The 72089-nt window shown below is 39.8% G+C and overlaps 1 protein-coding gene, 2 long non-coding RNA genes and 1 other non-coding gene across 4 annotated transcripts; 3 read left to right on the forward strand and 1 right to left on the reverse strand.

Annotated features, from left to right (window-relative positions):
- The first annotated feature begins 9388 nt into the window (after positions 1-9388).
- On the forward strand, positions 9389-10532 carry LOC141631666 (uncharacterized). Its single transcript, XM_074444306.1, has 2 exons — positions 9389-10153; positions 10485-10532. Exons 1-2 carry the CDS (start codon positions 9389-9391, stop codon positions 10530-10532), a joined length of 813 nt encoding a protein of 270 aa, XP_074300407.1.
- A 15044-nt stretch (positions 10533-25576) lies between these two features.
- LOC141636668 (small nucleolar RNA R71) lies at positions 25577-25683 on the forward strand. The gene has a single exon (XR_012541267.1). It is a non-coding gene; the product is annotated as a small nucleolar RNA R71 (small nucleolar RNA).
- Positions 25684-38803: 13120 nt separating this feature from the next.
- On the reverse strand, positions 38804-44237 carry LOC141626928 (uncharacterized). The gene is made up of 2 exons (XR_012536498.1): positions 43881-44237; positions 38804-43204 (listed from the first exon to the last, which is right to left on the reverse strand). It is a non-coding gene; the product is annotated as an uncharacterized LOC141626928 (long non-coding RNA).
- On the forward strand, positions 38806-42868 carry LOC141626929 (uncharacterized). Its single transcript, XR_012536499.1, has 2 exons — positions 38806-39435; positions 42374-42868. It is a non-coding gene; the product is annotated as an uncharacterized LOC141626929 (long non-coding RNA).
- Positions 44238-72089: the final 27852 nt, after the last annotated feature.

Raw genomic sequence — 72089 nt, forward strand, 5'->3', positions numbered from 1 at the left:
AAGTGTTTAAGGGTCACAATAAAATAAAGCCAATCTAGGTCCCAAGGTTACATTGCTCGCTAGCTCGTCCATGTACCCCATATATGCATCACCTACCTGTCAATCGCATTTTATACAAATACGAAAGCCACAGTCAGTGGGGAGTAACTCTGAGTTCTCCCAGCCACGAAATGTCATAATTAATATAACATGTAAACATAAGAATATGAATATGAATAACACATAGCATTAGCATATAGATGCTAGACAATCGTACTCATCATGTGAACAACAATATAACAACACATAGTCCTAGCATATGAATACTAGACAGACTCAAACTACACTATCATGTGAATCACATAACATCCAGGAATCCAAACTCTATCAACCATAGCCGGCTTGCATCTCACCTTCTATGATTCATAGAATCATCAACAAGAAAGGACAATATATCTAGAGACAGACATAAGTTCCTAGTACAGTCAATAGTCACTCTGTAACTCGAGTCTATACCACGAGGTAAGGTAAACACCCTAGTCCTAAACCTGCGCAGACCTAGCGACATGCGGAAAGTACCGCATCCAAGACCCATGATCACACACATGAGTACCCCTAAGGAATCCACCAAAGGGTTGGCTAGTACTTAAGCTGACCCCATACTTCTACGAGTACGTCAGGGGGTCATGCCCTAACTTGGATATAAGCCCACCAAGCTAAGACACAAAGGCTATTAAGCTGTGAACATACACTCGTCAAAGACTATAAGGGCCTATCTATGACGAAGGCTGAAATACTCACCTAGGACCTAGTCCCAGCTTGAATACTTTAGCCCACACCACACAAGACAAGTAGGACACCCAATTAACCATAAAAGGGGCAAAGAGTCCAAACTTGCACACACACAAATGATCATACACACCCTAGCATATGAAAGACTACGCAAGAGCATATTCAGCTGACAATCCAACAATATCTCCAATATCAATAATAATCCAAATTCTAGCTAACCAACAGTATCATAATCCATGAGAACAAGCTAAAATGGCAGAGAGGCAACAAGACTCAAGCATAAGGCATCCAAAGCATCCAACAACCAACATGTGAAATGATAATTATAAATATCAAGGCATAACATAAAACATCCAATAACAACCAATCTCACCTCAAAGACAAACCCTCGACCCGAGTCCCGCGACGGGTCATCGGTCAAATCAAGACTGACCGGTTTAAACCTAGTTTGACCAAACTCGTTCGGTCAAACTGCCCACTCGTAGTCTTGGCCTACTTTGGCCCAAATCACAAAATTCATCACAATATCATTCTCATGCTATTTCCAATTTCTATCATGTGAACACTATTAACATAAAGAAAAACATTCCAACTTACAAAATACCTAATTCCACAAAATTCTCGCATAATAAAATAGCATAAATAACCGTCTCACACAAGGGTAAACTTTTCTATAAATTTTAATCGATAAAACGACGCCATTTACTCATACGGACTCCGAATTGAGTGATTCAAGTGGCTAAACCACCTAATTTTTCGATGCCGTTCAATCTGTCATATTTTTGGAAACATTGGAAACCGTCTCGGTCCGGTACTGATGCGTTCCAGCCAACACGCGAACTTGTCACAACACATAATTACTCATCCAAATTTGTTCCAAACAATAATATACAAATGAGTAACATAAATTAAACATAAGCATACTCATCTTACTCCATTCATTCATTTATCAACAAGTTCATCTCAAACAACAACAACAACAACAAACAACAACAAACAACAAATACAACTACTAATGTGACAATAATTCGTCGAGTAACTCGGAATAGTTACCTTAAGCTAGCAAAGAGACAAGTAATAACTTGAGAAGGCTTCTAAAACCCAAAATTATGCATCATCTTCTACAATATATGAGTCTCCTAACTCATCTTCAAATTCTTCACCTATAAGAACAACAAAAACACAATTATTAAGCTTAAATTCGAAAACCCTAAAAGATGAGCCTTAAACAAAAATTGGGGAAAATTAAAATAAAGCTTACTAGTAGGTGAGGATTGAAGAGAGGATTCCGAATATATAATTTTTATGCGATTTGGTGGAGAAATTAAGAAGTTATGGTGGATTTAGGGATTGTAAGGAGGATTTTCGAGATGAATTTGGTGTTTGGAAGAAGGAAGTGATAGAATGAGAATTGAGGAAACGAAAGATGAAGAGGAGACCCATGGAGGATGGAGGGTGCATGGTTTGGGGTAGGGTGTTTGGGTGAGTTTCAATTGCTTACGTTTTGGTTCGTTTACTTTGAAATTAGAAATATTCGTCGAACGCGATTTCCGAGAAAATTAAAGTTCTTAAACACGATTTTACTAAAAGATTAAGTACTCATATGCCCAATATCCAAACTCGTTTACCCAACGACAGTAAGAAATGGGAAAATCCCAATTTTACGACTTTTATCCGAAATCTATTTTATCAAGGGAAAAGGTTTAAATATAGTTTAAATCACTTTTAAACATTTCTAAACTATCAAAAATAATTACATTTCTTCAAAATAAAATAAGATTATATTTTATCAAATAAATTTTATTTCAAATAAATTAATATTAAATTAAAATAGATTAAAAAATTACTTTTATAATATAATAAAGGTCTTCAAATTTACGGGGTGTTACAATCAACCCTCCTTTTAAGAAGTTTCATCTCCGAAACATAGAAGAAGGAACATTGTATATATGTAGGTCTATCTCTTTAAAATCAAGTAAACAAAATCTTCAAAATGTGAACGTATGAAATATAAGTGTCTTTTCAATGGAACGGAACATCCTCGTCGGCCGTTCAAGAACATCAACATTCCAAATCAAAGACATAAAAATATATATTTTTACACCAACAAATGAGAAAACCAATTATCGGACGTCTCCAATAACGAGCTTTACCACTCATTGACGTTAAAACCAGTGGAAAACATTAAAACATTTTCAAAAATCTTTAGTTCTAAACTCTATAAAAAGGATAATAACTCCACTAATCATGACTAAACTCTAACTACGGCTCTTATACAACTACGCAATGACTACTAACGCGGAGAATATTCCAGGGAAGGAGAGGAACACTCGAAAGGATAGCTAAAACTCACAAGAATTAGATAAAGGAAAGAGGATTACCTCACGAGAAAAGTTCGGGATATTTAGCTAACATAGAAGATTCATGCTCCCAAGTTTCTTCTTCGACATTTCCACAACGTTAAAGGATACGAACTAGGGGCACAACTTTGTTTCTAAGTTGCTTGTTTGCCCTTTCGAGGATTCGGATCGGCCTTTCTTCCAAAGCCAAGTTGGTTTCCAAATCTGGGATTTCTTCTTGAATAACATGGCTCGGATCACTAATGTACTTCCTCAACTAAGATACATGGAAGACATTATAAACCTTGCTCAAATTCGGGGGCAACTCTAAACGGTTAGCAACGGGACCAATCTTCTCAAGCACACGGAAAGGTCCAATGTATTTGGGACTCAGCTTTCCTTTCACACCAAACCGTTTCACCCCTTTAATAGGTGATACCTTAAGGAACACTCGATCATCAACCTCAAAGGCAAGTGGTCGATGACGGACATCGGCATAAGATTTCTGTCAGTCTTGAGCGGTTTTCATACGCTCTCGAATGATCTGAACCTGATTGATGGTCTCAGTCACCAAATCGAATCCCAACACATGAGCATCTTGGACTTGGTCCCAACAAACAGGACTACGACACTTCCTACCGTACAAAACTTCATAAGGTGACATCTTGATAGAGGAATGATAGCTATTGTTGTAGGAGAATTCGACAAGAGGTAAACATTTCTCCCAAGAAGTGTGGAAGTCTAAAGCACAAGCACGGAGGAGGTCCTCTAAAGTCTGGATAGTCCTCTCAGTCTATCCATCTGTAGCGGCATGAAAAGCGGTACTCATCAGTAGCTTACTACCCATGGCTTCTTGCAAAGCAGTCCAGAAACGGGAACATAATCTAGGGTCACGATCTTAAACTATATCCTTAGGCACTCCATGGTAGCGTACTATGTCCTTCACGTAGGCACCAGCTAGGACATCTAAGTTCCATGTCTCCTTGATAGGAATAAATCTAGCACACTTGGTTAATCGATCTACAACCACCCAAACAACATCTTTTCCACTCGCAGTCTTAGGTAAAGCCATCACAAAGTCCATGGAAATGGACTCCCACTTCCAAAGAGGAACATCCAAAGGTTGTAGTAAACCTCCGGGTTTCTGATGCTGAATCTTCACTCTCTGACAGGTAAGACACTTTCTAACATACTCTAGGACATCAATCTTCATCCTAGGCCACCAAAACTGTAATCTCAAGTCTTTATACATCTTGTCACCATCAGGATCAATAGAGTAAGGAGAAAGGTAAGCTTCATCAATGATCTTCTTCCTCAACTCGACTACTCTCGGAACATACATCCTACCTTGGTAACGAAGGTTTCCATCACTATCCACCACACAATCCTTAGCTTGCCCAAGTTGGATTTTTGCTTGAATGGACTTGAAAGTAGCATCCTCAGGTAGGCAAGTACGGATCTCACGGTAAAAGTCGGGTTCTGCACTCAAGGCACTAAGATAGTCAAAGCCCTTCCCAACAAGGCTTATCCCTAGCTTTTGAAATTCCGTGGTAAGTTCATCAGGTAACACACGGATAGTGCTCAAAGAGTGACTAGTCTTCCTACTCAAAGCATCGGCCACCACATTTACCAAAGGAAATTCCAGGTACTCAATCTGAAACAACAACATCATCCAAATGGTCCCGAAACTTCCTAACAACAAATCTTATGACTACAACACTCCCAAGGATTTCCTCAAAACACTCATGTTACTTCATCCTAATCTATTCCCCGAAACAAGGTACTCCACTATAAGTGTGATTTCACCACTCCAAATCCTCAAACATCCACAAACAACTTCCACAAGATCAAGGTCAAAGTTCCAACAAAGCTATACTCATATCCAACTAGTGTCAACCATGGGTTTCCTAAAATAGTAAAGTCCTCAATCAAAGATCTGAATACCAAGCTATAAATTCCCAGAAAGGGTTCCTCAAATATTCCACCATTCAATTCCATCCATTAAAAGTCAAGTACTAAGCACTAGTATCCCAAGACATGTCTCAGTACACTCCCCAAGGCTCTCAAATCCCAAACCTAAACAACTAAGCCAAATTCTATAGCCTTAGGAACAAACGCAACTCATACTTGACAACCCAAAATCCACCAATCAAGAATACTCACTTTATCAAGGATCTAGGTCTAGGAATCACTAGGTATGTCTCATCACACTACCTAAGTCTTCCTAACATCACAACCTCTCAATACCAGGGTTATGGGTTAACCATAAACAATCTCCTCAAAGGTTCAATTTTCCAACCAAGGTTAAGATTCCTCAAAAGAAAAAGTACTATCAAAAGGCGTTAAGGGAGGATAAGTAAGGAACAAAGGACAAGTTAGGAGGGTACAAGAGTAACTTTCAAGGAAAGAGAAGAGAGAGTTTAGAAGAAGAATAAGCGCCAAGAGATAAAGAATAAGGCAAGGTACACAAAGAATGAGAAACATCTTCGAGAAAGTAGAAGCATTCTTCAAAGGTAAACAAATCTTCAGTCCTCGGCAATAGGCACCAAATCTTGATCTTCATGTAGGTAAGCTCGCGGTCATTGATCCCAGGGTACAAAAATAATTGACAATCAACAAACATGTTAGAACCTACCACAAAGCATACACAAAGAGACTACAACATAAGGTCCTAAGTCTATCCATCCTACCCATCTCTCAAGTTTATTATTTTAAGGTCAAGTTATTTATATTGGGATGCACAAACGTGCGTCGGGAGCAAATATGCTCTGATACCAACTGTGACACCCTCATTTATTGCGGAAAAGTAAACACGTAATTCTAGATAAAAACTTCATGGATATGTTTGTAATAGGTTTATTTGGGTAAAAACCTGTAATTTTTAAAACCGAAAACGAAACCTGAACCTGTTATAAAAATATACACATGGGAAAGTGTCAAACATGCAAGGTCTAAAATGAATCTCATAAATAAAACATCGCTAAAGTCGCGAAACAAAGTTATACAACCCAAATATGAAAAAGAGAGACATATGTCCCTAAAAAGTATATGACATAAAAAGTGTTTAAGGGTCACAATAAAATAAAGTCAATCTAGGTCCCAAGGTTACTTTGCTCGCTAGCTCGTCCATGTACCCCATATATGCATCACCTACCTGTCAATCGCATTTTATACAAATACGAAAGCCACGATCGGTGGGGAGTAACTCCGAGTTCTCCCGCCCACGAAATGTCATAATTAATATAACATGTAAACATAAGAATATGAATATGAATAACACATAGCCTTAGCATATAGATGCTAGACAATCGTACTCATCATGTGAACAACAATATAACAACACATAGTCCTAGCATATGAATACTAGACCGACTCATACTACACTATCATGTGAATCACATAACATCCAGGAATCCAAACTCTATCAACCATAGCCGGCTTGCATCTAACCTTCTATGATTCATATAATCATCAACAAGAAAGGACAACATATATAGAGACAGACATAAGTTCCTAGTACAATCAATAGTCACTCTGTAACTCGAGTCTATACCACGAGGTAAGGTAAACACCCTAGTCCTAAACCTGCGCAGACCTGGCGACATGCGGAAAGTACCGCATCCAAGGCCCATGATCACACACATGAGTACCCCTAAGGAGTCAACCAAAGGGTTGGCTAGTACTTAAGCTGACCACATACTTCTAAGAGTACGTCAGGAGGTCATGCCCTAACTTGGATGTAAGCCCACCAAGCTAAGACACAAAGGCTATTAAGCTATGAACATACACTCGTCAAAAACTATAAGGGCCTATCTATGACGAAGGCCGAAATACTCACCTAGGACCTAGTCCCAGCTTGAATACTTTAGCCCACACCACACAAGACAAGTAGGACACCCAATTAACCATAAGAGGGGCAAAGAGTCCAAACTTGCACACACACAAATGATCATACACACCCTAGCATATGAAAGACTACGCAAGAGCATATTTGGTGACAATCCAACAATATCTCCAATATCAATAATAATCCAAATTCAGCTAACCAACAGTACCATAATCCATGAGAACAAGCTAAAATGGCGAAGAGGCAACAAGACTCAAGCATAAGGCATCCAAAGCATCCAACAACCAACATGTGAAATGATAATTACAAATATCAAGGCATAACATAAAACATCCAATAACAACCAATCTCACCTCAAAGACAAACCCTCGACCCGAGTCCCGCGACGGGTCATCGGTCAAATCGAGACTGACTGGTTTAAACCTAGTTTGACCAAACTCGTTCGGTCAACGGCCCACTCGAGTCTTGGCCTACTTTGGCCCAAATCACAAAATTCATCACAATATCATTCTCATGCTATTTCCAATTTCTATCATGTGAACACTATCAACATAAAGAAAAACATTCCAACTTACAAAATAACTAATTCCACAAAATTCTCGCATAATAAAATAGCATAAATAACCGTCTCACACAAGGGTAAACTTTTCTATAAATTTTAATCGATAAAACGACGCCATTTACTCATACGGACTCCAAATTGAGTGATTCAAGTGGCTAAACCACCTAATTTTTCGATGCCGTTCAATCTGTCATAGTTTTGGAAACATTGGAAACCGTCTCGGTCCGGTACTGACGCGTTCCAGCCAACACGAGAACTTGTCACAACACATAATTACTCATCCAAATTTGTTCCAAACAATAATATACAAATGGGTAACATAAATTAAACATAAGCATACTCATCTTACTCTATTCATTCATTTATCAACAAGTTCGTCTCAAACAACAACAACAACAACAACAAACAACAACAAACAACAAATACAACTACTAATGTGACATTAATTCGTCGAGTAACTCGGAATAGTTACCTTAAGCTAGCAAAGAGACAAGTAATAACTTGAGAAGACTTCTAAAACCCAAAATTATGCATCATATTCTACAATATATGAGTCTCCTAACTCATTTTCATATTCTTCACCTATAAGAACAACAAAAACACAATTATTAAGCTTAAATTCGAAAACCCGAAAAGATGACCCTTAAACAAAAATTGGGGAAAATTAAAATAAAGCTTACTAGTAGGTGAGGATTGAAGAGAGGATTCCGAATATATAATTTTTATGCGATTTGGTGGAGAAATGAAGAAGTTATGGTGGATTTAGGGATTGTAAGGAGGATTTTTGAGATGAATTTGGTGTTTGGAAGAAGGAAGTGATAAAATGAGAATTGAAGAAATGAAAGATGAAGAGGAGACCCATGGAGGATGGAGGGTGCATGGTTTGGGGTAGGGTGTTTGGGTGAGTTTCAATTGTTTACGTTTTGGTTCGTTTCGACGGAAATTAGAAATATTCGTCGAACGCGATTTCCGAGAAAATTAAAGTTCTTAAACACGATTTTACTAAAGGATTAAGTACTCATATGCCCAATATCCAAACTCGTTTACCCAACGACCGTAAGAAATGGGAAAATCCCAATTTTACGACTTTTATCCGAAATCTATTTTATCAAGGGAAAAGGTTTAAATATAGTTTAAATCACTTTTAAACATTTCTAAACTATCAAAAATAATTACATTTCTTCAAAATAAAATAAGATTATATTTTATCAAATAAATTTTATTTCAAATAAATTAATATTAAATTAAAATAGATTAAAATATTACTTTTAAAATATAATAAAGGTCTTCAAATTTACGGGGTGTTATAATATATCACGCTCAATTCCTCAAATCCATATGTTCTATATAAGCTTTCTTTCTATAAGGAAAGTATTCATGGATGGTTGTAGAAGAATACTTGGTTTAGATGGCGCCTTTCTCAAAGGTTATTGTAAATGCGAGCTATTTTGTGCCGCTGCTAGGGATGCTAACAATCAAATGTTCCCCGTCGCATGGGCTGTAGTAGAATCAGAATCTAAAGAGAGCTGGTCTTGGTTTCTTAGACATCTTATAGAGGATCTACAAATTCAAACAGGTGAAAATTGGACTTTATTATCTGATCAACAAATGGTACGCTTGTGGTATCTTATCTTTTTTTTTTATCTCATACAAATTGATATACTTTCTAGGTAATACTATTAAAATTTTATTCAAAAATGAAACCAGGGTCTGTTGCCTGCAATTGCTGACTTGTTACCTGAAGTCGAGCATAGATTATGCGCACGACACATTTTCACTAACTGTATTAAGGTTGTTTAAGGTGCTCCTTTACATAAGCTATTTTGGAAAGCCGTGAAATCATACACAGAGGAAGGTTTCAATTACGCAATGAGCGAGTTACAACAACAAAGTCCAAAAGCTCATCTAGAAATGCGTTCAAGAGATGTTATAAGATTTTGTAGATGCTTCTATAAAAGATGGGTGTGTACAGGGGTTACTTGCAATAATATGGCCGAGACTTTCAACTCATGGATCCTTGAAGCTAGAGAAAAACCTATTTTAACCATGCTAGAAGAAATAAGGCGTAAGGTTATGTGTAGAATGGTGGAGAAGAAAAAACAAGCTGCTAAATGTAAGGGCATTGTTACACCTAGAGTTCTAGCAACAATAAATGATCACATGCAAGCTACATGGAACTGGAATGCTATAGAAGCGGGTGAAAATGTGTATGAAGTAGCACATGTTCACAATAGTATGCTCCCATTTGCAGTGAAGCTACATGAAAGAGTTTGTACTTGTAGATATTGGGATATAAATGGGATTCCTTGTGAACATGCAACCGCAACAATTTGCTCAAAGAATGAAAATCCAGAGAGCTATTTGTCATTTTGGTATAGTAAGGTAGCTTATGAGACATCATATGCATTATCTTTGGAGCCATTAAATGGCCAAAGCATGTGGCAGGAAATTGATGGAGGAGAAATTTTACCAAGTGATCCAAGAGTCAAGTACGGAAGGCCTCCGAACAAAAGGAAAAGAGCATACGGGGAACGCAAGAGCAAGACAAATACATATAGAATTCCAAAAGGCGGAAAACAACTATGCTCTAATTGTAAGGAACCAGGTCATAAGAGTCGCACATGCAAATATAAGGTACCTGTGAATCGTCACAAAGCAACCAAAGCTGAATCCCGCTTTAATCTCCATTTGCCACAGATGTTGCTGTTGGCACGTTTTTTTTTTTTTTTTCTTTTTTTTTTCTTTTTTTTTTTTGCAATCAAAACTGAATTCCGCTTTAATCTCCATTTTTCGTAAATGTTGCATTTGGCACGTTTTTTTCCTAGATTGATGAAAATTGATATGTGTATGACACATGGAAGGATTTCTTCAATTAGCATACCAATTCATGTACTGGTTTCTTAACATTTTGCTAGTATTATTAGTGCTCCATTATTACCCTTTTCTTATCTAAACAAATTTACAGTGGGATAGAATGATGGCAGGAGTTTGGGATTTAGCAAACAAACTCTAGAAAATGGTTGCTTCAAATTTACAAAGTCGATTAAATTAACAATATTAACTAAACATAACACCAATTTTTATTTAAGATCGTCTTAACTTAAGATGACTCTCACTTGTTAAGACGGTCTCAAACAAGACTAACTAAAAGAAGAAAGGGGAAAAGAGATCTTACTCTTGTACGAACTATTCTTTGAGCTATGATCTATCACATGCATCAAGCAATTGTTGATCAAACATCAAATTGTATTCCAAAACTTTTTTGCCCAATACATGATGCCATGGCAGAGAATGTAAAGTGATGATTACTTTTTTGCCCAATTCATGATGCCATTAGGTAAACGCCGCATATGTCTCTTTTTGAGGCGTTTTTTTTCAAAAACCGCCTCAAATAGATTTTTGCTCTAAAAAAATATGAAAAACTAATTTTCTATTTGCTGCGATTTATCAAAAACGCCTCAAATGAGGAGCCGCAAATTAATGTTTTTTTACTAGTGTTGGTTTGTGTCGTTAATCATTGCAATTAACTGTAATTAGCTGCTTGAGTCGATGCATTTAGGTGATTAACTTCGGTACACCACGACCTGGATCGAAAGATTGGAAGGGGTAAGACTTGTAATGAACATTAGGGCATTCTAATGAGGGTGAAAGCTAAGTAAGTAATGTTTTAGGGCGAATAGCGGACCAAGAGGACCTTTTCACTACCCTGCAGACCGAATTTATGCCGACCTTTGACTCTAGTTTTGGATCCTTAGGAAACCATGGTGAACCGAAAATCCTAGCACTTTCCTCTCTCATGTGTTCACATTTTATTTCCATTGCTCTTTTAGTATAGCTTATCAAACGACTCAAACCCCCCAATTGTGACCTTAGACAGATTAGATAATAAGTAGATAGTGACCGCCTCTCTGTGGATACGATACCCGACATACATCTGTTACATAAGTTAGAGCCAGTTGGTTTTATTTTTGATAGGGTTGTGACAGTCGTGTCACAAAACGTGAAATCAAGGAAATGCAAGTGGGAGAAAACACAAAAATTTCCGGATAAGCCTGAAGAGGCGTGAGCCTTAAGGCAAGAAAATCAATGCGTCAGAATGAAACACATCTTGACAGGGACAAGTCAAGGTACAGATTCTTAGAATTAGCCCAAAGAGGCGCGAGCCCCTTGGAAATGCAAGGGACCTTCCCCTTTTTTCGGAAAAAAGGCGCTGATTGTTTTGTATAAATAGGGACATTTGTGTTCCATTTTTTCATTATCCGAAACACGAAAAACATCTCTACGAAAACCTTTCTTCTTCTTCCACAAAAAGAATCATGGATGCCTTCGAAAATAGGTTGGGACATTGGTGTCGGGATTTATCGCCTCCCGAGAAGTATCAACTCGTTGTAATGGGAGTTGGTCAATTGTTGGTGCTTCGTCAAGTTAAGTTGCAATCCTCGTTCCTTGAAGCATGCTCTTGTTTTTGGGATTAGAAACACCATGTTTTCGTTTTCTTGAAATGTGAAATTTGCCCTCTTGCCGAAGAAGTGGGTGCCATTGGAGGGTGGCCGGGTTATACTCTGGTGCTTCCTCCGACTCGATTGTGTTACAAAAATAAGTTTCGATCTATGTTGGGCTTGTCGACGAGCCAAGTGAACTTCCTCCTTGTTCCCCATGGTGTATACATGATGGCTCTTATCAACATCTTCTCAAACCGGTTGGATGTGAGTGTCTCGGAGGTGGCTAGGAGAAGGGCTCTTGCCTTTTGCCTAGTACATGCTTACCTCCTTGTCGATGCCTTGAAGAAGGAGGGGTCAATATGGTATGGGAGCATGACCCTTGTGCATGTGGTTGAGCAAATGGAGCACGGGTGGGATCCATCGTGGTTGGTGCTTGGCGAGATCATCCAAGCTTTAGACAAGAAGGGCTCTTGTGGAGAAGCTCCTTTGTTTGGATCTCCAAGGATCCTCCAAGTATGGCTCATGGAGAGGCTAAGGTATGTAGAGCCTCCGGTTGATGCTTCTTCTTACTTTTTTCGTCACCTTACTATGAGAAAGAAGTTGTATTCGGATAGTTTTGCGTCCGCAAAGGCCTATTGGACCTCGAGATTGGCGGAGGAGGGTGGTCCTCACATCCGTTGGGTGGTGCCATGGTGGCACTTGAGGTCCTTCATGGGGTTGCCCGCTCCGGCCGCTTGTTCTTGTTCTTTGACGGTGGTGGGTTTGAAGGTTGCTTCCTTCATTTATCCTGAAAGGCTTATGAGGCAAATGGGCTGCCAACAAAAGGTGCCCGCTCAAGATACTCTCGTCCAAGAGAGTGTTTTTCGAAACTCCGAGCTTGTGGAGATTTTTGAGAGGTGGTGGGCCACTCGGCCGACTTGGGAGGTACCAAACCCCGTTTCAACGACATGGGTGACTCCGGCTTATGTCAAGTGGTCAAGAGCTCAAACCTTGGAAGAAAGGTCCAAGTTCCGTAAAGATGAAGTCGGTAACTTGAAGTATAGGGAAGTTGGCAAGGCCAACCGTGCCTTCTTCGACGACTTTGTCGATGACATTAGCCCGGATGTGGTGAGGCCACCGAAGAGGAGGAGCTCGGGTCCCAAAGAGATGGTGGGCCGTGTGTGGGCTTGGCTTGGACCGAGTATGGGGTCTTATAGGTGACCAGATGTCGTCGCCGTGGTAGATCCCTTGAGGATCCGTTCCGAAGAGGAAGTCCATGCTAGGCGGGCTAACAAGAAGAGCAAGGGGAATATGTACCCCGAGGGAAAAGGCAAGGGTAGAATGGAAGAATGAAGACGTCCATTACCCGTTTTATTATTATGTTGTAATAGTGTTTGTGTGTTTTTATTATGTTGTACTAGCTATGTATTGTGTGTTTTTGTAACACCCCCATTTATTCAGGAGCCTTTAGCTAGGCCTCCCATGTAAATGAGAGCGTTACCATCTCGGTTTCCCAAGGTAGTGAATAACAAAGTACAACAAACCAAAGTACTTTAATTAAAACTTTAGCGATTACATGTTTATTACCAATTAATCAACCAAAACTTAATATAAAATACGATACAACTCGCAGCGGAAATAAATAAAGTTATTAAATAATCTATGTGGTCTAGACTTGTAGGTAGGCTGGTCAAATACTCACGCATTCTCATAAGCTCCCAAGTCAACTAATCTTTAGTAGCTGTCAAATCTGCTCCCCATTATGGTTCATCACAGGTGTTCACGAATACACTGTCAACCACGAGGTTGATTAGAAATAACTCACAACAGTAGATGACAATAACAATATGAATATGCATGATATGACTTTATAGAACCATTCAGCCAAGTTCATCCCTCGCAACACTATTCATCCCGCCAATCCCTTGTCGGGGCAGCCTCAACCCGAAGGTGAGAAAACACACTACATTACTATAAAGTAATGTATGCTTCAACACACAGTTGATAAATATCCACCAGATGGTCTGTAGAACCAGCTTGGGGCCTGCCTCGAGAATTCACGATTATAATCGTCTGCCAGAATAAATCTGATAACCACTATACATTACTATAAGTAATGTCTGCCAGAATAAATCTGATAACTAATGCAAATGCCATTCTTATATGAATGTAACGAACAATACTAATTATCAGCCGGATATAATCCACAATATTCAACCACAACCGTATAACAAGTATACTTCCAACCACAATACTCATGTGAAATATAAAAATAACAGCCATTTAAGTAGTTATCCTACCTGATTAACAAGTCCAATTAATGCAAAGCGAATCCAATAAGCAATGCTCCTCAACAAATCCGTCACCTTGAGACGATAATATTATAATTTAATTATTAAGTATTCAATTCATTATATTAATTTATTCAATTATAATTTAATTAATTATTTCCGTATAAATTGGCATTATGGAAAAACCCGTCTTAATGAACTAATAGAAATTACACACTCACACCTATTTACCCGTGAAAACACGTGAAGATAAACACAAACTCCATCCTCACACTCACGGCAAAACCGTGTCCAACCCCTCACCAACACCCACATATCACGACACCTTTAGCCATTGTCAGCACCACCCTAGCCTCCCACCTCCTAGCCTACACCACGGCCAATCCTGATGACCATTAACCCCTCCTGAACCGCCCTTACCAGGCCATAAAACCACGCCATAAAACAGTTCCCCGAAAACCCGACACAAAACAACTCAACTCAACACTCACTACCTTACCACCACCGTGACAGCCCGTGGCCACCACCGTGGTCTCCCTTGACCCACGGTGGTTCCACCACTTGCCACGACAGGCCATGACCACCCAAACACGACACACAATCCATAATAAAGACAAACACGACACAATCACCACCATCAGGTATCCACCGTACCATACATAACCTACAACCACCCCAACACGACCATAAAGACTGCCCATAGACGACCTATCCAGCCATCCAAATCCCGTACTCATACGACTAACACACAAACTACAATTTCCGTCTTAAATCCGCGACAGCCACTCCTTTAGACACCAAATTCGCCACCCACGGTAGTCAACAAAGGCCACGATAGGTCCCACTAGCATCACCACGGTGAAAGGCAACTATTGAGGGTAACGGCACAGTCCACGGTGGTTCATACGGTGTTTAAACAATAATTTAATTGAATGCGACGATATAAATATAAATTAAGACGGTCTTACCTTTTATCGCTTAATTGCTCTTCCCTCTTCTAAATCTCCTTCCTCTAATTTTATGATTTATTTTTCAGATTTATCATGTATTTATAGTCTAGGTTTAGGGAGTATATGAGGACAATTAGGAAACTATCGCCTTATTCTAATTATTATTAGGAATTACCATATTATTATTATACTTATTATCTTTTTAATAAATCTCGCTTCAAATTCCGACCACTACTCATACTAGGCCTAATATAATCGGCCCATATCTATATCACACGGCCCAAGGCTTAATTGGCTTTAAGTCCAATTCCCGACTTGCTTACTTACTTTATTATTTAATTAACGTCTTATTTGTAATAATTATTAGAAATGCCATTAATTAACTATTTAAATTATAAATTATTCTCATAAATTATTATTAAATTACGGGGTATTACAGTTTTCCCCCCTTAAAATGAACTTCGTCCCGAAGTTCGCCCATTACTACTATAACGACATCTATAAATATCCTCACAACCGAGCACAATCGAACTTTTGAGAACACAATTACCCATTTACAATTATTAACTACACCAATCTTACCACAAGATGTCACAATAATAACTCAAAATATTTGTAGTATCACAGTTTTTGTGCTAGTATTACTATCTAAGATGTCTTGGTGGACATTCTAGCTTGGCAAGTTGTGAACTTGATTAGCTTTATTTGCTGTCAAGTTTGTAATCCTTCTCATTATTAATTAAATAAGAGAATTACTTGTGTTAAAAACAAGTTGTGAACGTTGATGGTTTCTTCCATCCATCTTGTATCGGCAATTCGGTTTGAATTATCCCAAACATTGCACCTGTGAAAGGGGATTTTTGTGGGAAGGGAGAAAGGCTTATTTTTTGCATTTATTTTGTGGAAAAGGGAATGTTTCCCCCCCCCCCCCCTCCCCTTTTGGAATTTGTATAGGTGAATTTTTTTCTGTGTGGGGATGGTTGTATCCTTCTTGTGTAAGAAAGGATTGCCTATGTATCAACCTGACGAGGTGAAATTAAACCATGCTTGTAGTTCGAATGTTTTGTTAGTTTTGTTTGGATGTTGTGGTTGTATCTTTCTTGTGTAAGAAAGGACTGCCTACATATCCACCTGAAGAGGTGAAATCAAATCATGCTCGTAGTTCACGTGTTTTTTGTTTTGAGTGCAAATGGATGTTGCCTTTGACAGATCAAAGGCTGTTTGAAACATGGCTAGGTGTCGTAACTTAGACTTGGTAAAACATGCAATTTCAAATCAGAACGCTTTGAGGAATTGACTTGAAAGGTAGATTGTGGTCACTAGTTGTTAAACTAGGGAAAGGTTTGTTGGTTGCTAAGGTTCAGGGGTAATATTTCATGAGTTGTTCTAGGTTGGTCGTGTTTGTAAAATCCTCCCCATCTAGGTCACTCAATCTCACTGTGCCCCCCGAAAGTATTTTCTTGACCAGGTATGGCCCAGCCCAATTGGGTTTGAATTTCCCCCTCAGATCGACGGGTAATGGAGCTCGAACCGACTTGAGGACGAACTCGCCTTTTTTTATGTTTATGGGTTTGAATTTTTTATTGAATGCTCGTTGTATACGTCGTTGGTATAGCTGGACGTTGTGCAAAGCGTTGAGTTGCCGTTCGTCTAGGAGTGTGAATTGTTCGAACCTTCGACGGGTCCATTCCGCCTCAGGAACTTGACTTTCCAGTAGGATGCGTAGAGCTGGGACCTCCAACTCTACTGGTTATACCACCTCCATACCGTATGCTAGGTAGAAGGGCGTTGCTCCTGTTAATGTTCGAATGGAGGTTCGGCATCCCAAGAGTGCGAATGGGAGTTTGCTCGGCCAATTGCGGTAATTGTCTTGCATCTTTTTGATGATGGTGACAAGATTTTTGTTTGCTGCCTCTACCGCTCCATTGGTTTGGGGAAGATAGGGGGATGATCGATGCCGTTTGATTTTGTATTTGTCCAGCAAGGCTTGTGTTTCCACCCAGAAGTGGGAGCCCTGGTCGCTGATGATTCCATGGGGTACCCCATATCTGTAGATGATGTTGTCCTGGATGAACTTGGCCACTTGTTTGGTAGTCAAGACTGCATAGAATTGTACTTCCACCCATTTGGTGAAGTAGTCGATTGCAACAAGGACGAAACAATGTCCTTTGGTGCCTATCGGGTTGACTTTTCCAATGATGTCGATGCCCCAGGTCGAGAAAGGCCAGGGTGACGTCAAGGTTTATAAAAGAGATTGTGGTATGTGTTGTATGTTGCCGAAAATTTTGAAATTGTGGCAATATTTAACGTAGTTTCTGCAATCGGCTTCCATGGGGGTCCAATAGTAGCCTAACCGCATGATTTTTTGGGTTAGCATCATTGCGCTCATGTGAGGCCTGCATTCTCCGTCGTGGACCTCTCACATGACTTTCTTGGCTTTCTGGTGATCAATGTAAAGGAGAACGATCCCATGGGGTGTTCTTTTGTATAGTTGTTCTTGGTTTATCAAGAATTGTGATGCAAGCAAACATATTGCTCTTTGTCCTCTTGTATCGGAGTTGGGAGGGAATTCGTTTTTTGTTTTGTAGTTGAGGATGGCTTGGTACCAAGGTTCGGCATGGTTTTTCTCATTGTTGTTGATGGCGCAGATGTCAGCTAGCTGTAATACTACGGTTTTATGAGTCTCTGGGTACTCTATCGAGTGGGCCTTACTCTGCCGAGTAAGGGTGTATTGATTTTAGAAACAGTGGTAGTGGGAAGTCGTCTTTTGGACTTTCCTTGTTCAGCTCCCTAAAGTCGACGCAAATCCGAATTCTCTCGTCTTTCATGATTACGGGGATTATGTTGGCCCCCAGTCAGAGTATTCGGAAACTTTGATGAATCCGACTTTGAATTGTTTGTCTACCTCTTCCTTGATTTTCATGTCCCATACGGCGCAACTTCTGCTTCACAGGTTTAGCTCCGGGTTTAATGAGTATCCTATGCTTTGTAATCTCTTTGTTGATCCTAGGCATGTCTTTGTAGGACCATGCGAATATGTCCTTGTATTCGTGTAAGAGGTCGACGAACTGCTGTCTTTCCGAGGGGTCAGGGGTGGTCCCTATCCTCAGTTCTTGAGATGTATTGTCCGTCCCTACGTTGATGGGTTCCGTTGCCCCATTGATGGGTGTCCTATCCTCTTGTTTGTCAAGTTCTTTTGCTAGGTGAAGTGGGTAGTCACTCAAGTCAAATTCCTCATATTCGTTCAGAATTGCATTGCAGTTAAATTGAGACGAGTCGTAAACAAACTTAGCATTCATTAAGTCGACCTGAGCAAAAAGCTTGAATAGGACAGACATCTTATGGGCAGTCAGAGGCGACATAGTGGAGGAGGTGGCCCCTGGAACAAGCTCCAGGATGCTACCTTCTACGGGAGTGGGGATGACCGACTCAGCCTCTGAGGCAGCCACGTTTGTGATAAAACAGTGGAAAACGGACTTTGACCGGGACATCAAAAGTACTAGGAGCTAAGACAGACTTTGACTCAAGTTTGTCATCAGACTCGAACTCAGACTCAGTCTCGTCTTCACTTCCCTCTTTGAAGATGGGGCCTTCTACAGTTGTGATCTTGAGAATGCGGCCTTGGCGATTAGTCCATTTGACAGTCTTCCTCCAGCCTTGGGTAGTTTTCTCTAGGTCAGCATCAGAGATTAAGTGCCATTGAGAGTCAAGTGATAGGGTCGCAGGATGACTCCTTGCCTTTTGCAATTCCGTACTAGGAGGCCCATTTCCTGGATGTCTTCATCAGTAAGTTCATAGCCTAGCCCAAAGGGTATGTTGGGGACCTTGCCCTGTTTCATGGGAGGTAAGGTGCTCTTCATCTAGTTGATAGGTAGGCCCGGGAAATAACCCTGGCGCATCAAGATACGGTTGACTGTGAGGTTCGAGAATGGGTCACAATCAAAGGGTGTTGATTCATCGGTTAGGGCATTCACAGCTTGGAACCCCCACATTTCGTTGTCTTCCTCCTCAATGACGTGAGAGGTTATTCCTTTCTTTATGATGGCCTTGATCGGGGATGCAGGAATTGTGATTGTTTTCCCGTTGAAGAGGACCCTGATTTTCTGATAAAGGGTGGAAGTGATGGCTTTGGCCGCATGAATCCAGGGGCGTCCCAGAAGCATCTTGAAGGAGGCGTCGATATCGACCACCTGAAAACTGGCTTGTATTTCGAGGAGTCCTGTTGCAATGGTCAAGGTTATGAGCCATGCGACCTTACGACGAGTGCTGTCATAGGCGCGTTGATACCCGTCGTTGTGAGAACCAAAAATAAAATTTATAATCTCCTATTAAAACTAACCTAGGCTAGTGGTAACAGGGTCGAACCACAAGGAGGCGAATGTAATTTCTAATTGTCTAATTTAGTCTAAGGTAACGAAAGTGGGGGTTGATTTGATTTGGTCTATACTAATAGCAAATAAAGACAATAAACTAAATAAACAGTTAAAACAGATAAAAGAAAGGGTACTAGGATGGTCGGTTTGTTATAGTTTCGGCGGCAGCATACTAAACAGGTCTAAATCAACCACATAAGGCGGTAAATAAATAGGTCCTCTCGGTCCACTCTTAACAAATAGCATCTTTCGATCTCGCTATAAGTCCCTAATATCACTAATACTAACTTTCGTCCTGAAAAGTGACTAACGGTCTAAACTTTACCTATCTTTCAATCTCAGCATAGTTTAGTCATTTTAATTGGTGATCTAACAACTGTCCCTATCTTTCGATCTAGTGGGTCAGTCAAATATTAAGCATTCAACTAGTCGCATGCATTCGATTCGTCAAACACAACATTTAAATCAATTAAAACGAGGGTAAACCTCACGTGGTCAGTCGATCGACCAGGTATGGCAGTCGATCGACTGACACGCGATTCAGGCCGTATTCATTCTATTGCCGCCTACACTATAATTGCCCTACATCCTAGCACAAACTATTTAGCTACTCATACTAAGGGTGATAACAACAATAAAGCCAATAAAATAGACAGAAGAATTCATGCTTGAAATAATAGAACAAACAATTAACATAAAACGATGAATCGGTTTTGGGAAACTAACTAGCAATTCTATCCTACAAAACGATAATAAAGCAAACTGAATTATTAGCAGAAGAATACCGATTGGAATTGCAGCGAGAGATCCAGAAACCGAATGCGAGAGTAATTGTACGAAATAGTATTAAAAAACCCTAATTATTGAATGTTGGAAACAAACTAAAGAACTAGTAAAACTGAATGAATAATCTGATATTCTAGGTTACGTTATATAGAAAATATACGTAACACTTATTATCAAAACCTAAAAACAATGGGCTTGCGTTTCCTCGATCTTTTAATTTCAAATGGGATAGCGGCTTGGTCGATCGACTAAAAGTGGCGGTCGATCGGAAAGTAGTGATGTCTGATAGCTTCGGAACCCACAAGTTGGTCGATCGACTGACATACCCGGTCGATCGACTGAAGTAGCTGACACTTGACTTCCAATTTCTTGTGTATTTGTCTTTTGGGCCTTGAATTGCGCACCAAGCCCGTTCCTTAAGTGAATGCTTCACGTCAAATGCAATGCAAGACACTCGGGGACGGATTTAGCTCAATTTCCATTGAATTCTTCACATTTCTGCAATAATGTACAAAAACACGAAAGTAGACAGAAATAGGGGAAATGGTAGCTTAAACTACACAAATGAGCTCTGAAATGCGTGGAAAATAGGATGTAAAACATCATATGAAAGACACGCATCAAACTTCCCCAAACCAAACCCTTGCTTGTCCCCAAGCAAGAACTAGACTCGATCTAATGACCTAATGGAACGAGTTCAATCTCAGAGCGAATTACAACATGTAAAGCCTAAACCAATTTAATGCAATAACTAACAATCAATTAGTAATGCGAATCATGCAAACGAGTTATAAGGTCGTTAAAAACTGTTGAACCGTCAACTATAGAGACTTATCAAATCGGATTCTCACGGGTCGCTCAAATCACTCATAAGCACAGGTGCATATATGTAAGATAGAAAGAATTCATTTTGTAGTGACTCTCACCTAACTACGACCTATGAGAACATGCCTGCAGTATAATATGAAAGTAATCTCTATGACCGTACATATGCATTCCAACCAACAAATGACCATGACACATGCCGAGGTATATATGGGATATGTGAGGTATGGGTAAGAAGAGGCAAAACATATATGGAAAAGTGGAGGTACAGGCGATCAAGCTAGTACCCAAACGGAACCATATGGCAACATCCAACTTCTTGCTCAAAATCAAATGAAACGGTGCTATAGCAAGCACAAATCTCACAGTCTCCAGTATGAAAGTAATCAACTAACTCCCCATAAGATACGAATAATACATGGGAGCAAAAATCGCCATAAGATAAAGGTTTGAATTATGCGAATCGATTCTTTTTTTTTCTTTCGAACTCCAGTCGATCGACCAGAATTGGCAGTCGATCGACTGCTTTGAACAGTACATAACCTCTTTTTCTCTTTTTTTTTTTAACTTTTTCAGTTCTTTTTTTTTTCTTTCTTTTTTTTTTCCTCCTTCATTCTTTTTATCCAACTAAATCTCAATAAGAGCATATGCCACCAAAAACGAAGTAACAATCCCAACAACTAAGACTACTAGCTTGACAAAGGACAGGCTAAATGTAGGATGTAGTAATGGGACAAAAAGGCTATTTCTGGCAGTGTGAAGCTTATGGGCAAAACGAATAAAGGGAAACCTCTTCCACATGTGTCAACAAACCACAAACCGAATGCATACAGGTTATTAATTTCATATTTATGCACAATTATGTAACATGTCTCATAAGGAGTACTACTCACATTCCTAAATAAACCGGTCATAGATGTCACCAGTTATAGGCTCTAATAACTCAGAATATATAAGTAGTTTGCCAAAAATCTAAGTCAAGTCTCAAGTCCAGCAAGTAAATTAACGAAAACTCGTAGACTATGCAGATATGATTCTACTAATAACATGTTAATCAAGCAAGGCTTAGGCAAAAACAGGTGCAAATGCAATGTCATCATTGAAATACTACCGTTCCTACTCGACCTATATGCTAAAATAAACGTGCAATTTATTGAAATTTTTCGAATTTTTTAATTGAAATTTTTCAAATGTTTTTTGAATTTTTGGTATACATATATAAAATGAAATAAACAATGCAAAACAGAATGTAAACGTGAATGCAAGCAAATGATATGCGACGCAAAAAACCCTTCCCCAAACCAAATCGCACAATGTCCCCATTGTGCAAAATCAAGTAATGAAAAAAAAAAAGAGAAACGGGAAATTGCGAGAAGATTAAATAAATAAGACATGAAGTAAAGACTTAGAAACTCACAAGACTTTAAGCGCGTGACAAGGAAACCTCCCAAACCAGCGTGAGCTAGGAGGTTTCGATGCAGCGCAGATGCTACCAATAAATACCTGAAAAGACAAACAAAGAACCACGCATAAAACCGAGAAAGCAATGAAGGAGCGGTAATTATGTACAAAGCTACGAAAATGGAAGAAATCAGAAATGAGTCGGGAAATAAAATAGAGTAGAAAACTCCCTTAATCCCACAAAACGACCCAACACAGCAGGGGAAAGGTCGTGAACAGGCACAGTAGTGGCAGTGGTCAATCGACCATAGATGGCAGTCGATCGACCAAAGTGAATAGGAACAGAAACTCCTGAGATGCGCAACTCAGTCGATCGACCATGTAAGGATCGATCGACCGGGAAACTTTCTTTGTTTTCTACGATTTCTTCGTATTTGCTCAATTACTTGAGCCAATGAGGTCTAAAAACCTGCAAATGCACAATAATACGCGCCTAAAATTGCGCAAAACCCAAAGTAAAGTCTAAAGCGTATAAAAATCCTAAGCAACAAAAATAAATGCGAAGTCTCGCGCACACAAAATACGGTAAATAGTCGTAAAAGTAATAAAGTAAATGTTTGATAAAGCATTTGATCAACTGATAGTTGATCAAGAATGGCCATGGTATAGCCCACTTTGTTGGCTTCTGGCTACTAGAGGTAGCCTCAACGGTGCTTATCTTATCAGCTGCACCCTTCGTAGCTTCCACGTCCGTATGGCTCAACGAATCAACACTTTCATCATCTCCCCAGTCAATTATCTCTTCGGACTAGTCAGAATCCAAATCGGACTTTATCACTTTGACCGGCTCGTCATCAACTTCCTCATCAGTGCCATAGCTAAGGCAACCAAGACCTCCTCTTTGAATGATCGGCTCCTTCACAGTTGGAGCAACTTGCAGCACTTCCTTCCCCAAACCAGCTCCTGCAGTATCAGAAATAGACAAATCTTCCTCCAATTTGCTCCCAATCTTGGGCGGAGGGGTTACAACAAGAATGAGAGTAGAGATAGGCATGTCAGGAAGCACAAAGTAAGATTTCTTTTCAGAAACCGTATTGCAAGTCACAGGCCACATGGGGTCCTTCTTCTTAGCAGGTTGGGCAAAGACAATAGAGTGCTTTTCTACTTTAAAAATCATGGTACCCGAACCAACATCTATGACTGCTCCAGCAGTGTGCAGAAATGGCCTACCCAAAATAATGGGAATATGGGCATCCTCAGGCATGTCAAGTACGACGAAGTCAACAGGGAAGAAAAACTTCCCTATTTGTTGGGGATGTCCTCTAAGACTCTATTAGCTGGACCGCGGATCGGTCGGCCATCATCTTGTCATGTACATCACTGCGAACCTAGTCAATTTTAGCTTCCTAGCAAGACTCAAGGGCATTACACTTATACTAGCTCCTAAGTCACATAATGCCTTCTCAATAGAGAAGGTACCTATATTGCAAGGAACAGAAAAACTACCCGGGTTTTCTCGTTTGTGAGGTGCAGTGTGAGACAAATAAGAGCATGACTCTTTGGTTAATGCGACAGTATGCACATTTTCAAGTGACTTTTTCTTAGACAAGAGTTGTTTCATGAATTTAGTGTAAGCAGGCACTTGATTAACTAACTCAAGGAAAGGCACTTGTACATTCAAGCTACGAATAACTTTTTCAAATTTATTGAAAGATACCTGTTCCTTCGTCGGCACTAGTCTTTCCGGATATGGGGCTGTAAGAAATAGCTTAGCCCTCTCCTCTAAATCGCGCATGCCGGTATCCGTGGACTTAGGCTAAAAGTCCACTACTTTCTCCTTGTTGAAGCTTGAACCCTCTTCAGACCGTCTCAAATGTGAACCATTGATCGACATCGGGTCGTACTTCAGAGCCGGGACTGACCCATCAGCACTCGGGTCTTTCCCCAATATTTTCGGGGATCGTCGTACCCCGAAACAAATGATCCCTCAAGTTGTCGGGCATCGGAGGACGAAAAATATCACTCTCAGCAGCGATCTCAGTCGATCGACCAGTGATGTCAGTCGATCGACTGAGTGGAACAGGACCACAAGCACGTAACTCGCACTTGATCGATCGTTGGGTATGTCGATCGATCGGCGATATACCTGGTAGACGCCTTTTTCTTTCCTTTGCTCGTTCCAGCTTTGTTTTGACTCGGTTTCGCCTCATCTTTTGCAGCATCATCCTCAACCATAGCAGGCCCCTCCAGGGTTGACCCACTTCTCAACGTGATGGCATTAAGGGTCTCCTTTTGGTCGGTTTGAGTCGGTAAGTGTCCCGGAGCTCGAGTTGTATTCTTGCTAGCCAATTAAGCAATTTGGCTCTCTAGCATGTTCATCCCGGCCTCTCTAGCTTGGGACTCCTTCAACAATAAGTTCTTCAACTCGTTGAACTCGGAATTTTGGGATTGTTGCTGCTGCTGAGGAACATACGGAGGCTTTTGATATGGCTGCTTATGTGGAGGCACACAGGCTTGCTGCTGCTGCTGTTGTGGAGGTTGGGTCGGATTCAGGACATTCTGGCTACTCCACCTCAAGTTGGGGTGGACATTCGGCTCATAGTACGTGTTTGTCTGCCTATAATGTTGAAAGGTAGCGCAAGACTCAAAGGGGACAGAACAATTTTCTGAGACATGCCCCTCAGCTCCACATCTTCTACAGACGAAAGGACCGTGTGAAATAGCATTAACATGGTACATCCCTCCTTTAGAAGCTCCTCCCAACTCATATTTATCAAACCTTGGAGTGAGAGCTTCTAGTGCGGCAACCGAGGAAGATTCAGCAGCTCTCCTTTGATTGCCTCTGGAATTCCCATATTCAGCTTTATGGGTGGCTAAGTTATCAATGATCTTCCACCCCTTAGTCTCTCCCATATTCTCAGCAAATCGGCCATTAGCTGCAGCATCCAAAATAGCCCTCTGATCGTCATACAGCCCATTATAGAACTGATTGCAAAGACTCCATTTTTCGAACCCATGGTGCGGTATGGTTCGCACCAGTTTCTTGAAACAGACCCATGCTTCATGAAAGTTCTCATCAGGTCCCTGTTTAAAGCTCGTGATCTGAGCTCTAATGGCATTTGTCTTCGAGGCAGAGAAGTATTTCTTGTAGAATGCCAAGGCCAATGAATTCCAGTCGGTGATCCCATGAACGGCTCGATCCAGATCTCTATACCACTCCCTTGCAGCATCACGAAGGGAGAAAATGAACATGGTCTCCTTGATCTGGTCTTGGGTCACACCGGTCGGCGGGGATATAGAGCAGCAATAATCAATAAAAATCTCCATATGCTTGGCTGCATCTTCATTTGCGGCTCCCGAATGGTTTCTCTCAACCGGGTTAATATAGGAAGGCTTCGGCTCGAATTTTCTCGCCTCCCAAGGTAGTTCGAATCCTTTGTAGAGATTCGCGGTGTCGGCTACGAGTGACTAGCAATAGTTGCTTCTTCACCATGACTGGAATTTCGGAGAAGTGATTGTCTCATTTGAAGAAGTAGAGGCGGGAGATGTAGGTGGATCTTCTTCGAACAGAGCGTTCTCGTAGTAACTTGACAGAGTACTCAGCTCTTCCTCTGTCGGTAATACCCTTTGTGATCGTCTCAACTCGCGCAAGGATTTCTTAATCTCAGGATTGAACGGTACTAGTTCACCACCCTGTGGCCTGCGCATAAGAAGAAACTACAAAAAGAATATAAGAGAAGTTTAAGGAACATGTGTCCCTTAAACTAAGAAAGACTAAATAAAAACAACTAAAAATTAGAACAATTGCCTCCCCGGCAACGGCGCCAAAATTTGATACCCGTCGTTGTGAGCACCAAAAATAAAATTTATAATCTCCTATTAAAACTAACCTAGGCTAGTGGTAACAGGGTCGAACCACAAGGAGGCGAATGTAATTTCTAATTGTCTAATTTAGTCTAAGGTAACGAAAGTGGGGGTTGATTTGATTTGGTCTATACTAATAGCAAATAAAGACAATAAACTAAATAAACAGTTAAAACAGATAAAAGAAGGGGTACTAGGATGGTCGGTTCGTTATAGTTTCGGCGGCAGCATACTAAACAGGTCTAAATCAAACACATGAGGCGGGAAATAAAGAGGTCCTCTCGGTCCACTCTTAACAAATAGCATCTTTCGATCTCGCTATAAGTCCCTAATATCACTAATACTAACTTTCGTCCTGAAAAGTGACTAACGGTCTAAACTTTACCTATCTTTCGATCTCAGCATAGTTTAGTCATTTTAATTGGTGATCTAACAACTGTCCCTATCTTTCGATCTAATGGGTCAGTCAAATATTAAGCATTCAACTAGTCGCATGCATTCGATTCGTCAAACACAACATTTAAATCAATTAAAACAAGGGTAAACCTCACGTGGTCAGTCACGCGATTCAGGCCCTATTCATTCTATTGCCGCTTACACTATAATTCCCCTACATCCTATCACAAACTATTTAGCTACTCATACTAAGGGTGATAACAACAATAAAGCCAATAAAATAGACAGAAGAATTCATGCTTGAAATAATAGAACAAACAATTAACATAAAACGATGAATCGGTTTTGGGAAACTAACTAGCAATTCTATCCTACAAAACGATAATAAAGCAAACTGAATTATTAGCAGAAGAATACCGATTGGAATTGCAGCGAGAGATCCAGAAATCGAATGCGAGAGTAATTGTACGAAATAGTATTAAGAAACCCTAATTATTGAATGTTGGAAACAAACTAAAGAACTAGTAAAACTGAATGAATAATCTGATGTTCTAGGTTACGTTATATAAAAAATATACGTAACACTTATTATCAAAACCTAAAAACAATGGGCTTGCGTTTCCTCGATCTTTTAATTCTCGTCTGGGATAGCGGCTTGGTCGATCGACTAAGAGTGGCGGTCGATCGGCGAGTAAGCGTGATGTACGGTAGCACGGAACCCGCAAGTTGGTCGATCAACTGACATACCCGGTCGATCGACTGAAGTAGCTGACACTTGACTTCCAATTTCTCGTGTATTTGTCTTTTGGGCCTTGAATTGCGCACCAAGCTCGTTCCTTAAGTGAATGCTTCACGTCAAATGCAATGCAAGACACTCGGGGACGGATTTAGCTCAATTTCCATTGAATTCTTCACATTTCTGCAATAATGTACAAAAACACAAAAGTAGACAGAAATAGGGGAAATGGTAGCTTAAACTACACAAATGAGCTCTGAAATACGTGGAAAATAGGATGTAAAACATCATATGAAAGACACGCATCACGCGTACTCCTTGATTAGTCGGGACAAAGTCAACTTCCTTGATACCCAGTTTGTGGGCCGTTTTGAGGGGAATGACGTTTACCGCAGATCCGTCATCCACTAGACTATAGGCACGTTCCTTTTTAGGCACTGCACAGTGATGTACAGGGGCAAGTTATGATTGGCTCCGAACGGAGGGATATCTTCGTTGGAGAAGTTGACCGGGTTGTTCAAGTCAGGGACGTCCCTGGTCATGTGTCCTATCACTTCTTCAGGAGAGGAGGTAGAAGGAACTGTCAACTTCCCCAAGGCATGTAGCAAAGCCTACCGATGCTCGAAGGACGTGGCAATTAGTTGCCAAATGGATATTTCGGCCTTGGCCTTTTGTAGTTGCTTAAGGATCGAGTTCTCCGGAATCCTGGGTTGAATGTCCACGTCCGGGACGATTTGGTCATTTGTTGTTGGATTAGCTGTTGAATTGTTCGGATTCTGGTAGGGGCATCCGGATCGAGTAAGGTGACCGATCTCTTTTGCTCGTTTGCTTTTTCCCAAAACAATGTAGATATCCTCTGCGTCGTCTCTCCATATACCGTTGATTTCAGGATCGCGAGGGTACCTTGGAGGGGTATTCCTCGGCGGATAGTTTTTATAAGGGAAGTTTATATGGGGATATTTTTTGTGGGGTTGATTTTTAGGGGTTTTATTTTTGTGGGGTGCATACCAGAATGGTCGCGGGAGAAATCCTTTCTGGAACTGGGAGCTTTGGGTGCTTGGAGGACCCTCCCTTGGGCGTGGTGTTGGTTTTGGCGGGTTGAATACCACCCGGTGGTAAGCATTCTCAAGTCGGGTGATCCTTTCTGAGAGACTGGCTTGTCCTCAATCGGCAGGATAAGGTGTGAGCAATCTAGGGTTGGCTCGTCATCGGAGATGGCATGGATTCCTAAGGGGTTTGTCTTGTTATTTGGTTTTGTTGGCGGAAGTAAATGTAATTCTCCTTTCTCAATCATATCTTGAATGTCGTGCTTTAGCTTGAAGCAAGGTTCTGTGTCATGACCTTTGCCCTAGTGGTATTGGCAGTTGACGCTGGGATTCCAAAAATGGGTTTTCTTGGCCTCGGACGGGTCCAGAGTGGGCCTAATTGGCTGTAGTTTCCCTTAGTCTGTGAGTCTTTTTAGGGCGCTGGCATAGGTTGTTCCCAAGTTGGTGAATGCCCTTTGAGGACCCTCAGTTTTCTTCGTAGTTGGTTCGAGGAGATTGACCTCATCGATTTTGTTTGTGTGACCATAGGGACGAGATCTGATTGATGTAGACCCCTAGTAGCCTCTACCTGTAGTTTTGGCTAGAACGCCCTTGCGTAGGTCATCTTCAATGCGGGTTCCGGAGATTTGCAGATCCTAGAAGGTTTTAATGTTTTGATACCTCAGCAGGTTGGCATAAACCAGGTGGAGATTGTTGACAAATTTCTCTACCAGAGTTGATTCACTCGGCTTATTGACCAATTGGGTGCTTACCCTCCTCCATAGGGTTAAGAATTCTTTGAATCCTTCCTTATCATTCCGAGTCAGGACCTCAAGAGTGCGGGTGTTGGCTTGGATTTCGACGTTGTCAGCGTATTGTTTAGAAAATTCAAAGGCGACTTCGTCCCAAGTGGTAACGCTCTTGAGGTCGAGGAAATAGTACCATTGGCGAGGAATCGGTTCCAAGGACGATGGAAATATCCGGGTGAAGAGTTCCTGCTTGACCCCTTTAATGGACATGTAATCCTTGAAGGCCCGAATGTGATTGAGCGGGTCCTCCACTCCCTTGAACTTGGGTACATCAGTTAAGGTAAAGTTGTCGGGAAGCTGATCCCCGACGGGTTCAAATCTTCGATTGTTTTCAAGGTGGATGTTGTTTCCACGAGCTAAGAGTTGTTCTTCCAAGAGCTTGAGTCTCTTCTCAGTTTCGGACAAAGGCGGAGTGTTGTGTTCTACGATTTCTTTGTTTTCTAGGATGTCAATACGGGTCTCGACCCAATGAGAGGAGGGCAACCGTGTGTGGTGCCTCGGTGGTAACTCGATTTATGGTATGACGATGTTGATCGGACTTTGACTCGCGTTCAACGTAAGGGCATGACGCCGTTGAACGAGTCTCGAGGTGAGACGACTCATAAGTAAAGACCCATAAGTACGTTTGGTTTGACTTGATAGACCCGAGGTGGAATCAGAATTGTGGACTGAAATTTTCGAAAATAGAAATTTCCAAAAGATTCATTTGTCGTTTTAGGGATGGCTTTCGAAGAGTAGGGATCTTCAAAAAGTCGGTCAGTTGAAAAGTTGTCTTAGGTTTGTTTTCAAAAGACGTATTGAGTTCGAGTTGCGGCGGCTCTGAAAACAATATGTTGTTTCCGAAGACGGCTTTTGAAATCCAAAATCGTGTGTTTTGAAAATCGAGTTTTTAAATGTTTGAAAAGGTTGAGGTCCCGAGAACGGTGTATGGTCCTCAAAGTTTGAAAAGCCTCGAAAAAGGGTGTGTGTCATTTTCGGGTTTTGAAAGAGCCATTGTGTCGGCACGAGATGGGTTAAAATCCGTGTCTTGATGCGGCGATTATAACAGCGTAAAAAGGTGCTTTTTGAAACGGTTGTAAAAACCGAGTTTAAAAATCGTCATTACGACGGCATGAAAATGTGCTTTTTGAAACGGTTGTAGAAAACCGGATTTAAAAATCGTCATTAAGATCGCATGAAAAGGTGTTTTTAATATGGTTGTAGAAAACCAGGTTTGAAAATCGTCATTACGACGGCATAAAAAGGTGTTTTTAAAACGGTTGTAGAAATCCGGGTTTGAAAATCATCATCACGACGGCATGAAAAGGTGCTTTTTTGATACGGTTGTAGAAAATCGGGTTTGAAAATCGTCATTACGACGGCATGAAAAGGTGCTTTTTGAAACGGTTGTAGAAAACTTGGTTTGAAAATCTTCATTACGACGGCATGAAAAGGTGTGCAACGGTCGGCGAAAGACCGAGGTTCGAAACGACCATTATAACAGCGCAAAAAGGGTGTTTTGAAAGGTAGAAATGACACGAAAGGACTTACGATCACCTAGCACATAAGCACTCGCAGTTCATTATATTATGCATAATGCAGACACGGGTTTTGGCTTAGTAAGGGTGGGTTACACACCAAGCGATCAATCCCTGATTTTAGAGAGGGATACCAATCCAAACAAATGTGTAAGAAGGGTGCCCTAGTCTCGTGCACGAAGGAAATGAAAGCTCATTGACGAAATAGAAATGTGTAACATCAATGGTATGCTTGACTTACTCGGGAGTCGAAGCGCGGGGATGAGAAAACTCACGCCGATGGGATGAGTCAATTGGTCGATAAAGGTTAGGTTGTGGGCCTGGAAAAAGAATCCGACTTATGACCGTAATATCAATTAATGCATTTCAAACAAGACCTCGTTCGAGTCTCACCATCTAGCGATCACAAAGACACAAGTGTCCTAGTTATCACTAGCGGAGTCGCCAATATGTAAACATGGGCCACCCGTGACGCCAATCCGGTCTGCGGACGTGCAGCGGTCGGAAAGCCACGCTTGGCGGCGTATTAAATGCTTTCGACCAGATCATTTTAGATCAGTCGGTTTTGTCTCGAAAAGGGTCTTGAAACGATGTTAGGGATGTTCGGAGTCGCCACCAAGAAATTGTGGGATGCTTGGAAACCATTCGAATCCACTTTTTACCTAGGTCATCCAAGACAAAAAGCGGTGTTTGACATAGGTACTAAACATAAGGATTCGTCCCTCTTTAGCATCCTATCTCTTGATGACTCCCGTTCTCCCTGGATCAGGTCGTCAACTATCAAAATTTTCTGAGTAAGAGGTAAAGGTACGTATTGGGAAGCCCTTTAATCGGACACCTGATCCCGCCCGCGGTAGCGGCCTCTACAGATTGATCTTGGTTGGTTGAATGCAAAAGTTGGTAAAATGGGTAAATGCAAGAATAAGCATCCACAAGTTTAAACCTAACATGTGAGTTTACTATGTCGGTTGTTTATCCAAATATCAAGTAATTGATGTCAAGTTGGATTTAGTGTTTATTTGCATGCAAGACGAAAATTAAACATCCATTTACCGAGTTAGGTTTATGGTGCATAACGTGATCCATTTGTCTTATAAAGGCGTTTTGCAAATACCATGTAAAATGCGGACTTTGTCAATCTAATCCGTCTTGTATTTAGGTTAACCGAAGTCGGGATAGTCCTAGACAAGTGCTGGAAAGGAAGCAGGACCTGCATCAGGCAGTCTACTTAGGCGCGAGCCTTAGGGCGATGCAAGGGGACCTGTCCAGGTTTGAAAACTCAAAATCAGTTTGATGTTTAGGCGCGAGGCAGTAGACGACCCAAAAGGGTGTCTCCTGGTTGTCAAATGTTTATGAAACGGTTTGTAAAAGGATATTTGAACCCATCTTTGTTGAAAAGGTCGTTTAGACCGCTTTTGTGACAATATGAGGAACAAGACTTGAATAATCATCATTGTATTGATGATATTCGATGTCGGGTTCGGTTTTGCAAGCTTGGCATGAATTGTTTTGAAAAACATTTATTATGAACTAATTGTGTTAAGTTCATTGTTTTGTAAATAGTCAATGTTCATCATCGTACTCGGATTTAAACCGACATGGTATGTGGAACCAAGGATAATTATGCATGTATGACTAATATGGTTGTTTTGGAAAATGTAAACAAATGAATAAAAGGTTTTAAAATACCTTTTAAAATGTGATTAACCAAATATTATCACCGACACACAGATTAAACCGTCATGGTATTAGGAACCAAGGTGAACATAATTTATGGTTAAAAAATATTCATCATAAAAATAATTTGAAACGGGAAAAACCGATTGTAAAAATGAAATGAATATGGAAAGAATGAACTCAAACACATTTGAGTTCTACCTGGACAGCTCATTGAGGCGCGAGCCACCTAGTTGTGACTAGGGGCTTCTGTTTCAGGTCAAAACTCGTTTTTGGCTCATTCAATCCGTATTTTGGACCATGTTATGCATGTTTTAGCATGTTAAGGTCATAAAAACAAATAAAAAGAAATGAAGGAAGAGGATTAATTACACCCTCTTACTTACTTGCTAGGTCGTTGGCGAGAAATCGACGGAAGTGTAAAAACTTGTTTGGTCGAAAACTCGAACCAACCGTTTTAGCAATGTAAAGAGTGGTGTTTTTTTTAGTGATTGTGTAGTTGGTCAAAATGGTCGATCAAGTGATTTAACGCACGATAATGGTACCAAACTGTAATACCCGTCCTTTTAGGGATCCGTTGACTGACGTTGACCGACCTTAGGGGCCTGTTGTAGTCTTTGGGAAATCGTACAGGAGATGTCTTGTGTCATGATAAGCTTTAGATGAGTGGTACTCGATCTAGTCGAGGCTACTCGATCAAGTAGCTTGAGTACTCGATCCAGTTGGGGTCACTCGATCGGGTAAGTTAGTTACTCGATCGGGTAGCGTCTTTCAAGCGGGGATTTATAATCGTGTTTTAGTAGAATTACAAATCATTTCCGCCTCCTTCCTCCAAACCTAGATGTCGCCTTTTCTCTTTCCCTTCACCATAACCTCTTCCATTGGAGCCTTTGTGGATGCTTGTGCCTTAGGGATAGGTTGCTTGAGTCGGGTAGCGGTCTTGACGCTGGTATGCTATGCGTAGGTATATCATCATCGTCATCATTGTCGTTGTTGTTTCTTGTAGGGTTGTAGTGATAGTAATAGGTGTTTGTACTGTTTGTATAGGTTTATTGCTTGCTTGGTTGATGTCATGTGATTGAACGAGGAATTGCTGCGGTTGGCTAAAGGTAGGTTTGCCTACTCAGTACTGTTGGTTGTCTAGTGTGTCTTTTGATGTGAGTTGGTTAATGTTGTGTCGGTAAGATTGATAGATTGTGATAATCGGTGGGTGTTGTGTTGTCTCGGTTGACGTATTTGTAATTGTTGTATAGCTGTCTATGATATTCGGGGTACGTCCCTGACTGAGTGGAGTCACTTCCGGGAGTGGCTTCACGCCCTTGATTCGCCCTTTGTGGAACCCGCCATAGGAGGGGATGTGCACATTAATGAACATAGGTTTATCGCTCAGTATGATGAGCGAGGATTTGGTGGGTACGACTGCGGTCCCCCACTGGCAGGGCTGGTCCAGTGGACAGTCGGTGACGGTGATTGGTTGGAGTAATTGTGGTTTGTGTGTGTGCTTGGTTGTGTCTGTAGTATGTTGGTTGTTGATGTTGTCTTTCCTCAATTACTGACCTTGTGTGGTTTATCTCCTTGTTGTTTTTGTTGTGTCTGTCGTGATCCCTTATGGTGAGCAGTATAGCTGTTCATGGGTCATCCCGCCCATTAGGCCCGCCCGTCAAGCCCGTTTATTACGTGGGCTTGGACAAGTATTTAATACCCGAAAAATTAAGAGGGCAGGCTAAGCCTAGCCCGCCAAGTTAAATGGGCGGCTATGGACAACAAGAAAATCTCGTCGACCGGCCCATTAGGCCCATTTACTATTTAAATCCTTTACTTTTACTCTAAAAAAAAGAGATTCTCAAAGAAAATTGTATCAATTTTATATGGATGTGGAACACTAAAATAATATGTAAACTATAAAGGTTAAATAATAACGAAATTTTATATATTGGTACCCTTATATATTTTAACTAATAAAACATCTAAATTGAAGTTTCGTGTAACGGCCTATTAGCCCATGGGCCGCCCGACTTTTGACTAAAGGGCGGGCAAGGGCAAGGATATTTGGCCCGTAATTAAGGCCCGGCCCGCCCACTAAGGTCTTAAAGGGCAAGTTTTTCCTTCACAGTCCGGCCCATGTCCGGCCCAAGCCCGCATTTGAACAGCTCTAGTGAGCAGTCAGTCTTAGCAGGTCATATCTTGGATGGTAGCCGGAGTCTTGGCGGGATGAGTCCTTCACGAGTCACGTAAAAAGTAGTTCACATAGTGGTGTTGAGTTGTATCTTTTATATCAGTAGTTGTGGTTAATCTTGCAAAAAAAACTATAATTGTTCTTTTATCGACTTTTGATGATTACTATCCTCAGGCAACCGAGATGGTAACGCCCGTATATGCTAGGGAAGGTCTTGTTAAGGCTCCTTGGTATATGGAGGTGTTACAAAGTGGTATCAGAGCGACGATTTTGGAACCTGTAACAAATGAGCCTAATGAATGTAGTGAGTCTAATAAAATAAACCTGGTGTATGTATATTGGGAGCCCCAACTGATGCTAGATTTTGGGTGAATAAGCGCCCTCATTTCAAAATCATGGCCTCATTATGCTTAAGCCAGTCACTGGTTAAAGGGATATTAAGTCGGGAATTATGTGCCTAGAGTGTGTATGATAGTGATGTAGACATGTTTATAACGGAGTCTTTATGGGTGCTAAAGGTGTATGGTTGTGATTAGAACTGTGAAAATCTATAGCTGGGTAGTAATGGAAGTGGTGATGTGTTTGCAATACGAAATGGAGTGCATGATGTAGAGTCAGTAATGCTAGTTCTAAATGGTTGATATTAGTAATTGATGTAAAGGTTTGTGAGCCTTGTATGTGGTAGCAATGTTGATAGATAGTAAGTTATAAGTTGTTGTAACAGTCATCAAAAGAGCACGAAAATAAACGTGATAGATGAATGTTTGAATGCTTCCGCAAGATGGTGTAATTGAGTTGAGTACGCTATATGTAGATGGTTGTAAAAAGTTAGATTGTAGAAAGCTTAAAAGTTAAAGAAGGGTTGAATGTTATATGAAGGATTAGAATGATGTGCTTAAAAGTTATTCTGTTATGGTTGTAATTGTATGCTTATAAACAAAAGGAACATGTTAAGAGTATGCATGAGAAGGCTGAAAGTTTAATCATATGGTTGCGTAACGGTCGTCATAGAATAAAGATGAAGAGTTGAATGAAATAATGTATTGGTTGGATTGTTAGGTTATACTTGTGTAGTAGTGATACGATGTGAATGAATACATTGACCAGTGCCGATATTCGAATTCATTTTTGGAATCGACACGCGTTGCTGTTTTGCAGGAATCTTTAGTTAATCTATATATATATATATATATATATATATATATATAGATAGATAGAGAGAGAGAGAGAGAGAGAGAGAGAGAGAGAGAGAGAGAGAGAGAGGTAAGATCTAATGAGTCCAACATGGGCCATTGAGTCCATAAGTCCCTCTAAGGGCCATTGGATGGACTAAATGGAAGGTTGAGATGAATTTGATTAAAGGCCTTTAAAAAGAAAAGGAAAAAAATGTGGATGGTTGGATTGAGATGGATGTTTGAGATTGAAAATTACCAAAAAAATTTACCACTAATCAAATTTCTACACACTAATTAATTTTTCTTTCTCTCTCTAGCCCCTAATTAATCAGTTTTGAGTTTTAGATTTCAGAAGTGTAAATGTAATGTTGTATGAGTTTTACAAGTGTAAATGTGACGGAAATATAATTTTAACATTTTACAAGTGTAAATGTGATGTTTTACGAGTGTAAATGTAACATTTTAAGAGTGTAAAATTTATTTTTGGTGACGGAAATTTTGAATTTATATAATTTTAACATTTTACAAGTGTAAATGTGAGGTTTTACGAGTGTAAATGTAACATTTTAAGAGTGTAAATTTGTTTTTTGTGAGGGAAATTTTGAATTTATGTAATTTTAACATTTTACAAGTGTAAATGTGAGGTTTTACGAGTGTAAATGTAACATTTTAAGAGTGTAAATTTGATTTTTTTGTGACGGAAATTTTGAATTTATATAATTTTAACATTTTACAAGTGTAAATGTGAGGTTTTACGAGTGTAAATGTAACATTTTAAGAGTGTAAATTTGATTTTTTTGTGACGGAAATTTTGAATTTATATAATTTTAACATTTTACAAGTGTAAATGTGAGGTTTTACGAGTGTAAATGTAACATTTTAAGAGTGTAAATTTGATTTTTTTGTGACGGAAATTTTGAAGTTATATAACTTTAACATTTTACAAGTGTAAATGTGAGGTTTTACGAGTGTGAATGTAACATTTTAAGAGTGTAAATTTGTTTTTTTTGTGACGGAAATTTTGAATTTATATAATTTTAACATTTTACAAGTGTAAATGTGATGTTTTACGAGTGTAAATGTAACATTTTAAGAGTGTAAATTTGATTTTTTAGTCAATTTGAAGGTTTTAGATTGTAAATTTTGTCCTTTGAGTGTGAATTTGGTCCTTTATAAGTGTAACTTTGTCCTTTACGAGTAAAACTTTAGTCCGACTACCAAAAAATGTCACCATCGTCGTCCTTCCCCACCAACTCATATCCACAAAAAATATGAGTGCAAATTTACATAATTTTAACGAGTGTAAATGTAAAGAAATACAAGTGTAAATGTAAAGAAATACGAGTGTAAAAGTTAAGAAATACGAGTGTAAATGTTAAGAATATATGAGTGTAAATTTAAAGAAATACGAGTGTAAATGTGAGGAGATACAAGTGTAAATATAAGAGAAGTACGAGTGTAAATGTGAGGAGATACAAGTGTAAATTTAAATAAAAACGAGTGTAAATGTGAGGAAATACAAGTGTAAATGTAAAAATTATGAGTGTAAATGTAAAGAAATACGAGTGTAATTGTAAAGACATATGAGTGTAAATGTAAAGAAATATGAGTGTAAATGTAAAAAAATATGAGTATAATAAATATATTTATTAGATCTAGAATAAAAATCATGATAAAACATCAACAACACTAGATCTAATAAAGAGAGATTGAAAAAAAAAATCTAACAAAAATCTAACATTAAATCTAATAATAATGACAATAATAATAAACATAACACTTTATTGTTGAAAAAAAAAAAACAAAAAAAAAAAGACAAAACAACGACAACAAACACACACAAAACACGAATTCAAGGAAAAACAAATAGAAAACACAAATCTGAAAAAAGAAAAGGAGGAAGGCGACATGAGGGTGGCGTGACGGCGGCGTGAAGGCGGCGTGATGGTGCGTGGTTAGTGGCGACCCAGATCTGAAAAAAAGAGAGTTTTTGAGAATGGTGGGTATGGGTGGTCGTGTTGTGAGAATGGTGGGTATGGGTGGTCGGCTGGTGGTGTGTTGTTATCGTTGTGGTGGTGGGGCGTGATAGAAGGTGGTGCGGGTGTTGGTGTTGGGGTGGGGAGGACCGTGAGTCCGGTGATGTGGTGGTGGTGTTGAGTGGTGTCGAGGGGATACGGGGATGGTGGAGTGGTGGTTGTCGTGGAAAAAAAAGGAGAAGGGGAAGGAGGTGGCTGTGGTGGTTGTCGTGGGGTCGAGGTGGTGCGTTGTAGTGTCGGGTTGGTTGTGGTGTGTGTCGGGAGGTGGAGAGGAGAGGTGGTAGTGTAGAGGAGAGGGTAGTTGGGTTGTGGTGGGTGGTGTCGGGTTGTGGGGGTTGGTGGGCGTGGGTGGGTGGCTGTCCGAGGTGGTCGGGTGAGGAAGAGGGGAAATTTTTTTTGAGTTATTTGGTTTTGAATTTTGTTGGATTTTTTAGAAGAATTGAGTTTTTTTGGTTTTAAGAGAGATAGAGAGCTGATATTTGTGTGAAGGAGAGAGAAGTGAGTGGAAAAAGAAGGCTTTTATAGTGCAATTAGGGTTTGATTAGTGATGGTAGAGAGGGAAGGGATTAATTAGAAGATCCATCCCTTTATTTTAGCCTTAATCTCCCTTTTTCCCCTTCAATCTCAACCTCTCATCTCATCTTTTCAATGGCTCTAAAGAGGACTTAGGGACTCAATGGAGTTGGATGGACTCACTTGATCCTTCCTCTATATATATATATATACATATACATATACATATACATATACATATGTATATATATATGTATATATATGTATATATATATATAAATAGAATCAGGATCCTGTACGAACTATTTTACCGTGCGAACTGTACGAACTCACTCTCAACCCTTAGATCTAACAGATCAGTGGCTAATAATAAACCACAAATCACTCATTATACATTTATACCTTTCCTCAACTCATACACGCACCTACCAACTATCCATCCATCTTCCCCAACTACCACCTTCTGTCGTCGGTAACCTCGACGCAGCGCCGACGCCGTTCAACTAGAAGCAGCTCAGATGCCGGCCACCCGACTCGTCTTTATTTTCCGCTTCCCAATCATATTAATTACTCTCTCTTCATGAATCAATTGCGTCAAACGAATGTTCCATCCACCTACTCTCTTATTGTCGGCGGGATGGATTATGTTTGACTCAAAATTTTCCGACTAAGTCAATAATGCGGTCAGTATCGGAGGAGCATGTTAATCAGATATCTGATGATCCACCATCTAATGTTAGTACTAGTAGCTCATGAGTCTCATGACTACCGCAAGTCCAAGATTGGAATAGCAACTAAAGGTTTAAGCCGTTGATTGAGATTCAATCAATAGTTTTGTCCTTGAAGACGTAGTTATTTGAGGGTATGTCAAATGTCCTTAAATATATGAGTAAGTGACGCTATTCTCTGCCTCTCTCATAATATGCCTCTCTCAGAATGCTGAAGGTAAGCTTTGATTTCTCTTCATTGAACTACTACTTTGAAATGATGTCATTTTTGGAACTTGAATGGTAAAATTTACTCCTTCCGTCCCAATCATTTGTTTACCTTTTCTATTCTTTGTGAGGGTATTTTGATCAAAGGTAAATAATTATGATTGGGACGGAGGGAGTATCTGAAATTAGCAGTGAAACTTTGTGATGTAGTTGCTGATCATACTTTTATGTCCAACCTTCATTTATATAGCATTCATACAAGGATTTGACCGATTTTTCAATGAAATATAGAATCATAGTGACAGTTAAGTTAACCGATTCCAAATTGTTCAGGACTACACTTTCCTGTTGTTGCTGCTGGTGTTAACATTTTGATAAGAACAATCTTTCAAAAAGTGAGGTGTATATTTTGTGTTAATTAAATAAAGAAGAGGGTGAGGGAGCCGAAGGATGTTATGTGGCTGATTGAATGGTGGTGGCGACTGTTGGCTGTGGGGGTGGGGATTTTCTGGGTGATGGTGCGTTGACGCGATAGAGCGAGTCGTAGTGGTTTATGGATACACACAATACTACCGCAGATACACGAGAACAGTGCTATAGATACACAAATTGATTATGTATCCGGGTGTACTAATTTGTGCATCTCACTTTACTAGTTTGTGTATTGACTAACACACCCTATTCCGATATTATAATTTCATGACAATTACCGGTACTGAAAATTGCAATGGGATTATTATGTGAATTAGTCAAAACGTTAGACCCAGTAACATATGTCGATTCCAACAAACAATTTAGTTTGATGAATTATAAAACACCACCTCTTATGTGAAAATTTGATAGCTGATGAAAATCAAGTACGAACGAGTTAATATGACACCATTTTAAAAAAAAAAATGTTTGTATAATGGTATTATAGAAGACAAGAAACACTACAGTAAATTAGTAAAACTAGTTTAAAGATATAAGCTAGTGGGTGTACCCTTACTCCAATGCATTTTATAGCTGTTTAAGTTTAATTTTATGAGGATGAAAATGTGTTATGCCCACTCCTCAAAGGTTTAGCAGTATAGCATAAAAGCTACTCGTAAAATAGTTAATTTATCACAAATCTCAATTTCATATCTCTAGGAGAATCTCAAAGTCGTTTAAATTCCTTGATACGAACCTCTACTTAATTAGATACACTCTTTAAAATTTTCAGATACATACCTTTAACTAGCTAGATACATTCCTTTAATTTGCTAGATACATACCTCTATTTAGTTAGATACACGTCTTTAACTTCCTAGATACCAAACTCTTTCTAAGGATAATCGTACCCTCGGTTAATCCAATCCCCGGGGAAGGGTTCACCCTATCTTTTTAGGGTTTAGTTATTGTTTGCACCCTCATTCCACTAATAAAGAAAGGTTTAGGATTGGATTAAGTGGCTCGCTATCCTTAAACCATTTTCCGTCCTATATTTAGGATAACTGTCGCCCTCATTTAATCCTATTAAACTGCTAGATACACTCGTTTAAGTTCCTAGATACGTACCTCTAGTTAGTTAGATACACTCTTTGACACTCCTTTAAATTATTAGATACATACATTTATCTAGCTAGATACATTTCTTAATGTTACTAGATACATACCTTTAAGTTTCTAGATACACTCCTTTCAATTACAAGATACATGCTTTTTTTTTTGTAGATACACTTCTTTAAGTTACTAGATACATAACATTAAAATGCTGGATACACTCTTTTAAATTATTAGATATATACTGTTCGTAATTCCCCTTTAACTAAAAGAATAAGTCTATCCAAAAAATTTCCCTCCAAAACCACCAATACTTTAATATGAAAACAAATAAATTTGTTATGTCAATTTCTCAATTTCAATAGGGAAAAAAATAAAAACTGGAATTATACCACGTCATAAAGTTAAAAGGACAAACACTAATTTTGCATTTCAAAAAATTAAGATACTAAACAATATGAGTGGTTATGGCATCCTAACTTTTTTAACTAAAAATAAGTTTGCTTATGAAATTGTTATAATAAATACTCCAAATTACTATAACAATTAGATAGGTACCTCTACTTAATTAGCTACACTCTTTAAAATTTCTAGATACACAAATTTCAATTTCATATCTTAGGAGAATCTCAAAGTCGTTTAAATTCCTTGATAGGTTCCTCTACTTAATTAGCTACACTCTTGAAAATTTCTAGATACATACTTTTAATTAGCTAAATACATTCCTTTAGTTTGCTAGATACATACCTCTAGCTAGTTAGATACACTCCTTTAAATTGTTCACCCTATCTTTTTAGGGTTTAGTTTTTATTTGCACCCTCATTCCGCTAATAAGGAAAAAAGTTTAGGATTGGATTAAGCGGCTCGCTATCCCTAAGCCAATTTCCGTCCTATTTTTAGGATATCTATCGCCCTCATTTGATCCTATTAAATTGCTAGATACACTCGTTTAAGTTCCTAGATATGTACCTCTAGTTAGTTAGATACACTCTTTGACACTCCTTTAAAATATTAGATACATACATACTAGATACATTTTTTTACGTTACTAGATACATACCTTTAAGTTTCCAAATACCTTTAAGTTTCCAACAATCTATTCCAAATACCTTTAAGTTTCCAACAATTTAGATTGGTGAATTGGTCAAAACGTTAGACCCTAAAAAGGTAGGACCCAGTAACATATGTCGATTCCAACACGTTGAAAACTCTTGAGGTAACATGCTTAAAGAGTTCCGGAATGCAAAATATTTCATCATCTCATTGAAAACTTTTGAGGTATGCTTAAAACATGCTTTTTAATTGTCCAATGTCACTGTCACTGTGAATTATTGGCCCTTTGAATCAGTCAGAAATGAAAACATATTTATACAATACATCAGCAGCTACCACCACTACATCGTTTATCGTCCTGAAATCTACAGGTTCTCTCTACAATGCCCAGTTTACTACAAGGCCAGGAATCTCCACTTGCAAATTTGAAGAATCTGCAACTCAAAACTAATTCGTTGGAACTCGCACCTGGATGGAGGTTTATGCGTAACAAATCCCCTAATGTCAATGCTGCATTGTGAAGATGAAAGCACGGGGTTGTGGTCGTTTTGGTGCTTATTCAAGCAAAATGCCGAGGAATTGTACTGTTGACACAAAGAAAGAGGAATTTACATTAATCTTGAAGACGGGTTATTGACCATAATGCTTGAAGGAGATTGCGAGCTGAAATACATCAGATTCGTGTACTGAAATGAGATGTTTATATCAGAAAAGTTTCCTGCAAACTTCTGTTCACATTCATAATTGTCTCGCTAATCGCTATCCATGAAAGACGTTCGTTCCAACTTCTGTAGAGTTTTCAAGGGAAGATTAATATATGTGTGTAATGTAACACATGAATAATGTCTCATGTGCTTCTTTTGTTATTCTGCAGTTACAGACTTCAACCAATTTCAGCATTCACTGTAAAAATTATTCACATATATGCAACCAGTTTACTGCTAACTACTACGCGTAATCACATTCACATATATGAGATAACGACACAGAACTACTCGTAACAAAGACGACATACAGAAGGTACATTGGCATGGCATGACACGCTCACACGCACTTCGTTTTCCCCAAAAATTTCCTCCTCTTAAAAACAAACCCAATTTTCATTACTGTACGCGCTCGAGGCCATTTGCATACAAGGCAGTAAACAAGAATCTGCATTCCTTGTTGTGCGGCTATCATACCTTCGTGACATGATTAAGTACCTGGAAGGGAAAGTAAAACTTGATGAACCGAAACTCTTGGAAACATATTCATACAACTAAGCATTAGTTTGCATTAAAGACGAGTCATTGATCAAATAGAAGCAACCCAAATCATCCCATGAACTTTATGCTTTTAACTAGTATATATACCCAGGTTGTTGACCGTTCACGAGCTACAACAGTGAGTAATCAACATAGATCTATTGAACCAATTAGTCTTGCCCACAGCAAATAAAAATCTCAAGTGAGCTTCCAAGTACAACAAAAAATACAGAGAAGAAATACACATTATACCCATTTTATTGTTATTCTATCATCACCATTTGCTCCTTCAACTATATGTACTTATCTAATAACTCCCCTAAACTCAACAAACCCTTGGGCGCCTACATTAATCACCCCACATTTTAATTAATCTAAATTTAAATCAGTCCAGATATACATATTTAAACATTCAGATACACAAGTCAATTTGTGTATCTGGTAGTATTCCTTCATGTATCCGGCTACACATTTTATGCATCCAATTAAATAGCACAACCAACCCCACCCCTTCACTAACACAACAATACCACACCCACCACCCCCTCGTCAGTCGTCACCAACAGCAATAGCCACTACCTTATTATCCAACCACCACCATGCCTAGCCGGAATTCCTAAATTAATAACCTTACCGGAAATCCGAAAAGCCATCACCGGCTCCATTTGATCATACTATTGCCGACGATTTCTCGTCACAAATTTAATTTCTTCGGCGCGCAGGTCTTGTGCTTCCGGCGAGATGAATCAATGATGTGAAACATGAAGGAGATCAGGGAAATAAGAACGGTCGGCTATGGTGAAGGTCGACATCGCTGGTAGAATAAGTGGTCGCAATGGGGTTATCTGGGTTTTCCGGCTATGATTGATGGTCCGACATCGGCGATCGAAGGTCGTGGTGTCATAGCCTGCGTGTCGGGGTGAGACTTCAGAGAGAAAAAGGGGTATGAATAATTGAATGTCAGGGAGCAAATGTGTGTTTTATTGTTTTATTTATTGATTTGGGGTAGTTCGTACGGTTCGTACTATACCTAAGTTCATACGGGATCGCCCCTATATATATATATATATATATATATATATATATATATATATATATATATATATATATATATATTCGATCATATACCTAACCTTACTTGACCGAGTAGGAGTGCCTACTAGACCAAGTTGACCTCATTCGATCTAGTTAGGAAGCTATAACGTCGAGAAAGTTGGAATTTCCTACGAAAATTCGGACCAGAGTAGCTCAACTCGATCGAGTGGAGGCCACTCGATCGAAAGAACATACTTACTCGATCGAGTAAGTGTCTTCAAGATCCGGGAATTACGGGTTCATATACCCTTTTCTTTTGCTCTTTCTTCTTATTCTTCCTTCTTTTCGCAAACCCTAACCCCTAAATCTCTCTCAAATACTTTGATTCTTGTTGGTTTGGTGCTTGGATTTGGTGATTTCTTTGCTCAATTCGTTCCTTCTTACTTGCTAATCAGTTAAGGTATGAATGTTTATCATATTTTGATGTTTTTAATTAGTTAGACACATATAAGATGTTGGAAATTGTTGGAAAATCGATTTATATGAATTAAATCTTGCTTCTAATTGTTGCAATATGATCTAGATGCTTCCCTTTGATGATTATGGTGGATAGCTATGTAAAAATCGAATCAAAATAGGGGTTTAAGTGACTCGACTTTTCTAGGGTTTGAAAATTTGGATTGATTTTTGGTTGTCTTTTGTGTGTAAAATGATGAAAATTGGGTAATCTATGTCATATATATCATGTTTAGGGTTGATTTTCGTGATTTTCACTCAAAAAATTTGTCTTAAAACTCCGTCTTAAAAGAGCCCCAAACTGAAATTCGTCTCATGTTGTTGTGAAATTGGTTTATATATGAGGATGTTTTGAAGGTTTGAGTCCTAAAAGTAGTAGTGGTTATGTTAATTTATGCTAAATATGTCAAACATTTTACAGCTGTAGAGACCGACTGATGACTAGAATTGAGAATTTTACTTAAAATTTTTGGATTGATGGTGATAGTGTGTACCTAGTTGCTTCTTTCTATGATCATACATGAGTTGCCTGGTATGTTTTTCATATATATGTGATTGTATATTTAAGTTATATGTTGAAACAGATGCCGAGACCAACAGTGGGAACCCGACAGAGCAAGAGAGAGAGGGCCTCTGAGCTCGAGGTAGGAGAGGGGAGTGGACCGGTAGTTCCGGCTGTACCCGAATACCCGTCTGTAGTCTTTGTGGATTTCACACAAAGGAAGAGGTTTGTGGCTTTGCAGAGCTGTAAGATGAGACCCACCCGTTGTATAGACACGACCCTTCTGACTGACTTAGGGATTGAGACCGACGTTAGGCATATTTTCGAGACCTTGTGGATGGCTGGGTTGTATCACCTCCGTAAGCACTCCTATGCCTTTTTTACTCTTGAGTTCATGAGCTCGTTTAAATACAAGGCGGTGGAAGAAACTGTGGAGTTCCGCCTCATGAACACCAGCTTTATCTTGACCATGTACCTGTTTGCTTCTCACCTTGGCCTTGCTAAACCCGCCAAGGGAGCTCTTCGGGACATACCTGCGGAGTGTGGGGTTTTTAGTCTCATGCCTTGTATCACCGGGAAACCAGCTCCTACTTCAAGTAACATGTTGATTAATGATGTTCAACATGTCACTTTGAAGATCTTCCTTCGTGCTTTGACATGTCTTTTTTACGAGAGAAAGGATGTGAGTAAGTTGAACTCACATGATTTGATGTTGTTGATGGCGTACCTTAACCCCGAGCGGTCCCAGAGAGTGACCTTTAGTGCCCCTACCATGGTGTATGCCACTCTTGCTTTGATGGCCTCGTCTGACACTATATTCCTGAGTTGTGGTGCCAATTCCACACGTTTAGCAGAGAGGTTGACATCCTTTGAGGCCTCCTCAGCCTATACTCCCTTGACCACCACAATGCCTACCTTATACCGGGCCTACTTCCTCGACCAGAAATGGTTGAGAACCTTGGGGGATGATAGTTTGGCATGGAGGGTGTGGGGTATGAGTTGGATGTGGATGTGGATACCAGCCCCGGAGCATCTCCCAGTGACAGAGCCTTTACCCGCGGCAATGGTGTCTGCCGACTCTGGCGAGGATGAGGAGGAGGAGGAGGAGGGGCGTCCTGCGAGGCAGACGCACCTCATTAACCCGGACATTCTTCAGGTCATGCTAGAGCCAAGGAAAGGGGAGAATGTAGGAGCGGAGGAGGACTGACCTAGAGTGGGGAGAGGGCCACGTCGAGTGCGGGAGAGGATGGCTGAGACTTAGCCACAGCAGCCAGTACCACCATAGTACCCGTTCCCTGGATACCCTTCTTTTGATACCCCGGAGATGCGTGAGAGCTACCTTGCCGAGAGAGTGTCTTCTACCTTGACACTCCGGAACCTGCATGAGATGGCGTATGTTCAGGGTATTGGGACCACGTGACCTCATCCGGTTTGGTGGAGGGGAGTCGGGGACAGCAACGGGGTTTTCCACTCATATGGTGTAGACATGTCTACTTGGAGAGAGCCTCAGTCGTACCCCTACGGTGGTTTGACCCCTTGGTAGGTGAGAGCATATGCTGGAGCCGGTGGTGATGCGGGTCTTGGTGCGTCGGGACCAGGCACTTCGGGTGGCGGTGGTGATGAGGATGCAGTGATGGATGAGCAGCAACATGAGTGATGATACTCCATTTCCTTCTTTTATGTTTGTAGTTTATGATGGATATTACTTTTTTTTGGTTTATACTTTTTTGAACATGGTTTGTATCGGTGGCCATAAGGCCGTACTTGCGTACTTATGGACTTGTTTTACAGGATTTGTGGGTCGGGTTAGCATCCCGACTCGTATTTATGTGATTATATATCTTGTGTTTGGAGTTCTGGGCAATTTTCGACTTGTGGCAACTCGATCGAGTGCCCCTCACTCGATCGAGTAGATGCAAGTGTGTCATCTGGAAGGGTATTCTGATCTCGGGCTACTCGATCTAGTAGCTAATGGACTTGATTGAGTAGAGCCAACTCGATCGAGTGTCTGACCAACTCGATCGAATGTCACTGTTACATGCACATTTCAAGGTTTAAATTGTTTGAATCTTCATATTCTCGGATGTTTTTATATTGGTCATGGTTGTTGGTGTTTAGTAACATGTTTTAGCTTCACCGTTGGTCATGCATTGGCTTGTGGTTGAGTTATGAGTAAAGTTTTATGAAATATAGGTGCGTCGGAACGATAGGACATGTTGTTGCAGGAACTTAGTGTGCAAGTGATGTTGTTTAAGTTCGTATTTGTATATATATATATATATATATATATATATATATATATATATATATATATATATATATATATATCTTATGAGTCGTGGTTAAGTAATGTCAAGAAAGTGTTGTTTCTGCCATGAGTTGAGTATGGGTTTTGAACATTTTCCTCAGTTTTAAGGGTTATTTGTGTCACTTAGTAAAGGTATGCGTTCAAATTCGATGAATCGAATATTATGTTTATAATGTTCTCACTTGTTCAGTATGGTCGTATAATATAATTATTGGGTCGCTGCTAGTTTGTCACAATGTATATATCCATGATGTAGTACGTAATTTCAGTGGTTTACATTTGTATGAGTTGTAATCACGTAATGTCCGTTAGTAAGTAGTGTGCATGTGAATAAATGTTGTTTTGGTGGTTAATGAGTAATGTCAAAGTAGTACTGTTTGTGTCGGTCTGAGGGAAAGGGAAGTTGTTTGATGGTGAACTTCGGGGACGAAGTTCCTTTTAAGAGGGGAAGAGTAATGTCGCAAAAGAAAAATGATGTAACTATAACAATGTTACGGTATTTTGTGGTATTTTAAACTATGTGAATAATTGCTTCAATAGTTTCATATGTGTGTTTTATAGTGTCATATGTATGTTTTGGTAGCTCCATAGTGGTTGTAGTACATTTGAGTAAGGATTTATAACAATTGTCGAATGGTATAGCAGGTTGTATACTTTATTTCGGTAATATTCGCTATGATGACTTGAGACTTTAATGATTTTAGCGGAATTGTGTTGTAAGGTCAGGGTAATTAAGTATAGTGAAATAGGTGTCATGGTGAACTTGTTACAAATCAGTTGGGTTGTGTGTTTTGGTAAGTGGTAGTTGTTGATCGGTGATGAATGAAGGTATAGTCTCGCAATCGTGTTGGTACATATCTGAGTGATTCGATGTAGTAGTATAAGTGATAGTCGAGTTGATCGTATTGGTGTATGATATGTGTTCAGTAGCTCAAAAGGAAGTTAGTAGTTGTTGCGGTTTGAGTGTGTGACGTGTGTTAGTTGGTTGACGATGATGATGTTTGATAGACATACGTAGTGGGATAATATTTCTAAACAGTTTTATTGACCTGTGTCGGGTAAACGGTGGTGTTGACTTTAGTTCTTTGTCGTGCGGTTCGGGAGAGGATGAGCCGAACTTCGGGGACGAAGTTCTTTTTAAGGAGGGAAGACTGTAATACCCGTCCTTTTAGGGACCCGTTGACTAACGTTGATCGAGTAGCGTCTTTCCAGTGGGGATTTATAATCGTGTTTTGGTTGAATCGCAAATCATTTCCGTCTCCTTCCTCCAAACCTAGATGTCGCCTTTTCTCTTTCCCTTCACCATAACCTCTTCCATTGGAGCCTTTGTGGATGCTTGTGCCTTGGGGATAGGTTGCTTGAGTCGGGTAGCGGTCTTGACGCCGGTATGCTATGCGTAAGTATGTCATCATCGTCATCATTGTCGTTGTTGTTTCTTGTAGGGTTGTAGTGATAGTAATAGGTGTTTGTACTGTTTGTATAGGTGTATTGCTTGCTTAGTTGATGTCATGTGATTGAACGAGGAAACGCTGCGGTTGGCTAAAGGTAGGTTCGCCTACTCAGTACTGTTGGTTGTCTAGTGTGTCTTTTGATGTGAGTTGGTTAATGTTGTGTCGGTGTGATTGATAGATTGTGATAATCGGTGGGTGTTGTGTTGTCGCGGTTGACATGTTTGTAATTGTTGTATAGCTGTCTATGATATTCGGGGCGCGTCCCTGACTGAGTGGAATCACTTGCGGGAGTGGCTTCACGCCCTTGATTCGCCCTCTGTGTAACCCGCCACAGGAGGGGATGTGCACATTAATGGTCATGGGTTTATCGCTCGGTATGATGAGCAAGGATAGGGTGGGTACGGCTGCGGTCCCCCACTAGCAGGGCTGGTCCAGTGGACAGTCGGTGACGGTGATTGGTTGAAGTAATTGTGGTTTGTGTGTGTGCTTGGTTGTGTCTTTAGTATGTTGGTTGTTGATGTTGTGTCTTTCCTCAGTTACTGACCTTGTGTGGTTTGTCTCCTTGTTGTTTTTGTTCTGTCTGCCGTGATCCCTTATGGTGAGCAGTCAGTCTTAGCAGGTGATGTCTTGGATGCTAGTTGGAGTCTTGGCGTGATGAGTCCTTCACGAGTCACAACAAGAGTAGTTCACATAGTGGTGTTGAGTTGTATCTTTTATATCAGTAGTTGTGGTTAATCTTGTAAAAAAAAAACTATAATTGTTCTTTTATCGACTTTTGATGATTACTATCCTCGGGAAACCGAGATGGTAATGCCCGTATATGCTAGGGAAGGTCTTGTTAAGGCTCCTTGGTATATGGGGGTGTTACACAAACAATGTGTATGAATTGTATTTTCGATCAGTAGGTCGAAAATATGTGTCGGTTTGTGACTTGAGCAGTCGAGTCTAGAATTTTAAGGGAGAAATGAGGGGGTGGAATCGCGTACCTTCAAATGGTGATAATTGAGGGGTACTTATAGAGGATTGTGTGGTTGTGTGCATTTTGAGCGACATGGCCACCTGGGCTACTCGAAGAGGCACGAGCCATTTCGCGGTCTTCGAGCTGTCTTGTCACTATCACGCATTTGAAATCATGATTTCTTCTATCCTAGGTTTTGGATGTCATGATTGTTGTACTTGACCATTCAAGTATAACGGGTATACTTATCATGGAAGCTATGTGATGTTTGTTTTTTTGTGTTTGACTCAGTTTGACTCGTTGTTGGAGTCGGGATTTGAATATTGAGTCGGTTTTTGGTCCGGTGTCAGTTTTGACTCTAGTTAGTGTAATTCAGACCCCATCGTTGTGCATAAAATACTCCAGGTACTTTTGAAAAGTTTTGAAAATGTTTTGTTTTCGAAATCGTTTTCATTTTTCCGACGTATAGTTATACAAACTGTCGATTAAACGTAGCGATTCCTAAGCGTGTTGTAGTGCGATAATCAACGGGTGTTTGTTGGGGATTGAACAGATACTGGGTATCTACACCTTACCTTGACTTACCAAGGGGATATTCTAATGTTTTATGTATGCAAAAAGGGGATGGTTATATGATAAAATGATGTGGAATAATCCCTTGAATTGGAACATGCTTTTATATATAATGACTAAATGTGTTTTTACATGGTGAATAGAATGGAATGGTGTATCTGATGTGGTCAATATTTATGCACTTTTACTCCCCTAACTAGCCTTGTTTCGCATGTTCTTTGTGACAATTAGGGTCGTTTCGTATATCTTTAGCTTCCTATTTGCTATTCTATAAGGCTTGGTGTCGTTCGTAGGAAAGGAGCGGTAACCTCGCATTAATGGAGCATTTCAGAGTTAAAATAGAATCATCTAACAACCAAGCATCAAGCAGAGACTAAAGCTAAGTACCCGTAGTCTGATAAGTCAAGTTTCCGAGCAATCAAGGGTAATCCTTACAAGACAAGACCAGTCCCCACGGTTATGGGGCAACAAGGACCAACGGAGAGGAAGACAAGGTGAACTCGAGCGAGTCCCTGCCTAGCTCGAGCGAGCTCAGACTCAGCTCGTGCGAGTTCTACAATAACTCTCACGAGTTCATGGGCAGTCATGACCATTCCGAACCCAATTACCACGAGCTACTCCGGACTCCTGCAGGGAGATGGTTTCTTTTAATGGGCCTATACCTCATTTAAACCCTTATTTAACCCTAAACTTTTACTTACTATAAATAGCCTCTTGTAATTAGTTGAAGATATAACACTTTAGACTAGAATTAGCACTAAAAACCCTATTTAATCTTTGCTTAATGTTTTTTAGATCTACACTTGTAATTGAAGATTTCTTAGGTTAATCTTGAAGAAGGTGACAATTCTTCATCTAATCAAGGATTTATTCTTTGTTCTTCCTTATTTTGTTCATCTACCTAAGTTGGTATATCCCCTAATCTTTACTTAATCTTTTGTTAATCATTTGTTAATCATGTTTTTCTTTGTTATAATATATGACACCATTCTTGAGATGCTAATCATGATGAGTAGTGAGTAGTGTTTTAGCTAAGGTTAATAGGGGACTAGGGGATGATTAGAAGGTAGAATCCATGCTTAATGAGCCAATATTATTGATTGAATGTTGTAGTTTCAACTAGTGCACATGTTATGTTTGATGAAATGCTTGATTGACAACCTAGCATGATTCTCTACCTTTTCGACTTCTCCTATAAGATCGAGTGCCTTAGGAGTTGTTAGACCATGCATGATGTTGGTAGGAAGATCAGGTGTACGTGAGAGCTAGCCCGACTCGACCTAGGTGGAATCGTATGATTGAGATCCTCGGTTCTAACCCGACTACAACTTTGATTAATCTTAGACTAATTTATATGTGAATCTCTCTTTGTTCTCCCCTATGATCACATGACATCATAATGTTTTCTGTATATCGTTTACAACTCCATTTTACTACTTGCTTTAGTCTTCATTTATTTGTTATTTCTTGTAGTAGTTTAGAATACAATAATAACCCCAAATTTGTGACATAAGACCTGGCTAATCTTGAACAATAACTCTTTTGAACAAACCGTCCTTTGGGTTCGATCTAAACTTACACCTATACTAGTTGTTTGTCGAGTATAAATTATTGTTTGATTCAGTCATGACGACTAAGACCCCATCAAAATGGCGTCGTTGCCGGGGACGGTGTATGTTTGAATTGTTATCTACTTTGATGTTAGTTTTGTCTTTCTTTGCGTTGGGGAAGTTTATTCCACAAGGTAGTTCTAATTATTTTCTAGTATTTGATTTTTTGTATGCCTAGGAGACATCAACGAGGCAACCGCTTTCCTATTGCGTCACGCTATTGAAAGTACATTGAGCGGCATAAGAAGATGTTTTAGAACTCTTGGGAGGACGTCTACTTCAATAACGGAGGAGACAATTTCTTTAAGTGGTGACGGTTTAATAGACATAGGAATTCCGTAAGTAGAGATTGTTGAATTTACTAATCCTTTTGCGTCAACCAAAATCCCAACGTAATTCCAAACATCTCATAACCCAATCAATTAAAAATGCCTAAGTTTTCTTCCCACTCAATTCCAACCGAGGATACCTTACCAAATGGAACTCCTACACCTGGCCACTTAACCGGAAACTTCATAACTAAATCGGCCTTTTTGACAATTGGTAGAGAGAAGCCTATTTTTAGGGATGCCTAATGAGGATCCACACCTTCACATGGAGACCTTTTGCGACTATTGTGATGCAATATCACAAACCGGAGTAACTCATGACCAAATTCGATGGGTATTTTTCCCATTCTCATTGATTGGAAGTGCTAATCAATGGCTTAAGAGATTGAATAGAGCAACCCTTGGTATTGACTCATGGAAGAAGTTTGCACTAGCCTTCTACCAAAAGGTTTATCTACCGGAGAAGACAAACATATTGAGAGCCCAAATAACCGGATTCAAGCAAAGGGAAGAAGAGTCATTGTATGAAGCATGGGAACGTTTCAAGTCCATTTGTCGTTCTTGTCCTCACCATGGGCTAAGTGAATGGTTCCTAGTACAACAATTTTAGAATGAACTCTTTGAAGACTCTAGGAACATATTGAATATGGGTTCCAATGGTATGTTTACCGAAGTGGATGACAACCAAACATGGGAAAAGATTGAGGAGATGGCGGTTTATAATTCCCAATTTAGTAGGCCTCGAAAGGCTTATAGAGGAGAAAAGTATGAGGTAGACTCTATGACTCAACTAAGTGCTGATCTTGGAGTAAAATTGAGTTCTCACATGGATACCGTCAATCTAAAGCTCAAGGAACCCATAGATCAAGTACAAAAAGCTAGCAAACCCACTCAACAAGTCAATGCTATGGTAATGACACTAACATTACGTAATGGAGTTTGTGAGAGTTGTGGTACATTTGGCCATGACTAAAGTGACTGTGGAGGGTCGAATGAGAAAGTGAACGCGTTTCAAACTTTCAGAAGTGGGACTCCATATTCCAACTTCTATAATAAGAACACCAAGTTCCATACTAACTTCTCGTACAAAAGCCAAAACGTCTAAAATCTACAACCACAACAAGCTTATGTACCACCACCTCTAAGGAATCAAAATCAACAGCAACAAGGTTTTCAAAGACCTTCCTTCAATCAACAACAAGTATATCAATCCCAACCTTCCTACAATCAAAACCAATCCATCATACCAAATGATAAACCCTTTGATATGCAAAAGGCGGTTTTGCAAATGTAAAAGAATAAACAAGATTTCTTCAACCAAATGCAAAAGGATAGCCAAGCCAAAGACATTGTCATCAACAAAATTTTGGCACATAACAAGATGTTGGAGACTCAAATGACCCAATTGGTTCATCTCGCTCCCAAAGATAAAAGGAGAAATTACATCCTCAAGGTAATCCTCCTATTAAACATAAAACCACTCATGCCATACACTTGAGAAGTGGCATGAACTATGAAGGGCCGATGATGCCAATTGAGGAAGAAATTGTTGAGGCAAGGAACAAGGATAAGGATATGGTAGAATGAAGAGTCATGGAGAAAAAGAGAGAAGAGGAAACATTGAAAAAGAATGACAAAGTAGTGGAATCCATTAAAAATGAATCTTTAAAGAGGAGAAATGAACAAAAGAAAAAGAGGGATGAGGAGGATGAGCCTATCATTGTTAAGTTGCCCTTTCCAAGTAGACAATAAAAATCCAAGTTCGATAAACAACTTGAAAAGTTCATGGAAATTGTGAAGAATTTGGAAGTTTCTATACCATTCAAGGAATTGATCACACGTGTGCCGGCATATGCTAAGTACATGAAGGATATTCTCACCAAGAAAAGGTCCAATGTTAAGATGGAAACTATGGCTTTTGCCGACACGAGTAGCAAATTTATCCAAGGAAATTCACTACCTAAGCTTAATGATCTCGGAAGCTTTTCCATTCCATGCACAATAGGTGACACCACCATTGAGAAGGCCTTATGTGATCTTGGCGCTAGTGTGAGTGTCATGCCATATTCAATATGTGAAAGAATAACAATGTGAGAGTTGAAGTGTACAAGCATGACATTATAAATGGCGGATTGTTCCACCAAGAAGCCGCTTGGTGTGTTAGAAGATGTACCCATATGGGTAGGGAAGTTTTTTGTACCGGTGGTTTTCGTCATTATGGATATGATCGAGGATGCCAACATACCAATAATTCTTGGAAGACCTTTCTTGCATACCGCCAGAGTGGTAATCGATGTGAAACATGGGATTTTGACCCTTGAAATTGGGGATGACAAAGTAACAATTGACCTCAACAAAGCTATGAAAGATCCCTATCTAGATGAACCATGCTTTGTTATTAACCATGTAATCAAAGAGGACAAAAATTATAATAAGTTGGGATCCCCGTCTTGCGACCCTATTAAAGAACAAATTCCTACTAGAAGAGATAGAGAGGAGATGCCTAATTAGAAGCAAGAAGTTGATGAGATCGAGATAGCTCTATTTGGTGAGCTTGGTATCTTTTGCAACAATTATAAGGAAGAGAGCTTGAGTAGCTTGGCTCATGTGACAAGTAACACTGGGAACCTTGAGGGTTCAAGTAACAAGAAAGAAGAAATGACTATGCCTAGTCAGGACACTCATAATAAAGGAAGCGAGATAGAAGAAGTTAGCGGTTTTTGGGACAATGAATTTTAAGGGTTAGTCAACCCTTATGTTGGAAATGCAATGATCCTAGACAAAGGCTATGTGGATCCTTATCATTACAACTTTGACACAGGATTTTGCATGAATGACAGCAACAATGTACCAAAGTCTACACAAGACTTCTACTACGAATGTGAGGAAGCCTTTAACTACATCTACGGGATGTTGAGCAACATTAACAACGTCCTTGCTCTACCCCCTTGACTAAGATTTAAATGGAGGAGAGTTTGGTGTAGTCCTCCTTAAACCACCATTTATAATTATTCTTACTCCTTAACTTGCATCTACTTAAGCTTTTGCATTGCATTCACTTAATTAACTAATTTTTTACATGAGAGCAAGTGACGGAGGGTGCTAATAGTGTTTTGATTGTGTTTTGAGGATAGAAATCAAGTGTGGGGACACATTTGTCGAGGATAATTGAGCCTAAGATATCTAGCCTATGCTAGGAAGGTCAAAAAAGGAGAAATAGATGAGTTGTGTGGGAATCCTTACGAGCTTTACATCAACTCGTGAGAGTTGAAGCCAAGGAAATCAAGGAGCTGATCACTGATAACCAACAGGAGTGAGCTATAGCTCAACTCCAGCGATTCCAGGTCCAGCTCAAACGAGTTCTACAAGAGATCGCTCGAGTTCAGCTCAGCCCCCGGCCACTGCCGCCTAACACGTACAAGCTCACCAGTAGCTCGAGCTAGTTGAGGCCTGTACTCGACTTATAACACGGGACTCAATCCCTTCTTCCCCATTTCTGTTCTTCATTTAAAAATATAAAACACCCTTCTCTCTTTATTCTAATCAAAACCCAACATTCAAAACATCATTTACTCAATCAAAATCATCAACAAATCATCACAAACTTGATTTTTCCAAAATCAAATCTCTCATTTTCTAATTTTTTGCCTTCAAAACATCAAAATCAATCAAAATTTGACCCACCCAATTCTAGGGTTTGGGCATTTCGAAAATTTCATTTTGGGTTGATTCAAAGCTTGAATTTGGAAGAAAAGAAGCATTATCAAGTGTCTACAAGGCTAATTGGTTATAGCATTATCAAGTTTTGGGAGAAATTCCATCTTATTAAAGGAGTACTTATCTAAATGTGTCGACAAAGGCCACCCGCACCGCGCGGCATCCCACGCATTGGAATCGAGGCAACGACACTTCTCCCATTGGACCCTCGCGAAAGACAAAGTACATCATGGGCCGTTAACGATTTGTGAGGCATTGAAACAGGTGAAAGGTTTGACCAAGCCTGCATTTGTGGAGTCGCCACCAATTTTTATGGAAAATTGGAAACGTTTGAATACGTCATGTCATGTCAAGACACAAAGTAGTGACATGAACACTAAGAAATTTGTTACCCTTAGCATTCTATGTCTAGAATGACTCTCGCGATGCCAATGAACACGGATGGTCGCAGATATCTGAGTAAAGAGTGGGAGTAAGTATTAGGAAGCACTTATTTGAACAACAAATCCCGCCCGCCTTGATAAGTCCTCTACTAATGATCAGGGAAGTCATTTATACTTGATATGTTGCCAATTGTATGCATGCAATGCAACAAACACATTTTAAACCTAGCTTATGAATATTAACTAAGTCGGTTAACAAGCAATTTAGCACTCAATTGGGTCGAAGTTGAAATTAGATTAATTACATGTGAAAGCCAGAGAAATAAATCATACAAGATAAATATGAATAAATTACAAAGAAATAAGAAATAAATTACAATCGATATTTGAATTTACGTCATAAATACACTCGAAAAGAAAGATTTGAAATGAAAAGAAAAGAAAAGAATTAAAATATGATAAAAAATGGAAATATGTCAAATTATAGGATAATAGTCGGTTAAAGGCCTAATTAGAAACACTACGTCAAAGCGAGATGAGTTCAGAGGTAGAAGCCATCTCAGAACAGGCGCATCATGAACTGCGTCCTCTGGAAGAGGCGCACCAGATTATGCGAGTGTTCTCGAGTTGGATTGTGACTGTGAAAGTCAGACTCGTTGTTCGTTACTGTTCATCGCTTAATTTACATTGAAAGTCAGATTAAAACAATTAAAACGAATTATTATAATGACTTTCGAAACTTACAAATTCAGGATGGATTCTTATGTACAAAACTCGAATGGTTAAAATCAAAATTAAAACGGAGTTTAAAGAGTTAGAACTGAAATCAGGTTGAAAATAATGTACAAGAGATGAATCCAAGCGGCTTGATATGGATACACCGAGTCTCTTAAATCCGGGTTTCAATTTATGACGAAAACCCGCAAATATTGACTAAAAGGGATTTAAGTCGAAAAGATTTGATAAGATTAAGAAACTGGAAAAGATGAAGGCTTGAAAGAAATAAGAAATAAATAACGAGAAAAGGCCATTAAATGATGCAACGAAGAAGCACGAGGAAGAAGAACAAGAGCAACATCGGTTAAGCGGCCTCGTGGATAGGCACATCAAGTTCTACGACCGTTCCAGAACGCGCAACAGCTGTTGCGTTTCTTCTCGACAGTGTCACTTTGCTGTTTTCATCGAAAAGGGTTTTAAAACATGCTTTTGAAGAAGGTTTTGAGCATATTTGACAGGGCAGTCGTATACCTATCAAAAATAACCAACTGGCTCTAACTAATATAGCTAGGGAAGTGGGTCGATCTCCACAGGGAGATGGGAAAATGTCAGCTTTGTATAAGTTCGTCACGGTAACCAATTGGGGGGTTGTGTTTGTTTGTTTTAAACTAAAAAGCCTAAGAAAGAGAGTAAAAGCAAGAGAATAAAGATTAAGCAAAAACAGAGAAAGCAGCTAAGACAGACCGTTCACCATGATCATTCAGTTAAGTAATCTAAGTCTCAGATAAGTGCAAGTATGGTCAGAGGAGCAGTGAATATCTCCTTCCTGTCTCAATTCGCCCTAAAGCAAAAATAGCTTAGCTTTCGCCCTCACTACAGTGCCCTAATGTTCGCTATGAGTCTCGCCCTTTCTAACCTTCCGGTCTAGGTCAAGGTTTACTACGATAAAATGACTAATTGCATCGACTCAATTAGACAGAAACAGTTAACTGCAGCGATTAACAACAGAGACCACACAAGCACAAAACCTAAAATGGCAATTACTATCCCTTCATAATATTGGATCCCCTAGTCTTAGCAAGGGAAATTAGCTATGCATCTCCATCGAATTAGCAACAATAACATATAGACGACAAGAATTGAACATGATAATAATAAAATGAAATGAAACTAAATAGCAATAGCAAAAATAAAGGAATAGAGGAAATAGAAGCAATCAAGTGAATTAAGAATAAGAACAAGAATTAAAAGAAATTAATAATACCGAATACAAATTCCGAATCCGAGTATAAAGGGGTAGAAGAAGAGCAAAAATGAAGAAGCAGTAGAAGTAGATTAAAGTCTCAGTGAATGCAAGATAATCCTTAGAGTTACGCAGTCTACTCTCTTTTGTAGCATACGAAAAAATCTCTACCTTAAACCTAATCCATAGCTTAATTACAAAAGCCCATACGAAATTTGGCGGAAAAACTCTTATACGGGCAAAACCACTCGATCGAGTGGAAATAAACCACTCGATCGAGTAACTCAGCGACAAACCCTTCGAACGAGTAACTCAGCGACAAACCCTTCGATCGAGTGGAAATAAACCACTCGATCGAGTAACTCCTTGTATTGTTTTCTCGATTGGATACTGGGACTGCTCGATCGAGTAACCTTTAGTATATAAAGCATTCGATCGACTAGAAAAGTAGTTGATCGAGCTATTTTGGCACGTGAGACATTATGGCACCTTCCGAAACCAACTCACGCGCCTTCAAAGTGATAGATTCCAAGCTCCGGCTCCTTGTTTTCCATAAATGCATGCAATTGGGATTAGTTTAGGCTTGATTTAGCTCCTCTTCGATTTATTCCTGCAATTTACATAAAACGAACCAAAGTAGACTATTCGGGGGTATTTGTAGCTAGATGCCACATAAACAGTACAGAAATGCGTGTAAGAATGAGGTAAAAACCTTATATAAAATACACGCATCAAATCTCCCCAAACCAAACCTTTGCTTGTCCCCAAGCAAACTATGAATGCAACTAAGAATAAATAGTGGAACGGGACCAACGCATCAGCTACAAATCATCCACCAAAACCAGTTTAAGGCAACAACTAACAATGTGGCAAATGATAAGTGCAAACGAATTAAATCAATGTTTCAAACTCACTGAACCGTCGACCTTGCAAGACTCAAAAGTATCGGACTCTCACGGGTCGCTCATCACTCAAAATTAGGCAGACGGTGAGTATATATGTGTGAAAGATAGAAAGAAGTAAAGACACTCACCTAACTCGACCTATAAGAACATGCATGCAGTTAACATGAATAAAGTCTCTACAACCGTACATACGCATTCCAACCATACTCATGAACTGCATCCCAACTTTATACTCAATATAACAAGACAAAACGGTGCAAATTCAATGCACTCATCTCACAATACGCCATAAATTTGTCAACTCCCCATAAAATATAAGTAAAACATGGGAGTAAAAATCATCCATATAATTTTCCATTTTTTTCGCACATGATTTTTCCTTTTTCCTTTTCGTATTTCCAATTTTTTCTTTTCATTTCTTTTCTTTTTTTTTTCATTTTCATTCGTCATTTTTTTTCATTCCCTTCAGCTCTTCCACCATGTTCTGAAATCAGATAAAAGTAACCAACTGCAGTAGAGCATTCCAAATAGCTACACATCACTAGCTTGGATAGGGTAAGAAAAATTATAGTTTGTAGCTAGTAGGACAAAAAGGGCAATTTGGCTATGTGGAGCTCATGGGTAGAATGAAATAAAAGGGAACTGCCTCTCCTAACATGTGTCACCATCCACAGACCAAGTGCATACAGGTATTAAGAAGACTAGACTCATGCTTATGCAAATTGAAGTTACATGCCTTATAGAGAGTACTACTCACATCCTAAATGAAACCGGTCATGAATGTCACCAGTTTATAAAGCTCTAACCTCATAATGTAATGTAGCTTGCCGATATGTGAGTCAAGTCTATTCGTTCAGATAAGAGAGAAACAAAAACTCGTAGATCATGCACATAATTATCCCAGCTAAATGTCAAGAATATGCAAGGCTAAGGTAGGAATTCAATGTAGCGTCAAAGTTCAAACGTTCCGACTCAAATTAAACGTGAAATTTTTTGAAATTTATGTGATTTTGGAAATTTTGAATTAAAAACAACAATGCATGCGATAATAAATAAACGTGCAAAAGAAAATGTAAGAAAACATGCAGACACAGATATGGATGCATACCTCCCTAAACCAAACCGTACAATGCCCTCATTGTACCAAAAATAGGGAAATAAATATAAACTGAGGAGCAAAGGATAACTCGAGGCAGAATACTTACAAAACGTCATGAAGAAGGACCTCCCCAAACCGACCATGAACATGGCAGGTCAAAGGAAGTCAAGCAGTAGCTCAACAGACGAAAAGTAGCAGCTGGAAGACGAAACCACTCGATTGAGTGACCTAGAACAGGTCGATCGAGTGATTTGGTGTCAGAAGGGCTCGATCGAATGAAATAATCACTCGATCGAATGATGGTGAAATTGCAGCTTGTCGATCGAGTAGATAAATTACTCGATCGAGGGAATATCATCTCAGAAGTGCTCGATCGAGTAGAAAAACTACTCGATCGAGTGACTGTACCTGTAAAATTCGTATAAGAAGCATAGGGAAAGTATAGAGAGCATAGTTCTGTGTTCTAAAGTTCAACAAAAAGCTAAAGGTAAAGAAATAGTTCAACAAAAATACAACAAAACAGTCCGGGTTGCCTCTCGGAGAGCGCAGGTTTAAGAGGTCCCGCACAACCTTTCTGGCATCAATTAACTGGCGCGTCAAGCTCGTCGAAGTACAGGACTTCAACACGATTGTCCGCTTCATTTGCCTCGTGATAATGCTTCACATATTGCCCATTCACCTTGAACCCGTTTCCCTCGGGGCTTTCTAGCTCAACGGATCCAAATTTAGTAACAGCTGTCACCGTATAAGGACCACTCCACCTGGACTTCAGCTTGCCAGGAAATAATCGCAATCGGGCATTAAACAAGAAAGACCTTTTGCCCAACATGAAATTCCCGAGGTAGAATTCTTTTGTCATGCCATCTCTTCGTCTTTTCCTTATAAATGCGCGAGCTATCATAGGCATTAAGCCTAAATTTTTCTAACTCGTCTAGCTGCAAAAGACGATTCTGACCACACAACTTAGGATCAAAGTTAAGCTCACGAATTGCCCACCAAGCCTTACATTCCAACTCAACAGGTAAATGACATGATTTCCCGTAAACTAACCTATAAGGTGATGCACTAATTGGTGTCTTAAAGGCTGTTCTGTAGGCCCATAATGTGTCTTCTAATTTAAGACTCCAGTCCTTCCGTGATTTAGAAACTACCTTAGACAACATCTCTTTTAGCTCGCGATTAGAGACCTCAACCTGACCACTAGTTTGGGGGTGATACCCCAAACCACGCCGGTGTTGAACACCAACTTTAGACAGAATGGAAGTTAGTTTCTTTTCTTTAAAGTGCATTCCCCCATCACTAATAACGACCCTAGGGACACCAAATCGGGGAAATATGACCTTTTTAAACATCTTTATCACGGTCTTGGCATCACAATGAGGTGAAGCAATTGCCTCAACCCACTTCGACACATAATCTACAGCTACTAAAATGTACTTGTTACCTTTGCTAGACGGGAACGGTCCTTGGAAATCAATGCCCCAGACATCGAAAACCTCAACCTCTAAGATACCATTTTATGGCATCTCATGTCTCTTTGAAATGTTCCCTGATCGTTGGCAGGCATCACAAGTCGAAACAAAAGACTTAGCATCAGCAAACAAAGAAGGCCAGTAAAAACCAGACTGAAGTACCTTAGCCACGGTGCGCGATGGACCGTGGTGACCACCATAGGAAGAGGAGTGACAGCCTTCCAAGACTACTTTGGTCTCCCACTGCGGAATACACCATCAGTAAAGACCGTCTGCACATTCCTTAAATAAATAAGGATCGTCCCAGAAATACTGCTTAGCGTTATACAGAAAACGCTTCCTCTGCTGATGAGAAAGGTCAGGCGGCAGCTTGCCACTGAAAACGTAGTTAGTTATATCTGCATACCAAGGCTCTTGGTTAACAATAGACGATAATACAGCAAATAAAGAATCATCAGGAAAATACTTATCAATAGGTAAAGAATCTTCCCCTTCTTGTCGTGACAGTCGCGACAGATGATCAGCTACAACGTTCTCACCTCCTTTCTTATCTTTAATCTGCAAATCAAACTCCTGAAGAAGGAGTATCCATCTCAATAGTCGCGGTTTAGCCTCCTTCTTAGCAAGGAGATGCCTCAAAGCTGCATGGTCGGTCAAAAAAAAAGAACTTCCGACCCAATCAAATAAGAACAAAATTTCTCTAAGGCATAAACTACAAACTAGCGTTCTTTTTGAGTGGTTGTGTATTTTCACTTGAGCCTCATCCGCAGTTCGGCTCGCATAGTAGATTGCATTTAAAGCTTTGTCTTTCTGTTGGCCTAGAACCGCTCCTAGTGCATAGTCACTGGCATCACACATTATCTCAAACGGCAAGTCCCAGTCGGGAGGCTGTATGATCGGCGCAGAGACCAAAGCCTGCTTTAATCTGTTAAAAGCAGAAAGACACTCGTCAGTAAATACAAAAGGGGAATCCTTAAGTAGCAGCTGTGTAAGTGGTTTAGCAATTTTCGAGAAATCCTTGATAAACCGGCGATAGAAGCCGACGTGGCCAAGGAAACTCCTCACCCCCTTAACATTAACAGGAGGTGGTAATTGTTGAATCACTTCCACCTTTGCTTTATCAACTTCTATTCCCCTATCAGAAACTAAGTGCCCTAAGACAACTCCCTCGTTGACCATGAAATGGCACTTCTCCCAGTTAAGCACGAGATTAACCTCAATACAGTGCTGCAACACTTTATCAAGGTTAGACAGAGAGTTAGAAAAATCACTTCCATAAACACTGAAATCGTCCATGAAAACTTCCATAATAGACTCAATATACTCTGAAAATATCCCCATCATGCACCTTTGGAAGGTGGCAGGGGCATTACATAAACCAAAAGGCATTCTGCGATAAGCAAAAACGCCTTGAGGACAAGTAAATGTAGTCTTAGCTTGATCGTCTGGGTGAATAAGGATCTGAAAGAACCCTGAATACCCGTCTAAATAACAGAAAAACCTATGAGAAGCTAACCTTTCTACCATTTGATCAATAAAAGGAAGGGGAAAGTGATCTTTCTTGGTGGCGGCATTCAGCTGTCTGTAATCTATACACATCCGCCAGCCAGTCACTACTCGAGTGGGTATTAACTCATTTTTGTCATTCCTAACCACGGTAGTCCCTCCTTTCTTCGGGACCACCTGAAGTGGACTCACCCATTTAGAATGACCAACAGAATAGATAATACTTGCGTCGAGCAGCTTCATTACCTCAGCCATCACAATATCTTGCATCTTCTGGTTCAGCCGGCGCTGACCCTTGTCTACAAGGTTTGTGATCTTCCTCCAGCTCTATCCTGTGCATACAAATATCGGGACTAATCCCCTTGATATCATCCAAAGAATAACCCAAAGCTTTCCTGTTTTTCTTAAGCACAACAAACAAAGAAGTCAGCTGATCATTATCAAGCTTAGCACTAACGATGACTGGATATCGCTCAGTATCATCTAAAAAAGCATATTTTAGATGAGAGGGAAGAGGCTTACGTTCCGGCACCTTTACCTCAATGGAGCAAAGGGTACCGATCATCCTGCTCCACTTGCTCTCCTCAGCGTCGGTGAGTTCACGCTCATCTAAATCATCTATAAGCAAATCCAACACAGCATGATCGTCATCTGGGTTATCTGCACACTCATCCAAAAGCATAAGAGCTTCTAGTGGGTCCTTCATAAAAGAACCCGACCAGAAGTCATAAATAGACTCGTCAATAATATCAACTGAATAACATGTATGCTCTATCATTGGCCTACCTAAGGTACTAGGCAGACTAAAAGTGATCGCGTCATCCCCTACTGCAAGAGTCAAACGCCCTTATTTGACATCAATAATGGCCCCAGCTGTACAAAGGAACGGTCTTCCTAAGATAATTGGGGTCCGGGTGTCCTCAGCTATGTCCAAAACAATGAAGTCTACTGGTATAAAGAACTTGCCTATTTTCATAGGCACGTCCTCTAAGACACCCAAGGGTCTCCTAACAGATCTATCGGTCATCTGTAGGGTAATATTAGTCAACTTAAGATGACCCATATTCAATTTCTTGTAGACAGATAAGGGCATGACACTGACGCTGGCTCCTAAATCACAAAGAGCCTTATCAATAACCACATTGCCTATAATACAGGTAATAGAAAAGCTACCCGAGTCTTTCATTTTAGGCGGAGCCTTATTTAAAAGTAAATTACTCGACTCTTCCGTAAATGAAACGGTCTCAAATTCACTTAGCTCTCTCTTACGCGTCACAATATCTTTCATAAATTTAGCGTAAGTAGGTACCTGGGTAACAAGTTCGGTAAATGGGACAGTTACCTTGAGGTTCTTCACAACGTCCACAAACTTACCGTACTGTCGCTCGACCTTCGCGTCTTTCAGACGACTTGGAAAGGGTACTCTGGTAGCAATGAGTGGACCCGCGACCTTCTCTTTACCTTTATCAGTGCATGATGTCTCCACAGCAGAGGAAGATGACACGGTAGCGGAATTAGAAATCAAAATAGGGTCTCCGCTGCTTCTGGTACTCGATCGAGTACTTTCCTCACTCGATCGAGTGGTTTCATGTTGGCATTTACTCGATCGACCATCTTCTTCACTCGATCGAGTGATTTCTTTTTCAGGCTTACTCGATCGATTACTTTGTTCACTCGATCGAGTGATTTCTTCCTCTTTTTCACTCGATCGAGTGTTTGGATTGACTATTTCACTCGATCGAGTAACAATTTCACTCGATCAAGTGTCTGGACAGCACGCAGCAAGAATATCTTCCACAAACTTGTCCAAATCATCATCCGGGGTATTTTCAGCTGTCAAAAGCCCGTCTTCTGGTACTTTTGGCCCCTCATGAGCATGGCCACCTTGGAGATTCTTAGCATTAACTCGGTCGCATGTCAGTGGATGGTTGGCTTGGTCTTTCGCGAGTGTTAACTGCGCGACTTGTTCTGTCAACTCCACTATAACGGTTTCATTCCTATTACATTTCTCCCCAAACTGTTGTGTTAGGCTCAACATTAGGGACTTTAATTCGGCAATTTCCCCCTTCGTAGAAGGAGAGACCGGCTGCAGCGCTGGCGTAGAAGGAGTAGAAACACGTTTCATTTCCTCATATAATTGAGAAAAAGGAACCCCGTGCTTGTATTTCTGATAAGTAAGGACACACTCTATACTTGCCAGACAATCAATGGGTCATGCCCCTCCATGCCACATCTACCGCATATCTCCACATGCTCAGTAATTGCACAAACTTGTGCACTCTCACTTATAGCCTCCGTAATCTCCACAATACCGAGACTTTTGCTAGAACTTTCCACTACAGTTGCAGCCAACTCGTTAACTTGCCTACTCCCTCGGGGATTTCCATATTCTGCAACATGGATAGCCATCTCTTAAAAAAGACGCCACCCTTGATCATCTTCCACATTTTTAGTAAATCTCCCCTTAGCTACACTATCAAGAATAGCTCTCTGATTCCGATATAACCCGTTGTAAAATTGGGTGCAAAGGAAACAACGCTTGAAACCATGGTGAGGCACAGAACGGACGAGCTTCTTGAACCTATTCCAAGCCCCATCCAAGTCTTCGGTAGGCAATTGCTCAAAAGAAGTAATCTGACCTCTCAAGGCATTGGTGCGCTGCGGTGGGAAATATCGCATGTAAAAGGCCAAAGCAAGAGAACTCCAGTCGGTTACACCGACTGCCTCCCTATCTAGATCCCTCAACCATTCCCGGGCATTATCAGCTAAAGAAAAGGGAAAAAGAACTCCCTTCACTTTGTCCTGTGTCACCCCAGCAGCAAGAGGAATGGTTACACCGGCTGCCTCCATATCTAGATCCCTCAACCATTCAGGTACCCCCTAAAGAGATTTCTCTCGACCAGCTGTATGTAGGATGGGTGGATTCCAAAGGTTCCCGACTTAGTAGTGGGTAGTAGGAAACCTTTTGGAAGCGAATCCACATTAGGCTCTGAATGGCTGGCTATATTAGGCATTTTGGCAGATAGATTTTACAAAGCAGAACAGGTGTGACGATGTTTTCTTATAGAACAGATAACCTGCAAAACTAATCAAAAACTTTGCAAAAATGAGATCAGTCTCAAGGAATAAATTCCTTGAGACGAGAGACAGACTTAAATAAAGCAACAAAATTACGCCACCTCCCCGGCAACGGCGCCAAAATTTGACAGGGCAGTCGTATACCTATAAAAAATAACCAACTGCTCTAACTAATATAGCTAGGGAAGTCGGGTCGATCTCTACAGGGAGATGGAAAAATGTCAGCTTTGTCTAAGTTCGTCACGGTAACCAATTGGGGGGTTGTGTTTGTTTGTTTTAAACTAAAAAGCCTAAGAAAGAGAGGAAAAGCAAGAGAATAAAGATTAAGCAAAAATAGAGAAAGCAGCTAAGATAGACGGTTCACCATGACCATTCAGTTAAGTAATCTAAGTCTCAGATCAGTGCAAGTATGGTCAGAGGAGCAGTGAATATCTCCTTCCGGTCTCAATTCGCCGTAAAGCACAAATAGCTTAGCTTCCGCCCTCACTACAGTGCCCTAATGTTCGCTACGAGTCTCGCCCTTTCCAACCTTCCGGTCTAGGTCAAGGTTTACTACGATAAAATGACTAATTGCATCGACTCAATTATACAGAAACAATTAACTGCAGCGATTAACAACAGAGACCACACAAGCAGAAAACCTAAAATGGCAATTACTATCCCTTCATAATCATGGATCCCCTAGTCATAGCAAGGGAAATTAGCTATGCATCGCCATCGAATTAGCAACAATAACATATAGACGACAAGAACTGAACATGATAATAATAAAATGACATGAAAGCAAATAGAAATAGCAAAAATAAAGAAATAGAGGAAATAGAAGCAATCAAGTGAATTAAGAATAAGAACAAGAATTAAAAGAGATTAATAATACCGAATACAAATTCCGAATCCGAGTAGAAAGGGGTAGAAGAAGAGTAAAAATGAAGAAGCAGTAGAAGTAGATAAAAGTCTCAGTGAATGCAAGATAATCCTTAGAGTTACGCAGTCTACTCTCTTTTGTAGCATACGAAAAAATCTCTCCCTTAAACCTAATCCATAGCTTAATTACAAAAGCCCATACGAAATTAGGAGGAAAAACTTTTATACGGGCAAAACCACTCGATCGAGTGGAAATAAACCACTCGATCGAGTAACTCAGCGACAAACCCTTCGATCTAGTAACTCAGCGACAAACCCTTCGATCGAGTGGAAATAAACCACTCGATCGAGTAACTCCTTGTATTGTCTACTCGATTGGATACTGGGACTGCTCGATCGAGTAACCTTCAGTATATAAAGCATTCGATCGAGCTATTTTGGCACGTTAGACATTATGGCACCTTTCGAAACCAGCTCACGCGCCTTCAAAGTGATAGATTCCAAGCTCCGGCTCCTTGTTTTCCATAAATGCATGCAATTGGGACGAGTTTAGGCTTGATTTAGCTCCTCTTCAGTTTATTCCTGCAATTTACATAAATCGAATCAAAGTAGACTATTCGGGGGTATTTGTAGCTAGATGCCACGTAAATAGTACAGAAATGTGTGTAAGAATGAGGTAAAAACCTTATATAAAATACACACATCAATATTTATTATATAAATTCTTACATAAGTTAAATACAGAAAATAAATACAAAATTAATTGGGATTTACACCCTCAGACATACAAGTTTAACGAAGCGAGATTAACTAAGTTATCTAGTGATTGATCGACTCGATGTAATATTGAAATTGCCCTCTTTAGGAGAATTTAAAACAATTGATTAAGTTGATTAAGTTGATTAACTGTTACTTAGAATGATCTGAGCTAACGTGGTCGCGTAGAGCAAGTACGTAGGCGTCGAAAAGCAAGAGTGAGGTCTTAGAATGCAAAGGGAGAAGAGAAGGGTGGACACTCGCATGAGAAATATGCGAGACAGAGGCCTCTATTTATACTAATCACGAGGAGGAATTTAGAAAAAAGTCGGATTAAGAAAGAAATCGGGAAGGATTCTGGAAACTTGGGAAAAAGCAGCTCAGGAAGAGGCGCAGCAGAAACTGCGACCTTTCCAAGAGGCGCAGCTCCCACTACGTAATCTCTTGAGGCCTTTCCTCCTTAGCAAGAAAGATTCCCGCGGCTTTAATTTAGGAATTAGGAAACCTGTATGCTTCCTTATTCCATAAGGAAGATATTTTCGAGATTTAATCATAAAAAATAAATATTTTAGGAATAAAACTCTAGAATATTCTAGAACATTCCGACTCGCCTTACGGTGGTTTTTCGAAAATGGAGACGGTTTTTGACCTGGACTCCAAATGTACTTTAATTACTGTCAAAACGACCGTATCGGCGCGTAGATGACGACCATGAGGTTGACTCGACTGTTTGAGCTATCACTTGTTGACGAAATTACGAAATATTATAAATCGCTCGCTGGGTGGTCGGCGGAAGGTGTAGAAACGAGGTATCTACAAAATGGCAAGAACAAAGGGTAGAGGGCATGCACCAAGCGCTCTAAATTTATCAACGGCAAAAGGTTTTGGCATTAAAGGTAAATTTCGTCCAAGAAGTGATTCAAGAGGAGGTGGAAGCCACTTCTATCTCGGGAGTTGATCAATTGGATGGTTTTCCGGAGGTAAAATTCCTTGACGAATCTTATAAGAAAGTCTTTATTTTCCTCTTCCGTATGAAATTTTTAGCTACGAAGTTTGTTTGCCAAAACACCTTGACCAAGCTAGGAATCTTAGAGCAAACCAAGGATTTTATCAAATCAAAGGGATTATTGACCCTTTTTTATATGAATGAATTGACATATCCCTCCCTTACCCTTGAATTTGTAAGCTCATTGAAATTCTCCAAGGTGGAGGATATAAACTATATTGAGTTACGACTTGAGAATAAATATAGAAGAATGGAAATATCGGAGTTTGGGCAAGTGTTTGGGATTTACCTCCAAGGCATTGGATTAAAAAGCCCTGCGACTTTGTTGGTAAACCAATATTGAGGGCGATTTCTGGGCGAGAATTAACGGAAAATAAAAAAATGTCATTCGCTTTATATCCATCATCCGGCTATACGGTATTGGCATAGGTTCATCTCGAATACTCTTATTGCAAGAAAAGAAGCAAATCACATCACCGAACTTGACCTTGCCTATCTCGAATCCCACTTGAACATACATGGAGGATACAAACTCAAATACAATGTTCTTCAATTATTGTTGAATCGTTGGAAGGACATATATGATTGAAGATATAATGCGGCCTCAATTGTGAATAGTGGGTTGGTAACATGGTTTGATAAGCATTTTAATCTAAGGTTCAATGAAGACAAAGCCTATCATCCCGTTCGTGGAGGCAATCTTCTTGACTTAGCCACTAGCTAATATATTTAAATGGATCAACAATGACAACGCAAACTGAAGATGTGAATGGTTTATAAAAGGTTCCAACTCCATTATATTGCCACATGGAAAGCTATGTCATTTCTCCGTAACAAGGGATAATTACCTTCTACTGATCTCACCTAATGAAACCATTGACAAGGAGCCACCACAATTGCAACAATTAACCTCCTCAACAATGGTAGTAATACCTCCCTACCCATTTGCATTTCAAGAGTTTACCCCTAGTGACCCAAGTATCATTGCGGGTAAACTGCAGGTAACGACTATTTGACACACCTAATGAATAATATCCATAGAGAGTTATACAAGGATCGGGTGAACAACTATCATACTCAATACCCATCACTCTACAACTTGGGAAGGCAATGGCTCCTTGATGTTAATGGACCCTTGCCGGATTGGGTGAATAAGGAGCTCTTCTTTCCTTGTATCTCCAAAAATGAAGGGGAAGGTAGTAGGTTGCAAAGGTATGAGGATCGGGATAATGTTGAAGGTGGAGCTAGTAATGGCGATGAAGAGAGCAACAATGCTAAAAGTGAAGATGAAAATGAAAATGGACACCATGAAGGAGATGAGGATGGTGATGATTCAACTACAAGTTCAAATGAAAGTGAAGAGGATGGTGATGACGAGGGTACCATGAGTGACAATCATGGGGATGAGTGAAGAGCAAAAGCACATGAGGAAAAGAGGTCTGACCATTGGTTAATGGTGGCTACCATAGCATCTTGCCACGGACGTAACATTGTGAGCACCCCTTCCCTTTATGTAGCTCTTACACTTGCTTTTATGTTATCTTAACTTGCATTGTATAATATTTGCTCATTCTAGTATAGTTCATTTCATTTCAGAGTCGATTTGGGCTCTCTTTGATGATTGAGTTTTTAAGTCGTAGCCCTATCAAAGCACTCACACCTCGGTAGCATGGAGGTGACTATATTTTTTGCTCCCACCTAAGAGAATTGATGAGCGAGTCATTGTTCACTCAATCAAACTCATTTATATTCTGAACAAATAACTAGTAAGTGGTTAAGTCGAGGTCGATCCACGGGACGGTGTGCTTTGGGATCTAAGTCTATCTATCTCTATTTATGCTAGTGTCACAATGGATTTGGGTTGAAGTTGTGTTCTAAGCTACAACAAGGAAATTTAAACAAGACAAGTAAATAGAAACAAGGGTGTAACCAAATGATAAACAATACTAGGGAATCATGGGTTTATAGGGGAATCATGGTGGAGATCATACAAACATGTTTACATAGTTGCAAGCAAATTATTGTTGTAGTGGAATCGAGTTAGTTTATGTCTTCCAATTCCTAGGAAGATTTGGGTCCCGGAGCCGAGTCGGTCAAGACTGTACAACACCTACAAGTCGACTTAGTTTCTTCCTATTCAACTATATACATGGTCTAACAAGCCTTGAGTTAGTCTATATTTTACAAGTCTTGTTGAATGGATAAGAAATTCATGCAAGGTTGTCAATCAAGCAATTTATCAAGCATAACATGTGCATAAGTTGAAATTACAACAAGCAAGTAATCTTATGAAAGCATATTAGATTAAGTATGGATCAAATCTCATGTTTTAAGTCCCCTAATCTCCCATTGACCCTAGCTAGGAGACTACTCACTCATGGTCATGGTAAACATGCTAATAAGGGTGTCAATAATATTAACAAGGTTAAACATGGTGAATGGGTAAAGCAATAATTAATTAAGCAAAAGAGTAAAAGAGATTATACCAAATTAAGGATGATCCAAATAATAAGCAAAGAATAATAGAAGAACGCTTGATGAATGATGAGGAGTTGTCAAGTCTTCAATAAACCCCAATAGTGTTCAATTACCCAATAAGAAATCTTGAACAATAATTAAGGAAAGATTAATGTATAGTGACACGGCTATCGCAACCCTATCAAAGATAAAACCTAACGGTCTCAACAAAAATGTAGCAGAGGCAGTCGAGTATCTAATCCACAGAGAGGTAATGTAATTATAGCTGTCTATTTCTAATCCTATGGTAACAATCTGGGGTTTGTTTGAAATTGGTCCTAAACTACGAAATTTGAAA

The sequence above is a fragment of the Silene latifolia genome, chromosome Y, assembly GCF_048544455.1.
Source record: "Silene latifolia isolate original U9 population chromosome Y, ASM4854445v1, whole genome shotgun sequence".
In the NCBI taxonomy this organism is placed as follows: Eukaryota; Viridiplantae; Streptophyta; class Magnoliopsida; order Caryophyllales; family Caryophyllaceae; genus Silene; species Silene latifolia.

What these genes read in the sequence shown, in the direction of transcription:
- LOC141631666 (XM_074444306.1), top strand. Translation starts at nt 9,389, where the DNA reads ATGAGCGAGTTACAACAACAAAGTCCAAAAGCTCATCTAGAAATGCGT. An exon ending in GTCGCACATGCAAATATAAG is followed by an intron (nt 10,154 to 10,484) that starts GTACCTGTGAAT and finishes ACAAATTTACAG; the next exon opens with TGGGATAGAATGATGGCAGG.